We start from the raw sequence: 72,089 nt of genomic DNA on the forward strand, positions 1-72,089 counted from the left end.
TGACTGCTAGGTCTTGAGAGGGACTGTGCAGGGGAGGCAATTCTTACTAAAGTTCTTGCTGTGGCCTGATTCTGGCTGACAGGGTAGTATAACCTGCCTACACTCTCAGGTAGAAGATTTATCCTCTGTTACTCTCCCAGCCCAGTGCAGAACAACAGGTCCTCACCTGAGCCCAGGAGTAGCAGGGTTTGCTGTCCCTCTCCCTGGGCCTTAACGCTTTTGCTCCATATAAGAGGAGAGTCTGAGCACAGATGGTAGGGAATGGTGGGTGGGGTGGGTTTCCAGCCTTTCTCATGGGCAGTGGGTCCCTCTCTGGTTCCACCTTGTCTGCTGCCAGTGGGGCTGAACCCCTCTTGATCTGGGGCTCCCAGGGAGTCTTGAAGGGCAGGAGCTGGCATTTGGCCTTGAGTGGCTCTTTAAGTTGAAATGAGTCTCTCTGTCTCACTGGGATGGGGGCTGCCCCTTCCTATTGAGCCAGAGTTCCTGTTCTGATGCCCTGCTCCCACTTTCTGTCCCTGCTTCTTTTCCCAACTCTCCTTGGGGCGGGCTCTGTTTCCTCAGGTTTCAAGCTACTTGGATGCTAGGCACCCTCAGCCTTCTGCTGGGTTTAAGAAAAATTATGATTTTGTAGATAATATGGAGTTTTCTCTTTTCTAGGGTGAGAGACTCCCTGTTTTTGACTGACTACATTGAAGTAAATCCCACAAAAGTAAATTTTAATAGGAAATTTTCCAATTTAAAAAAAGTTGACAACTAATTAAAAAGATTTAAAAACACTGTGCAGGCTGAGAGAAGCGTGTCTGTTGGCCAAGTCTGACCTGTGGACAACCCTAGTGACTTTTTCTTTGTTTATGACTGTTGGGTTTCCATTTCTCTGAGTAGGAGTTGGAGTTGGTCTCATTTCCTGGGGTTCACTGTCTCACACAGAGCTGGGAGAGAGGAGGGGCTTCCATTAAATTGTACCCTTGGGCAAATCTGGTCCCAGCACACCCACCCAACACAACTCTTTTCTCTAAGGGGGGAAGGCTAAGGAAATGGTGAGAGGAGACTGCCAGGGGTTCTGAGGCTGGGGAGGAGCAAAGGGAAAGATAAAGAACCAGGTGAAGGGCCTAGAAGAGAAATCATCACTATTATCAAGGGTCAGAGAAAGCACAGAGGAATTGGGTTTTAGATTTGTAAACAGTCATGCTAATGAGTGCCCAAGACTGCGGTGAGCCCCAGAAATGTGGAGGGAAACCCAGGTCATGGTTGGAGATGAAATTAATAGCTGGAGTCTCTTTGGGGAAGTCCATGATTGACTTGTAGTATATGCTTCAGAGTCCCACAGGCTGCATGGACTCTGTTTATTGGTGACTGAGCTGAGGTTAGCAGAAGTTGCTGAGAAGCAGGGACATGTGACTTTGCTGTGAACAGATCTGGAGAGGCTCCACAGCCTGCATCCCTTTTCTTCCAGCTTTAGCCCTGGGTTGGGGTGGCTGCCTGCCTAGGTCTGTGCCCTCTTGTCCTAGAGGTCCTCGTCCCTAGTCACTAAGACTCATGAGGCAGGTCTCTTCCTGCAGAGAATGGCAGGAGGAATTTACAGCCCTCCTGCAGAGAAATAAAACACTGCCTTCAGCTTCTCATCCTGCCAGGCTCCGCCCCCTCATTCTCCCAGAGGTGGGATTCTTGAGTGATGAGGAAAGGATGGAGAATGGTGGGTGTGGAGCAGGGGTTCAGGGAAATAGTGATATTCAAAGAGATGCAGAGATGGTGGTGGGACTGTTCAAGACCACACAGTAGGGAGCCACACAGAAAGAAGAATGTGAGAGATGGATTTGGGAGAAGAGCTAAGGAGAGACAGAGACTAAATGAGATAGACAAAAAGGGCCAATGACAGAAAGACAGTGAAAGTCAGAGGGGAGGGGGTGGACAGAGACAGAGAAAGGTATAAAGACAGAGACAGAGAGAGAGATGAAGACAGACAGATAAAGAGGTCACTTTTTAGGGGCAAGACAAAACTAGAGAGAAAGAAAACTATGGGGCAAATGGAGAAGACAAGAAAATGAGGTGGAAGTAAAGAATGATCCAGAGAGACAAGTAGAATGTGGTTCAGGGCAGAGAGGGGCAACAGTGAAACCTAGACATGGAAACTGAGGCAGAGACAGAGAGACCCAGACTTGGGGAGAATGCCTACAGAAAGGGGTAGAGATGTGAGCTGATGTTTATTGAGAGCCTCCTGGGCCAAGGTGGTTTGCATATATGTTTGCTGATCACAAATACTTTTTCCTTTTTTGACCCTTGTGATAACCTCTGGGCTAGAGACATCACTGTCTTCACTCTAAAGATGAGGACACTGAGGTGTCACTTGGCCAGGAACTCACTAAGCTGGGGCTATTGCGACCCCACCTGGCCCCAAAGCCCCTGCTCTTTCCGCACCTGAGATACAGAGGGCAGGGAACAGCCACCGGCAATGGCCAGACCAGGCATTGCCTTGAGGCAGGGGGCTAGGGTGTCTGGCCCTTCTTGGCCCTTCCTGGCCCCTTCTGACTCTGCAGTTATTTGCTGGGGCTGGAGGGGAGGGAAGATGCTGGGAATGATTCTGGTTGGGCTTGGGAGGGGATCACATTCTTTGGGGAGGGTAGATATGGAATGATCTTTTCTTGATCAGGGTTAGAGGATGGTATAATACCTTCAAAGAGTCCTGAACACCCGCAGGAAAAAGGTCCAAACTCTTGATTCTGGAGGTTAGTGCCCCCAACAGTCTCCTACCTACTTCTAGAGCCAAGCCCTTTCTCATATGACCAGCCGGTGTGACCAACTATCATTCACATGGAATCCTTTCTCTGCTCAGTTCTCTGCCTTCATGCTTGATAGCACTTGCTGAAGGCACAAAGCTTTGTCTCTCTGGAGGTCTCTCTTCATTCTGCACAGAGACCAAGGTGATCAAAACTGAGTTCCTTCTGTGGTTTGCTCTTTGAGTTCCCTCACAAATCCAAGGTCTGGACAAAGGTGTTTTTTGATCAAATTCACTTGAGAAACCCCTACAGTGCTGTTAATCAAGTTAAAAAAAAAAAAAAAAGGAAGTGTCTGCTGCTTCTGAAGTCTGACTTGTCAGGGACACTGGGTGTGAGGTTCCAGGAACATGCTGGGTGAATTGGTTAGTCTTTTTTACCTATTGTGGAGGTGGCATTCCACCTCCTGGCTCCTGGGTTCCATTCTATGCTGTAGTGGGATGTCCCATGGCTGGGATGGATGGGTGGGATGTCTTCCAGAGCAGCTAAAGGCATGTAAGGAGGATAGCAAAACACTGGGGAATAAGATCAGCAGTCAGGTCTGAAGTAAGATGGTGCCACCCACAATTGTACATTTTTTCTTGAGGACAGAATCTGAGTGGGCACCAACAGGAATGTTTATGGAGTCGCTTTCCAAGGGCTGGGAGAGGTAGGGAGTCGAGTAGAGTTTGCGATGGTCTGGTGTAATAATTCTAGGTGGGAGCTCTGTGCGTGGGACATGTCTGATGGCTTGCGGGTGCAGCACTAGTCTCCAGCTACTGGATTGACATTCTGGGACAGTCTTTTGGCAGGAGTCTTCTCTTCCTTGGAATGATAGCCTGGGCTTGATATTCTGCCTCTTGCTCTTCTCTGGCCCCTATTATTAGCCAGATCTCTTCTAGCCCCTGCCTTGGGTCACCGCCCAGGGAGCTGCCTGGCATGTAAGAGGGAGGGTGGATGAGGTAGTGAAGAGGTTGGATTTCCTGGCCGGGCATTTCCAGCTCTCTGATAAGCTATTCTTTGACCTCAGTTCTGAGCCCCTCAGGGAGAGGCTTCGTATGGGTGGGGGACTGCCAGCCTTCTGCCCTAACGGGGGCTCACCCCAAGGAACTTCCACAGAAGAGATGAAGTTTCCATGCAGTTAGCAGCACTCACCCTTGGGTCAATACTGGTGCTCTTGGAAAGTGCAACAGAGCATAAAGGGTGGGCAAAAGTAGGTTTACAATTGTTCATATGGAAAATGATACAATAATTAATGAAAAGAATACAAGAATAAACTCAGTGTTTTACGTACTCAACCTACTTTCTCCCCCCTCATATTTATTTCCCTGGGAGTGAAGAGATTGAGAAAACCCAGCTGTTGCCACAGGAGAGCCCCAGATTGTCAGCTGGGCTCCAGGTGCTCATAAAGCCCGGAGCGGCGGCCACTGGCTTTGCTTCTTGTGAGACTGGAGGGTGATTCCCTCCTTGGCTGGGGGAGCACTGGGCTCAAGGGTTAGGTGTCAAGGCGGGAAGACTCAGGGCCTTCAAGTTAGAAATGAGATAAAGCCTCTGCAGTTTCAGGTGAGCAGAGTCAATGCTTCTGCTTCGCTCCCAGGGTCCGGTCCCACATCAGCCAGGACTGGGGCCACTGTGAAGGCTGACCTGAGGTGAGTGCTTCTAACCTGGAAGAGTAGCTTCATCTCTCCTTTCGGGGGTGCTCCTTGGGTGAGCCCCCCATACAAGAGGCAGATGGAGATGGTTTTGCCGCGCTGGGAGCCTGCACTAGCTACAGCATAAGGGCCAAAGAGAAAACTGTCTACTTGCCAAGGCTTTGGGTAAGAGAGACCAATGGGCATATTCAACAGGATGGGCTAATTGCCACAACAACCAATTTCCCAAATGTCAGTGGCTTTAATGTAGCAAAGGGAACTTACATCACAGTCCAGTGTGGGCTGCACAGGGTTGCTCCACATAGTCTTTCAGGGACCATATTCTGCCCACTTAGTGGCCCTGTCCTCCCCTATGTCCTCAGCTCAGATGGGCAAAATGAGGGAGAGTATTATGTAGGGGGGTTCTGATCAGGGTGGGATATGGCACACAGAGGTGTGTCCACATGCTTCAGGCTGAGGGCTTTTCCTAAGAAGACTTTGCCCAATTATTGGGGAAGAAAGGCTCTCTGGGGACTCACATCTAGAGCCTATTGGTCAGAACTGGGCCTTGTCAGCACACTTAGGTGCAAAGAAGGCAGTGAGATCCATGTTTTAGCTGAGCACATTGCTACCTGGACACACACAATCTGGGCTTGTATGTGAGCGCATGTGTGTGAGCTTGCATGTGTGTAGGTAAATGCGTGCATGCATGTTTATAAGCAAGTGCACGTGTATGTGTGTGAGTGCATGCATACGCACCACACACGTGTATGTAGGCATGTACACATGCATGTGTGTGCACATGCACATGCACATGCATATAGGTGCGCATTCAGGTTGGTAGTGCATGTGCACATTATGCATTCATGTGTATTTTGTGTATGTGTGCATGTTTTATGCATATATGTGCGCAAGTATGCACGTGCACATGCACACACACAATACAAGCACACGCACACACATAATACAAGCACATGCACACACATGTACACACATGCTGCATGCATATGGGTGCATGTGTATGTATGTGTGTATGTGAGATAGGCATCTAGCTGTGTTCATCACAGCTGCTCCAGACCATACAAGTGTGAAGATGAAGGGCATTGGGTATTGAACTGGACACTCTTGGTTTAGAGTCCTGACTGTGTGTGAACCAGTGCTCTCTGTACTGGAGGTTAAGGGAAGAGAGGCTCCAGGGTGTGGTCGGGCTGAGAGGGGTCATTTATGTGGCTTGGTTCAGGTTTCCTGAGTCCCAGAAATCTGACCGGTGGTCCCCTTTGCTCTGAGGTTCCCCCCCACCCCCCATTCCTTTGCTAGCGTCTCTGCTTGTGTGGTATTTGGATATCACCTATGGGCTCACATGATGCCAGACTGGTGATAGTACATCAGAGTTGCAATCTTAAATGTCAAACTGGAGAGGGTGGTGTACTTAGGTCCTGCTGGGGGTGGCTCTTGGGGACAGCTATCGCCAGATTTTCAGAAATATCAGAGAAGCTCCAAGTCCAAATGTTTATGTGCATTCTTTTTAATGCTAGCAATGAATTACCTGAAACCTAGTCAATGATACTGTGGCCCACACCAGATGTGTCTACAGGGGGGCTATTTCCTGAGGATGGGCCCCTCTCCCAGCTGAGAAGTCAAGGCTGGGGACTGCTGAGGTCTGGGTCCCTGTCTATATGCAGGATTGCTTGGCTGGCATGATGACCCCTTCTGGACATGCAGGAAAGCACCACTGAATGTTAAATAAAAACCTGCTAACTAATTACCTTGAGAATATTTATTGAGGTTTCCCTACATTGTAATAAGAAATTATTGAAACATATATCACCTACTGAACTGTTAATCATTGGTAAATATATTTTAAATACAGTAGTCCATTAGTATTTTAATTTAGCCTGTCTCCTGAAGAATATGTGCTGGATCAGACAAATGTCTCAGGCCTCAGAGCCAAGGGAAAATTTTTCTCACCTAGTTAATCTTTATGTTCTCCTTTCAGGGAGAAAATTCTGGCTGCACCAGCAAGATAAATGTTCTCTTGGGTCCAGTATTAATGGCGATGCCCTTGAGGAGCTGGTAGGTGAGGTAGGGAAGCTCTGAAAGAGGAGGGGAGTGGGTGGGGGACTGGGGCATGGCTTGGAGTAGGATTGCATATTGTACAGCTGAAGAAAAATACAGCTGATGTATTCGTCCTCACTGATCACAACGACTTTGTGCACAGACTTGTTTATTTCCCTTCCTGGAACTCTTTCTCCCTTTCCAGGCAGTTAGTTCAGGCTTCATGCTTCACATATGCCTTTAGCTCAGGTGGGGCTGCCAAGAAACAGTCAACACAGTAGTGAACTTAGAGGTTTCCGACTAACTTTGCGTTGGTGACCACCAGATGGGCTTTGTGAATCCTTCTCCCTGAGGGCTACCTGCTCATAACCAAGCACAAACCACACACCAGGTATCATTCTAGATGCTGGAGAAATAGGGGTGAACCAAGAGGGGAAGACCCTACTCTCTGGAGCTTACATTCTAAGCATGAAGGGCAGACAAAAAAATATATCAGCAATCGGTGAGCAAGCAGGTTTCAGAGAGTAATCAGTGCTATGAGAAAACAAAGTGGAGTGATGGGGACAGTGACCACTGGAGTAGGGTGAGGTTGGCCAGAAAGAATCCTTGTTTGGACTCAGAATATGATAGGTGAGGGAGTGGGAGGAATTGATGGTACCTTTGAAGTTTCAAAAATAGAGTGGACCATAGACCATTCCCTGAGGTTAGGGATTTTGGGGAAGCGCTGGACTGGGGGCAGGAGGGGTTAATGACATACTTGGAACATGATGAATAAGAGGTATGTGCTAGGAAGCCAGTCCCTCAGGAGAAAGGCCTGTGCTGAAGATGCTTTTCTGCCCCCCTAGTTATAGCAGACATGTAGGATGCACTGAGCCATGCCGCCTAGGTGCATCAGATTTCAGCACTTGGGGGTGGACAGTTCTGTGTCCTTGGCCAGCATCCCTGTAAAGCATGTGCTGCTCTGTTTGCTCCTCAGTTCAAGGAAGGTGCAGCCAGAAGTGGCCAAGGTGAGCTGACATCTTTGGGGAGCCTCTCAATCTGAGAGGGATGAAAGGTGGTGGATAAATTCCTCGGCCTCCCTGTTCTCTGGTGGGACAGTTTTGAGGATCCCCAGTGGGACAGGGGTCACCTGTAGTTGTCACCTGCTCTTCAGTGTACACATCCATTGGCTTTCCTTCTCAATCCCTCCACTCTCTCACATCTGCTTTCTCAGATAAACCTCTCCAAATTCCCTGTGCTGGAGTCCTTGTCTATGCTCTGCCTTTGGAGTGGGGCACCTAAATCAGGACAGACTCTTACCAGTGCCAAGGGGAACACTTGTGAATATTCATCATGGTGCTGGCTTTGGTCAGGGCAGCAGCAGGCTTACCAGGAAGAGGGCAGGCAGAGAAAGAAGAGAGTTTTCCTAAAAACACACAAATGAACATGCCATCAACAAGCAAAGGCCTTACCAGCCTTCTTTTCTTCCTTCTTTCTGCTCTTGTGTCCTCTATGGGCTGTGAGGCCACAAGCAGTTTTCAGAGGCACTCTTACATCCTGGCATGGCACTACCTGAAATATTTTCTTCTCAGAGCCCCTCGGTTTGCATCCATGAGATGGCTTTGAGCATGGTGCTTGTGGTGTGAGACCCACCTTGCAAGCCACCCCTGATCAGGAAGTGTCCCTGATTGACTTTCAGGCAAAGTCACCTCTTCTTCCTGTCAGTTTCCATCTTAATTAGCTTTCACCACAATGATGCTGTATAACATCAGCCCTGAAACTCAGCAGCTCATGAAAATAGCATTAATTTCTTGCTCACATGTCTGTGGGCTAGTGGGGACCACTCTGCCCCATGTGTTCCAGGCTGGAAGGGCAACGGCAAACTGGGACATGTTCTTCTCCAGAGAGAGGTGGATCCTCTCAGCAGGCCAGCAGAAGTATGCAATGTTTCTTAGGTCTTGACTCTGAATTCAGAAGAATCCCTTCCAGTCACACCTTGTTGGATGAGACAAGTACATCTAAACCCCTGATATGAGTGTGCAAGGAAGCACATTCTTCTCATGAGGAATGTGTATGAATGTGTAAGGGAGTATTTGCTGGATAGATCCCACTGCACATTAGGTACACTTTCCTGTGGGGTTGACAGTTCTCTCCGCTCTGTGATATGCATGTCAGTTGTATGTGTGCTTTATCTCTCCACTACACTGTGAATGTCTTCAGGCAAGAATTCATGTGCAGCCCCTCCCAGTACCTCCCCACCAGTCAGCCTGGAAAAGGGACACTGCACATAGTGATGTGTGGTCAGGTTCTGGGATACTTTGAAGGTAGAGCAAACAGGACTTGTTGATGGATTGCATATGTGCTGTGTAAGAGGATGAGGAAGATGATGTTGTATTTGACCTGAGCAATTGAGAAGATTGAATTGCTCTTGACAGATATGGAGGAAGTTGTGGGAAGAATTGATGCTCAGAAAATTGAAGGTCATTAATATCTATTTCATTGTTTCCAGAAGTGTGGGCTGCTCAATATTTATGGGTGTTAGAGGAGATGACACATAGACCCAAGAACACTTAATACTGAATCAAAGAGTTGGAGAGCAATTTATCTTTCAATTCTTTACTGACTCTTGATTAGTTAAAAAACAGTCTCAGTTTGGTGCTAGTGTGTCTTTAAACACTTACTGATCTCCATTTTCAGAAAAGAGAAATTATGCCACAAACTTAGAGACTTGGGTCATTTACAACATCCAGCTCAATTTAATATCCTCACTTTCTTTTTATTGTATTTCTTTTTTCTAGATAACTTCTCTGAATGACTGTTGATACTGGTTCATTTATAGTCCAGATACACATTTCCTTTAAAAATGAATATACTTATGTTAAAAAGGGGAATCAATTTACCAAGAAATGTTTAAGTGAGTTTATTCATTTGTTTGTTTAGGAAATATTCACTGAGTGTTGAGCATTCACCGGACACTGTTGTGGGTGCTGGGAATGCAGCAGTTAACAAAAACAGATAGGCATCCAGGCCTTGATGGAGCCTGTGGTCTAATCACAGAGGGAGATAACAAAGTAAATAGGTAAAATATAAAGTATTCGAGGTCATGATAAGTCCTAAAGAATAAGTGAGGCAGAAAAGGGGGATTGGAAGTAGGGTGGGGTGCTGTTTAAATCGGGCGGGGTGGGCAGGGAATGCCTCTGGGAAGGTGGCGTTTGGGGAAGGTCCAAGGTTGCTAACCACACTGGTGTCTGAGGAAGGGTATTCCTGCTGAGGGGATAGCAGGGACAAAATCTGTAAGGCCAGAGCAGAGCATGCCTGGCATGGTTGGAGAAGAGCCTGGGACCCAGGGTATCTGGAGTGGAGAGAGCAAGGGGGAGAGTAGCAGGAGATAAAATTGGAGAGCTAGTGACCGCGCAGGGTCATGCAGGGGCCCGGTGATGCTGGAAGAAATTCAGTTTTGCTCGGAGTGGGATGGGAGCCATTGAAAGATTTCGAGCAGAGAAGTGGCATGATCTGACCTGTCTTTAAAAGCATCTCTGTGGTCATTCCATTGAGAACAGACCCGGGGAGCCTGGAAGTAAGATTGGGCCCAAAGGCTGTTGCAGGAATCAAGGTGAGGGATGATGATGGCTCGGCTGGGGTGACAGCAAGCTGTGGTCAGGTTCTGGGTGTATTTTGAAGGTGGAGCAGGTGGAATATGCTGACAGATTAGATATATGCTATACAAGAAAATGTGGGAGATGAGGGTGTTTTTTTTAGCCTGAGCAATTGAGAAAGTTGAGTGTTGCTATACACAGTTGAGAAAAGTTGTGAGGAGTGAGTGGGGGGGTGCGTTAGGAGCTCTACCTGGTCATGCTGACTTTAAGACGCCTATGAGACTTTTGGGTGCAGAGGTTAAGTGGGCTCCTGGGTATCTGAGGTTGGAGTTCCTGGGAAACGCTTTAACTGGGGCTTAAATGCAGGGGTTACCGGCACAGATGCGCTGGATGGCGGGCACAGAGCGTGGAGGGCTTGAAGCTGGATTCCCCTCCCCATGCCTGCCCGCAGCGGCCCTGCATTTGCAGCTGCTGGCTCTGCTGACACCTGGGCCCGGGTGGGATAGGCAAGATGGCACAAGGCTGCTTTCCTAGTGACTCTGGGAAAGCACCTCAGTTTCATGTGGCCCCAGAGGGCAAAAGAAATTCACTTGGAAAAACCGTCATTTCAGCATTGTTACTCTGCATACCCAGCTTTGCACGTTAAGCTTTTCAGATTGATCTGTCCTGTCATTCTGACTTCCTAAACCTTGCCTTTCTCTTACACAGTTCATCCTTCCACTGGGAGGCAGCTGTCTGAGGCCTGGACTGTACATGTCAAAACATCCCGCTGGGGTTTTCTGAGGCTTCTGATGTTGGGCCATTCAGGGCATTCGGTTTCCACATCAGAGGAGGGAGTTTTCTTCCTGCCATTATGTTAACACTGCAGACTGGGTCTTTACTGACTCAGGTCTTAGGGCAAAAACAGATGCCTAAGATGTGTAACAGTTTTTACTACAGGACATGAAACTGGCTCAGACTAAAAACCATGAGGACAATTTAAAATAATAATGATAACTATCATCAGATGGACACATATTTGCAGGCTCTGTTTCGCAGTGGTTGTTATTGGTGCCTTGCCAAGAACCCCTTCACTGTTTGTGCACCTACCTTCTAACTGCTGTGGGGATTGGATGCTAACAGATCATAGCTGCCTTCTTGGCTCAATAGGACCCACCTCACCTGGCTAAATAGGAGCCATCAAAACTGCCCCTGCCACATGTGCAGCCATTAGGCAACAGCTGACTAACCCAAGCTGAACCCCTTGCCTCAGTTTGGGACTAACTCTAGTTCAGTTTGTGCTCCAGAGGTCCATTGGGATCAGGCTAAAGGCAGGCTTGGACTGAGAACACACACTTGCTTTTCTTTCCTCCCTTATCTTGTTCTGCTACTCTCACTCCCCTTCTTCAGAGAGCTCTACCCATCTCAGAAGCCCATCTCTGGCTCTGTTTCTGGGATACTTAATGTGAGTCCAGAGTCACCAGGAAATCAGGAGAGGGCAGCAAGCTTATAGCAAAGCAATTGATTTACTGGGGAGACTCTCCAGCGAGAGGGGGAATTAGTCAGATCAGGACCAATTCCCACCCGAAAGGGGTTCAGATAGTGGTTTTTAAAGCAACAAACCGCACTAAGGGGAAGTGTACATTGTATAACTTTCTATTGGCTACTTTCTATATTTTAGTGAGTTGTTGTTCCCTATTAGCTAGGGGGTTTCTCTCTGAACACTGTAGTCCCCCTCCCCTTCCAGGCCTTGGGATGAAAACACAGTCTCAAAGTTTTCCTTTTCCCCGGCAAGCGGAGATGATACACACAGACTTTCAAGGGCTACCCCGTTACTGAACTATCATAGTTTACTTGTGTTGTTCAGAATGCCTGGTAGCCTTATCAGACCAGGCTCAGGCATGCTGGGTCAGCGGGTGAGACATGTCTTCCTTTGCTTCAATGGTGAGGGTCCTGCCTTTGTTTTTGGGTTATTCTGCTCTTTCCTGTCCCTTCCTGTTTTTCTGTTCTGAGTTATTAATTCTGTTACCTATCACTTAACCTAAGACAAGAGTCAGGTACAGTATTCCCTCACTTATCGTGGGTATTACGTTCTAGACCCACCCCCTGCGACAGGTGAAAACCCGTGAAGTAGGAACCTTACATTTATTTTAGTATTCATATATATTTTAAGGCTTTATAAACCCTTCCCACACATTTATAAACCATTCCCAGTCCTTTATTAACCTTTCCCACTCCCTTATTAACTTTTTCCACACTTTTATAAACACTACTTATGTTCTTAAACATATTCTACACTCTTAAACCTACGTAACTTTAACAACATATGTATACAGTACCGCAAAATCCCACGATATAGCAAAAAAATCTGCGATAAATAATTAAATATAATATTTTTAAAAATCCCATGATACAGTGAGGCCATGATAAGTGAATCGCGATATAGAGAGGGACTACTGTATATTTTATGTTGTCTAATCCTTTCAACAATAAATAATAAGACAGTCGCTGAAAGATAGTTACCACATGATCTCACTTATAAGAGGATTTTAATGAACAACATAAACTAGTGAGCAAAACAGAACCAGAGACTTGAAAACAGGGAACAGCCTGACATCTGCCAGAGGAAACAGGGGGTGGGGGATAATGATGGAAAGAAGGGGAAAGGATTAGTCAAAGAACATGTATGAATGACCCATGGACATGGACAGCAGTGTTGGGATTGACTGTGGGGGCAGGAGTGGGCTGAGCGGAGGAGAGCAAAGTGGGAAAAATTGGGACAACTGTAATAGAATAAACAAGAATAAATTTCAAAAACAATACTACTCTCTGATATAATACTATTATTTATTCTTTATGGATGTGGATGTGAAGACTCAGAGTGGTTAGTAACTAGCTCAGGGTCAAATAACTAAGTAGATAAAAGAACCAAGAGTCAAATCTAGCATTTGCTCCAAGGCTCCAAGGCTCATCTCAGGCTCCTAACAATTAGGGTGTATGGTCCTTCCACAGTCAATCTCGGATATTTTCTTTCTTTCTCTTCTCTGAGGGTCTAATTTGGATTTCTTTAAGCTGTGTTGACTGGAGAGTCAGGGAAAGGAGATAATGGATAGCCGGGCCCTTGGGGAGACAAGGAAAGGTGATTGATTAATGAATGGAGCTGTGTTGTACTTATTCTGGCCAGAATAAGATGGTGTTCTTGGATAACTCAAGAACCACTCCCATTTGACCAAGATTCCCAGTCATTTGTAAGTCACTCACATACTTACCTTTACCCCTCCTAGACTTGGCTTTAGAGGTGCAGGGTCATCAAGAGAACAGTTTGTTGTTTAGGAGATGTACCTATTCACCAAGCTCTGCCTCTAATTAGCAGGGTTCCTTTTGCAAGTGTTACAAACTATGCTCAGTGAAAGTTTTCTCATCTGTAAAAGTGGGAAAATTATGTCTTCTCTGATCTTTATAAAGTTATTCTAAGTGCTTGGCAAACTACAAGTTAGTTGTTCTCTGAAAGGGAGGAATTATGATTGTTGAGTTTTCTGGGTGAGGGGCGGGTCCAGGTTCCCTTGAACAACTTCCATGGTGTGCACTGAGGACTTCTGCCACCTGGTGGACCAGCCTGTGTTTCCAGATGAAATGAGGCACCAAAACCGTTGTGATGACAGCAGACTGGATGTGAGAGGGTTGGTGAAAGACCAGTCCATGCTTTAAAAGAATTTAAAAGTTTTTGATTGAGTGCAAGGTCAATATCAGACAATAGCAATGGTGTCATTGTTTGTAAGAACATAAACACGCCTTATGGGAAAGCATGGTCTCATGCTACTCTACATTAGTGAGATTACAGTTGGCAAATAAAGTAATAATTCTAAGAGTTTATATTTATTAACCACTTATATCGTGTCAGGCATAGAATTTGCTGGGTTTTCCCCCCAAGGGTCATAATTGACTTTTATTAAATATACAACTCAACAAAAAAGGTAGACATGGGAGGGTGTGCTAAAAAGGTTACAAGTTCAATGCTCTGCCTCAGGTATGCAACAATAAGTACATTATGCAGAAGGATTAGAGAGCATTTTTTAAAAAATTTATTTAAAAGTTTTTAAAAAATATGCTTTATTAATTATGCTGTTGCAGTTGTACCAATTTCTTTTCCCTTTGTTCCCTTCCACCCACTGACCCCCTCCCTCGAATTGTCCCCCTCCTTAGTCCATGCCCATTGGTTGTGCATACAGTTCTTCTCAACATCTTCCTGTCTACTCCACTCCCTCCCACTATGCTTCTTAATTTCTGTACCACCTCCCTCCCTTTTCCCCCTTCCCCCTCCCTGCTGACCTACCCCCATAATGTTCCCCATATCTATAATTCTTTTCCTACTCTTGTTGCCTACTTAGTTTGCCTTTGTTTTGGTTCCCTAGCTTCTGTTGTTGGTTGTTGTGATACAGTTTTCATTTTAATGTTCATAATTTTGATCCTCTTTCTCTTAGACAAGTCCCTTTAACATTTCATATAACAGTGGTTTAGATCTGATGAACTCCTTCAGTTTTACTTTGTCCTGGAAGCAGTTTCTCTGCCCTTCTATTGTGAATGACAGCTTCACTGGATAGAGTAATGGTGGTTGTAGGTTTTTGCTTTTCATCCCTTTGAATATTTCTTGCCTGTCCCTTTTTGCCTTCAGAGTTTCTTTTGAGAAATCACCTGATAGTCTTATTGGGACCCCTTTGTACATAATTCTCTTCTCTCTTGCTGCTTTTAAGATGGTCTCTTTATCTTTAATTTTTAACATTTTGATTATAATGTGTCTTGGTGTGATTCTCCCTGGGTCCAGTTTTTTTGGAACTCTCTGTGCTTCCTGGACCTATAAGTCTATTTCCTTCCCCAAGTTAGGGAAGTTCTGCTTCATTATTTTTTCACATAATTTTTCAATTTCTAATTGTTCTTCTTCACCTTCTGGCAACCCTATGATTCGGATGTTGGCCCACTTATAACTGTCCCTTAGGTTTCTGAGCCTCTCCTCATTTCCCTCACTTTTCGTTTCCTCTTTCTGCACTGGTTGACTGTTTGCTTCTTCCCTATGTTTCAATTTGTTGATTTGACCCCTGGTTTTCTTTTCCTCATCACTAGTTTTGTATGTGTTTTTGTTCATTTCAGCAGGACTAGCCTTCATTCCTTCTGTGTCTTGATTAAGATCTCCTGTTAGGTCTGTAAGCATTCTTATAACCAAAGCTCTGAACTGTGCCTCAGAAAGATTTTATTATCTACTGCTTTGTTAGATTAGATATTTGCTGTCTGGTTAGCTGTGTCACCGGAATTTCTATCATGATCTGTGCCATCCTGACAGTTTTGTGTTTACCTTTGCTTCCTGGGTGGGGCTGTCACACCTCCTACGCTATAGGGGGTGGATCCCTGTGCACTCATCACAACTGGTGACACCTCTCCTTATGCTGTGGCATTTTCTGTGGGGGTGGAGGTCCAAGATGGCTTCCTGCCATTCACTCTCCACTGAGAGACCAGGAGCCTCCTCCTCCACCCCCACCCCCTCTGGGCCTTACAGTCCAAGGCAATGGAGGGGTCTGCCTTCCTCAGCATTGGAATCACAAGGTGATGGGTCTGGTCTGCAGCTGGGGGCACTCCCCAGGCTCTTCTTGCCTCCCCTTAAATATGGGTGTCTGTGCTTGCCGCTGTTGCCCCTGCTACCGCCACCAGCACAGCTTGACCTCTTCACCCTGGCTTCGCCCCTCCTACCCGTCCAGATGAGCACCACTTCTTTATAACTTCATATGTTGGACTTCCATTTATTTTTTGAAACTTCTGGTTATTTCTGGTTTTGCGGTAGTTGTATTCCTCCTCAGTTGTGGAGGGAGACAGAGCGTGTCTGTCTAGGCCTCCATCTTGGCCGGAAGTCTCCTGTGTGTTTGCCTCTGTGTCTTAGGTAGAGCTCTCACTCCTGTTATGTTGAAAGGGGTGGAGCCTTAGATATTTGTCAACACAGGATGATCTGTTTCACCACGTTGTGGCACTGTATGTGGGGGAGGGGTCTGAGAGGGAACAATGCCACTTGCCCAGCACTCGCCCCTTTTCCAGGCACTTCTCCCACTTCAGTATGGGACTGCTGCCTCTCTAGCTGTTGCCCTGGCTGTCATTCCCAGAGTGAATGGGTCTGCGGATGTTCTAGGGCCATGGGGGCCCTGTAAACAAGTGGACTCTGCTGAGAGACCAGCAGTTTCTGCCTCTGCCCCAACTCCCACCGGTTTTCACAGTCAGAAGTAATGTGGCTTGATTTTCCCTGGTGCTGGGACAGTGAGCTGGTAGGTCTGGTGAGGAACTGTGAACACTACCCAGGTGTCCCTCCTGACTTTTTAAGACATATAACTGTGCTTTCCACCAGTCTGCCACTACTGCCGCTGCTGCCACCACCACACCATGACCTCTATGCCCTGGTTCTGCCCCTCCTACCTGTCTAGATGAGTATTTCTTCTTTATATCTTTGTTGGACTTCCATGCAGTTTGATTTTCAGGAACTTCTGGTTGTTTCTAGTTTTGAGGTAGTTGTATTCCTTCTTAGTTGTAGAGAGAGAAACAGCGTGTTTGCCTATGCCTCCATCTTGCTCAGAGGTCTCCTAGCATTTGCTGTTTTATATGCATTATCTTTTTTAATTCACATAACATTATATGGTACATAAACAGTAAATTTTAAACTCTACATATGAGGAGATTAGGGCTTAGTTGAGTCATGCACTCAGCTCCCCACAATGAGTAAGTTATCATTTTTACTCAGGAGGAAATAGTTTTTAGTCTTAGAGCCAAGCTCTACCTGGGTCATGAGGTCAGGTTCATGAGCCATGGTCAGATATCAGAAAATATCAGAATGCATCATAGGTGGTAGAGAGTAGCTCTGTAAACTTTTGTTTCAGCAATACACATGTGGGTGTGCATCTGCAAACTTATGTTTGTGAGTATTATGATCCAAATATGTTTCTTAGCATAAGTTATTACTTAAAAGTTTAAACAGCACCAGGCTTACAGTATTCTTCTTGCTTTGAGTTTCTCACTGTGCGAGGGTCAGGATCAACACAAAGCATGTGCAGATGAGGGTGACTAGGATTATGTGGGCACAGGATTATATGGCCAATCTATGTCCCCCTGCCCGGCTCTCTGTAAGATTGGAAACTTCTCAGGCGTAAAGGTATATTCAGCCTCTGTTTTTTTACTTAACCTTATTTATTTTTTGCTATTTCTCTGCAGAGAAATCTGCAGTTGTTATATTGCTCCTGACTTCAGAGGAGTCAAGAGTGCCTTTCTAGTTAATGCTCACCCAAGGAAAGGCAGATAGGCAGAGGTATAGGGGAGGGTTGCAGGGGGCAAGTAAAGCTCTGGGTCATGGCTCTGAAGCTTGTGGTGTTGTCTGACAGGTTAGGCAATGGTCAATGCTGGTGGCTCCCTTAGTTCTTGGTCCTGATCCATCAGGACGTTATTTAGGTCAAGGGGAGGGGTATGAGCAGGGGAAGGCTGAAGGCAGACATGACCAGGAGGTCAGAGCTAAGTGAGAGGTCTTGTGGAAGCATAGGTGTTTCATCCCGGACAGCTCCTGAGGAGCCTCCTTCTGGAGTCTGACAGACTTTATTCTCATTGTTTTTGAGCTACACCATGTGTGAAAGCTAGTTGACAAGGCAATTTTCCCTTCATATTTGCCAAAAACTCATCTTCAACTTTCCAAGAAGAGCCTTTGCCTTGGAGGGCTGTATTTTCTGTCCTGACACATAAGAAAGTATGCATTTCCTTCTGAGACTATTTCAGAGGTGAGAATGGGAACACCTTTCTCAATGTAGAACAGCAAATGTCCTAAGATTGGTGTTTATCTGTGCCCTCTCACTGGGTGGTACTGCAGGAACACATTTCAATTTTGTAGTTAGACAGACTGTGAGTTCTGCATGCCTGGGGACCTTGTCTTTTTGTTAACCCTGAACATTCAATACCTAACACATTCAAGGACTCAATAAATCTTGTTGAATGAATAGGTCTCAATATCCACTCTCTTTCATCCTGGCCCAATGCCCTTTTGTAAATTGCTTAATGTTTTGGAGCCTCGATTTCCTCATCTGTAAAGTGGAACTATCATTATCTAGTCTGTAGATTTTTTGGTCAGAGAAGGAAAACTCTGACTCCAAAAAACCTCCGCTGCCTTGCGGCATACCTCTTCAGGGGAAAGGCTAAGGGAGTAAACCCCGACAGAAAATCCGGAGCCGGAGTCCCTAAGGCGGTTTGACGTTGTAGTCAACACCGGCAACTCCTGCGGCGCACCTGAACCCAAGCTGTATTGACTCCGTCTTTCCCTTGGATCCTTCAGCTGCGAAGAGAGGGGGGGTCTGCTGCATGGGCAACAGCTGGCCCTCCATATCACCCTGCCCAGGCTCTGTAGCTTCAGCATCATCGCAAGATGTCGATTCAACGTGGGAGGAGACAGATACCATGTCACTCCTGAGTCGGACTGCACAGCCATTCTCGGCCGTGCAGATAGACTCTTAAGAAGCTACACCATCGTCTCTCGAGACGGACGGCTGCCGACGAGATTTTTTGGAGGGGTCAGATGTAATGTCATATTTAAAAGGACATAGAGACAAATCAGGCACTTCATACATAATTGCTTTCTTCCTTCTGAGAAAGTGACATTTTTGTCCTCACTCCCATTGCCCTGAAGCCTGCACTACTGGTATTCCTTCCTCACCCAAGGCTGGCATTGATTGTGAGACTGGAGCTCCACTTTTGGGAACCATGTCCTCTGACAAGGGAATGGGATCAGGGATATATGCAGACTTGAGACTTCTCAAAGAAGTGGAGGGAGGTGTGGGAGGTGACATGGCCCCTTGTAGAGGCAGTGGACAGCAGTGTGGCTGGGCTCTGGCAGACCCTCCAGGGTCAATGCTGGCAGATGGTGGCCTTTCCAGAGCATTCATCCTGGGAGGCTGAGCACCATCCAGCACAGCTGGAACTACCAGGACCTTTCCAACTTAGTTCCACTTTCTTTAAAAATATATATTTATTAAAAAATATTTTAATACAAAATAATATAACAATTCATTAAAACAGGACATTAACAAATCTTCCTCCTGCTTGTCAGTGGGAAATTACAGCTAATATTTTGTTACATTTAACATTAAGTGTTCTTCTATGAGTATACCTATATTTAATATATATTTTAGGTATACAGTTTTAAATGCCATTATTCTCTTCTGATCTGTAATATGCTGCTTTCATTTAACATTTTCTCATGTCTGAATAAATGTACTTTATTCTTTTTAAACATATTCATAGTATTCCTTTACATCCTATATCCTTAGTTTGATTGACCGGTCGCCTTCTTGGTGATAGTTTGGGTTATTTCCAATTATTTTGCTGATAACAAACATCTTTTTCTATTTGACATCCACATGCTTTGTATTTCCTATGTGAGAGAGGGTTTTATCTCTTGAAAACTATTTGGATTTTGGAAAGAGCCATAAGATTTGTCATGATTCTTGTAAGACATGCTTATTTAGCACTGACTGTTTCAGACCCCTTGCTGGTTCTGTGACTGGAGATGGGCTCAGGTTCATCAAAATACCTCACCGTGATTGCAGGTTTTGTGTGATGTGGCCACAGGAAGGGGTGAAACTCTGCTCTGGAGTAGGAATGGGGAGTTTAGGGGAAAGCTTTATGAAGGATCTTTGATGTGAGCTTTAAGTAACTAGAAGCTGTGGAGGTAGAAAAGAAAGAGGAGGGCATTTAAAACATACAAACTAAAGCTTTCAAGGCCAGTGAGGGTGAAAGAGCATGCCATGCTTTAAGATTGACAAGTCATAGCTTAGCTCTGAGGCAGAGGAGCAGGTTCTGTGTGTAGAGGAGGAAGGATCCAGGCAGGAAGCTGCCAAGGGCCCATGGACCAGATTGAAGACCCCCTGAGAAGTTGAAACTTGGAGGGAGGGAGAAGAGAGCAGTGTTAGCTAAGGTCACAGACACTGGAGTCAGTCTTTGCTCTGGTCCTCGCCTGCCCCACCACACAGTGCATTCACAGCAGGGCCTCCTCTGGCTCTGCCCTCTGCAGGGGGTGAGGAGTCAGTGGCCTGAGGAGACATGCCTGCCCAGACCCATGCTCCCTTCTTCTGGACCATGCAACCTGTGGTTCCTGGGCAAACATCCCCTCGCCTACCTTGAGGGCCTGCATGAACCTCTTTGCTGAGTTCACCTCTGAGGACACACCATGCTGGTGGTGTGTGCATTCCCACTTCTGAACAGTGCCCAAGGCAGGGCTGTTTGCAGGACATATAGATGAAGCTCCTTGTGCTGGCTGGGGTGTCCATACCCATGTGTGATGAAGCCCTCAGTGTATGAGATGGAGCCAGGATGGAAAGAGAAGGGACACAAGTAGTGCATGCGATGCTTCCTCTTGTCTGGGGCTCCATAAACTTCAAGGGAGGGCTTGTTACTTCAACTGCCTTCTTCTTACTTTCCTCTTTTGTAAGGTGAGACTAGATATAGACCTTACATTACAGGGATTTTATGAAGAGTAAAAAGGGTATCAGATATAAAGTGCTTAGCACCATGCCTGTTTGTTCAGTAAGTGCTCAATAGGAGTTTATTGTTGGCAACAAGGTTCTTAAGCCGAGATGTCATGTTGGATGTGGAGGTGGACTGGAGTTGGGGAACCAAAGACAGGGGAGCAGTTAGGAGCCTTGATGGTAGTAATATGGAGAGATGATGGGGATCTGGACACTGTCTTGGCAGTGGGGCTGAGGAAAGCTGGTTACTGGAACTGGGAAGATACAATGCCTTTTTGATGAAGCATTAAAATCAGCATTCCTTCCATGTGACTCACTGACTACTAGCACTGGATTAACTTGGGTAGTTTTGTTGAGATACAGATTCCCAGGCACCAGCTCAGTTGTAACGAGTCAGAATATCTGTGGATGGAATCCCAAAGTGCTTCTAAATATGTCAAGTTTGCCAACCACAGACACAGAGTAAAATAAAAATGAGTTGATGACTGAGGATTATGGGTTAAAAATTTGTAATGACATTGAAAAAAAAAGGAGCTATTACCTATAAGCCAATTGTTTTGGAGAAAATGTCTTTTCAAACATGAGTCTGTGTTGCAAAGAGGTTGGAAGCCACAGTGCTGAAGGAGGCTGTGTGTGTGTGTATGTGTGTGTGTGTCTAAGAGGTTGAAAATCGATAACCCATTTCCCTTGGAGTTTACACAGCTGCCTACAGGGTGATTCCTGACTCAAGGATAAATGAGACCCTATCAGTGAGCTGGAGAACATGAATTGTCCAAATGGCTGTGCATCCTTATGATAGGTCTTTCAGGAAGTGCTTAGAGAGAGCTTGTTGTTCTCTGTAGAGAAGAGAGGTCACATATTTATGCCCCCTCCAGCCAGTTCTCCATGGTTTATTTGTCACATGATGAGCACTTTTGTACAGGAGAGGGTAGTGATTGAGACAAATCCTCTGATGTCAGATGTGGTTACCTGTTTGAGAACTGAGTTTTCTACCCACTGGACACTGACTACCTTGAGGGCTGGGCCTTCTTGTGTTTTTTTTTTATCACACCTCTGTATCCATCAGGATAGGCAGGCTAGGTTGAGCTGTTGTCACAGGCCCCCACAAACCCTCAGAGGCTTACAATAACAAGGATTGATTTCTTGCTCACACTGTGTGTCCCTCAGGGTCAAGCTGAAGTTGGGCTCCATGTCCTTGTCACTCTGGCATTCAGGCTAACTCATGGAGCCCTAAGTCACAAGTCGCTTCTTCTCACATCTCATTGGACAAAGGAAGTCACATGGCCCCATTTAAGTTAAAGATGTTGGGGAAGTTCAATGTGCTTAGTCCTTTGAAGGAGAAAACCAGAAATATTGGTTAATGGCTTGAATAACTTCCACACCACTGTGACAAGCTAACTAGGGCTTGGAGTAGTATTAGCAGATGAATGAAATGAACTTGCCACAAATCCAGAGCTAATAAAAACAAGGAGATTAAGGAGGTGGGTGCATGGTCCTGGGAGGTCCAGAGAAAATCCTGTTCATGTCTAGGTGTCAAGGTTCTGTATTTGAAATATAAGACATATTGGTCGTTTAACTTTAAATTTTGTCTTCATCTGTAACATAGGCAAATACTTACTGAGTTGGCATTTCTAGCTTCCTGATTTCAATGCTGAATGCTCTTCAAGGTCTCCCAGGGAAGTGCCTGGTACCTGAAGACAGCCACTTGGGCTGTTTGCCCAAACACATGCCAGTGAAGTTGATAATGGAAATCCCAGGTGTGCACAGCTGAAAAACATAAGCAGGGAATGGGGTTGGCCCTCATGCTCAGCTGTTCCCACCACAATGTTAATGCCAGATCAGCAGAGCAATGGGGAGAATAGGCCTGGGCTCCAATGATCTAGGTTTGTATCTCGTGTTCAGCACTTGCTGTGTGGACTCAGTGAATGACTTATCCTCTTTGTCCTTGGTTTCCTTCCCTGAAGGTGTCCATGATAGCATCCTGCCTGACACAGTGAGCTCTACGGTGGATGCCGGCGGTAATCCTGAATGTTATGATTTGTTTCTCCACGCTAAAATGCCCAGCGCTCATAGCCTCAGGTTTTCCACATATGACATGGAAATACTATTGAGGCCTCATGGGATGTTCGTGAGACATCACTGGGATTAAAGATGGTGGAATGTGTTAGGCAATGCTGACTCTTGACCAGTAATTGATAGCCAGGCATTTTTTCTGGTTCCTCAATTCACCAACTGTGTGACCTTAGGCAAGTTGCTTTATCAGTCTGTACCTCAGTTTCTTCACCTGTAAAGCAGGCATTGATATGCATATAATTACATGCAAGGGTTCTGAACCTCTGTTTTCACATGTATGACAGCCCCTACCTCAGTGTTTCTGACCACTAGAGAGAAATTCCAAGGGAATATTTTCTCAAGAGTCAAAGATTCCAGCACCCTAACATGGCTAAGGTCTGAAAGCTGGTCTGTGACTCCACCTCTGCATCACTCAGCCCTTCTCACCTCTATCCGGAACCAATCCAGCATGATGCCTCCCTGTATCCCCACTCCCATCTTCCAGCCTCTTTGTGTTATAGACAGAGAGATCTTTCTAAGATTGCATGCCTGACCAGGTCACTGACCAGCTCAAATCTCTCCAACAGCTGCTCTTGGCCTCAGAGTAAGAACTAAGCTGTGCAGCATGGTCCACAAAGACCTTCACAATCTGGCCCCCATAGGAGCTCCATAGAATTCTCCCTTCAGAAAACTCTGCTTCTGCTAGGCTGCACTTTGTAATCCTTCTTGAGTTCTCCAAAGAAATAGCACCAATAGGAGATCTATATCTATATCTGTATCAGTGTCTATGTCTATGTCAATATCTCGTTGTTATGAGAAGTTCGTTAACATGATTATGGATGCTGAGAAGTCCAATGATCTGCTTGCTGTTTGCAAGCTGGAGACCCAGAAAAGCTGATGGTGTAATTCTGTCCAAGTCTGAAGACCTGAGAACCAAGAGAGCTGGTGGTGTAAAGCCCAGTCTGAGGGCTGAAGAAGATGAGGTGAGATGTCCCAAGATAACAATAAGGCAGGAAAAAGGGGCAAATTCCTCATTCCTCCTCTTTTTTGTTATATTCAACCCTCAGTGAATTGAATGATGCCCATCTACATGGAGAGGGCCATATATTCTCCTTAGTTGCCTGATTGAAATGCTAATCTCAGCCAAAAACAGCCTCACAGAGCCACATAGAAATAATGTTAAATCTGGGCACACCATGGTCTATTGAGGTGACACATAAAATCAACCATGCCCTTCTTGCCTCTATGCTTCTGCACAAGCTGTTCCCTCTGCCAGGGACTCAACTTCCTAGCTGCATCCTCCTGACTAATTCCTATGCACTTTCCCTCTCCACTTTTTATTGTTTTTCTATTACAGTTGTCCCATCCCCCCCACCCCCTTGCTCTCCCCTGCCTCACTCACCTCTTCCCTCTTCCACAGTCAATCCCCACCCTGTTGTCCATGTCCATGGGTTATTTATATGAGTTCCTTGACTAGCACTTTTAAGGATCTAATTTGGTGTCACTATTGCAGAGATTCCTTCCCAGATCTGCCATTTCGCCCCTGGCCCCAGCTGGTTGAAAGTGCTTCCTCAGGCTCCATGTGTATTCTTCTGTCTCCCTACCTCCTCCTCACTTGACTGGGAGCTTCTAAAGGGTAAGATGATAAAAACACTTATAAGTGCCCATAGGTGTGCTGTGCATTGTTCTAATAATGTATTTAATACTCATAACTACCTTCTGATACAGTTGCTATTTTTACTCTCATTTTACATAGGAGTAATTAGCACAGAATAGTTAAGTAATGTGCTCATAGTCCCATATCTAGTTAGTACCACAGAAAGCACGCTAACAAAGCTGTCATGAAATAGAAAATTGGTATTTGTTGAAATGTGGCAAACGGATTGAAGAAGAGAAACATCAGCCTTGAACAAGGGGACAGAACCCTTAAATATAATTAAGAGCACTCAAATATTTGTGCTTTCATAAGAAATTAAGGGGAGGATAAAGGGAGTGTAGCATAAGAAAAGTTGTACCATCTACCCTTGGCTGGCATGCTAGGAGCTAGGGTGGGAACTTCTTGGTTTGGAGAGAAAGCCATAAAATATGAATATGTAATGCATGTATTGTATATATTTTAGTCAAATCAATAGGGGAGCAAAAAAGAACAGCATGATGATTATCTCCTGTTATGGAAGTCCATTCTATGGTGCCCTGGGTTGTGTATTTTATTGTCTGGAGACAGGTAACTCCTCAGTGCCTGTGGTGGTATTGATGGGCACTTACAGGTTTGTGTTCGATATTTTGGGATATCACAGGTAGGGATGGATATGGTATCTTTCCCCCTCCTGGCCTTTTAAACTACTTTTGAGTTCCTATTATCAAGGAAGAGGAAGACAATGAAGAACTTTGTTCATGTATAACCTTGTGAGACTGTGGGTCCCACCAGGGCTTCTTGGGGATATAGAGGACCAAGAGCAAAAGATAGGAAGAGGGTTATTCTTTTTCCACTGTCCCTGCAGGGCTTCAGTGCTGAGGGCTCAAGGTGACCATCAGTGGGCATGGCTATACCTAGAAGAGGGTCTGGTAAAATAGTATGAGTATAGCAAAGGCTTTCATTGGCCTGGGGCCTTCCTGAGAGCTGCTGGGCTGGTGACCTCCTTCCAGAAAGCTGGAGAACATGGCAGGCTTGAACCTGGCACCACTACTATGCTGATAGCTTATTAAGTGACAAGAACAAACTTCCAAAGGCCTGCTTGTGGCCATCTTTACATACATATTGCTGCAAGTCATGGTCTGTCTTTGGAGAAAACAATGCCATGAGTGTGCATGTATGCGTGTGTGTGATGTGAAAAAATTGCTTTATTAAGAACTGACTTTGGCATTCCTAATTTGGGCCATTTATACAGAATCACCCTCAACTCTATTTGATGGTAGAGTGATCCACCCTCAATTTGTACATCCAGCCTCACTTGGATAAATTTATGTAACTTGTACAAATGTCATACATTTCATGGAGCTTGGTAGGGACCTCCCATTGGTGAGGTGGCTGCTAAGGCTTAAACTCTGAGGTCTTGGTTGGGCTAATGGCATCACTGGTGAAGTTTGCAGTTTCCTTCCTCCATCCCAAGGGAGGGACCAGGGGCTCATGATACATCAGGGCCAGCTAGAGCCTCCATGGGATGCTACAGGGTCAGAAATTGCAGAATCTGGGTTCCAGAGCTTATCGGATTCTTGCTTCATTAGCAAGTAGAGAGTAGGAGCAGGACTGATGTGTGGGCAAGTGTCAGAAATTTTGGTGATTTTCAGGGATATTGGCAAAGGAAGAATGTGGAGAAAGAGCAAACTCATTGCTAGACAAGTGACTCAGGGAACCAAGAGTCAGGGGAGCCTAGGTTCTCTGTGTGGCTCAACTGGCACATCCTGGCCAATTAAGAGAAAAGTAGGCAAGAGGAATTTCATGTTGAGCTGCATGTTCTCTTAGGTTCCAACTATCATCATGGTGAGCTGCATGTCAGGATTCGTCTTGAATAGGCAAAGTGGGTCTGTGCCCTTGAGGTGGCAGTTTGAGGTCTCTGCTCCTTCAGCATCAACCTGCTCAGAAGAGAGGATTTAATTGGCTTAGAATGCCACCATGTATCAGAAAATGCTCCTCCCTGGACAGAATTGTTTCCAACACACCTGCCTAGCTCACATTGCCTTGTGCATGAGTTCTTGATCCAGCTGGGAGGAGCCATGGTGGTTGGTCTCATTTGAAAGCATGTGATCTGGAGAGGAGCACACTCATTTGACATGTTGAAAAAAGGTGGCTAGATAAATGATAGGCAATAATTACAAGTTTGTCTACTCCATGTGGGTTAATTTAAGTTTTGCACATAAATCCTGTACATAGCTTCATGGTGGATTTATTTCTGAGATGTGAATTGACCTGATTTCATCATGTTCTTACTCCTGAAACTGATGACTGGCATGACCCAAGGCAAACATAACACGATATGGCCTCATGTAACAAGGCTATTAGCTGAATTTATTGATGATAAACACAGGCAAGGATGCAAATGAAACCTTTGTTCATAAGACATTAAGATCCCCTGGAGACAGCTAGAAACTATGGTTTTCGGTATGGGTGCAAGATACTGCATAGTGTAAAATACCAAGCTTCCATGAGAAAGTGCTAAGATTTCTGGATGTGAGCCATGAGGACAGCACCTCTGGGTTGAGGGCTGATGACCACAATAACAGGTTCGATCTTTCTGTCTCTCTAGATAACTTGTTTAGTCCCTTGAACCCCACAGCAGGCTGGCAGGTGCCCCAAGTCCCACATACATAGTTCCTTTACTTTCTTCTTCTGGTCTCTCTACCAAAGCAGTTCAAAACCAGTGCATAAAATGGGGGCCAATAAGGTGACACAAAAGGCTAAAATTGGGAAAAGATTATAAAATATTGCAATGGTAATAAAAAGGACGCCTTTTATTTTATTTTATTTTTTTTAGCTGGGCTGCAGACATTGCCTGTGCTGGTCCCATAAGGCCAGAACTTGACATGAGGTCCACACAGGCCAAGACAGATTCACCTATCTTCTCTGTCTTCTTCTGGGAAAACACATATCCCAGCTACTGAGGGGTCATGGTGACAACTTGATGACATGGGAAGTATCAGGGCCCAGAGGTTCAAATGCATACAGGGCCCAGACAGTTAAAGTAATGAACAGGGCCAGGCAGGGATAGAGACTCATTTGAGCGACACACCTCCAGGCTTTGCCCAATTGGGGGCCATGTGGACATGCAGATGCGATGTAGCCAGATTTCAGAAGGCCAAATTTTGTGTGTGAAATTTGCCAATTTTTTTCCAGTCAATGAAAGGGAAACTTTATTGAGGCCCCAAGGTCACGGGGCTCAGGCAGAAGGCTGCTCGGCTGGCCAAGGAGGTGGTGAAAGGGCCTAATTTAATTCTCTTCTTGAGGGGCAGGTTGTTGGTGTGGCTGTACTTTTTTCAGCAGTCAACAGAGCAGGGGTGCAGGTGGGTGTGACACTTGGGGCAGATCACTTTGTTGTAGTTGTACTTGTGGGCAAGCTGGTGGAGAGGAAGCTGGCGGAGGGAGGGTTCGATGACGCCCCAACATAGAGGAAGCGTCGAGTGCAGGGCAGACTCTTTCTGAATGACACAGTCTGAGAGTGTGTGGCCGTCCTCTAGCTGTTTGCCTGCAAAAGTTGGGAGACCGGGAGCAAGAGGGAAAATCACTTGACCTCTGGAATCTTAAAACTTGATAATCATTATAATAGAGTCACCTGTACTTTGTCATCTAGAAATATCTCTTACATTGAACCTGAGGTTAGATGCTTGCTCCCTGGGGGAACTCTGGAAACAGAGGTTTATTTGTGCAGCAATAATTGAATAGTTCATTTGATTCCAGTGTGGACCCTTCAACCACAATCAATTTCTCTCCCTGTCATAAATAATGGAGGTTTCCCCGGCAGCCAGGCAGGGTGGGGGTTGGTTGGTGCTGTTGAGAGTATTCAAATAGCATCAACAGAGAGAGGGGTGCATCCCTGTGACAGTGAATTTGGAAGGAGGCTGAGAGGCAGATGTGTGTGTTTTTAGCAGAACCATTTTCTCCCCATTAAATGGGAAAGACATTTAGACATTGCATCATTAACTACTAGGGGAGTGACAAGATTGCGTCAGTGGACCCAGCATCTGGGCAGTGCCTGGGGGAGTGTGCTGTAGCAGCACCACATCTCCTCCAGGCCCCTTAGGCACCAGGCCTGCTTCTCAGGGAAGCCCAGTCGCTGGAGGAATTAATAAGCGTTCTGCTGTAATTGGCAGAGTTTCAGGGGTGCTCCAGGTTAGGTGCCCTGAGACACTGTGGAGAATAGCTGTTTGAAGTTTGAATTGTATGAAAATAGAGAAGACAGGATCAAAAAAAAAAAAAAAATCAGCCTTGGCTGCTTTACAGAGATTTTCATTGCTAATAAAATAAAATGTAGAAATTTTAAAACTTCCCATCTCTGGAATGTACCCACTTAACTCTATCCCCCCAGCTTGGTCCTCTTCCTCTGGCTCACAGGGCTGCTGACTCTCTGGCATTTCTTTCCGGCTTCAGGGTCTTCGCACATACTGCTTCTTTTACCTTGTACCTCTTCCTTCTCTCCACTGGCTCAGTCTTACTTGACTTATGGTTCCAGTTTAAATATAATTTTCTCAAGGACATCTACTGGACCAAGTTCTGTGTTCTCATGGCAACCTGTACCACTCTTTCTGAGTACTGGTCAAATTTGAAATTAAACAATCATTTGCATAATTGTTTGGTAAATATCAACTTCCCTCTCTAACCTGAAAACTTACCGGGAAACAAGGGCAATGTCAGTCTTGTTCAATGTTGTACTCCTAGCCCTTAGCACAGCAATCAAATGAAAGAAGCTTGCCAAGAGAAACTGGAGAATGTCTTATCAGGTCTGTAGCTCTAAGGTCTTCCTGTGTATTCTTGTAGCCTGGTGGCTCAACTGGTCAGGAGAAGAAGGCAGGAATCAGTGGGGCTTATTTGGGACAAATGAACCTACTTTTACTGATTTCCAGGGTGGTGGCCACCACTCAACAGCCAATCTCTAGAGGCCAGCTGGGATGGACATTAGGGTTCATTCAGAAAGTGATCCCAGGTCAGCTGGTGGCAGTACCATCAATCTAGGTTATTGATCCATTTCAAGCAGACAGATATTCAGACAGTAAGCAAGGGTCTAGTTCAGGTCAATGAAACATAAAGGGGCAGATTTTAGAGTTCTTCCTGGAAAAGTTTTCCTCCCTTTTTATTTTTATTTTTTTTAAGTATACTTCATTGATTATGTTGTGACAGTAATTCCAATTTTTCCCCCTTTGCTCCCCTCTACCCAGTACCCCCTTCCCTCCAGCAATCCAAGCTCCCTTAGTTCATGTTCATGGGTTGTGCATATACATTCTTTGGCTTCACCCTTTCCTATATTATTCTTAATTTCCCTCTGTCTATTTTGTACCAACCAATTTAGCTTCTTAATCTGTGCACCATTTCCCCATTTCTCACCCTTCCCCTCTCCCAGCTGATAACCCTCCAAATGATCCCCATACCTATGATTCTGTTCCTATTCTGGTATGCTTAGTTGGATTTTGTTTTTATTTTTCAATTCAGTTGTTGATAGTTGTGAGTTTGTTGTCATTTTAGTGTTCATAGTTTTGATCTTCTTTTTCTTAAGTAAGTCCCTTTGACATTTCACATAATAATGGCGTGGTGATGCTGATCTCTTTTAGCTTTACCTTGTCTGGGAAGCACTTCATCTGTCCTTCCATTCTAAATGATAGCTTTGCTTGATAGAGTAATCTTGGTTGTAGATCCTTGCTTTTCATCACCTTGAATACTGCTTGTCAGTCCCTTCTTGCCAGCAAAGTGTCTTTTGAGAAATCAGCTGATACTCTTATAGGCACCCCTTTGTAAGCAACTCTCCACTTCTCTCTTGCTGCTTTTAAGATTCTTTCTTTATCTTTCACCTTTGTCATTTTAATTATGATGTGTCTTGGTGTGGTCCCCTCTGTGTCCAGCTTGCCCGAAACTCTCCGTGCTTCTTGGACTTGTATGTCTATTTCCTTTGCCAAATTTGGAAAGTTTTCCTTCATTATTTTTCCACGTAAGTTTTCAATTTCTTGCTCTTCCTCTTCTGCTTCTGGCACCCCTATGATTCGGATGTTGGCATGTTTAAAGTTGTCCCAGATGTTCCCAAGCCTCTCCTCATTTCTTTCAATTCTTGTTTCCTCATTCTGCACTGGTTCACTGTTTTTTTCTCCTTTGTGTTCCAAATCATTGAGTTGAACCCCGGTTTCCTTCCCTTCACCATTGGTTTTGTGTGGGTTTTCCTTCGTTTCATTTAGCATAGTCTTCACTTCTTCTCTTATGCATTCGCCATATTCAAGCATATCTGTCAAGCCTGTGACATCCTTATCACCAGTGTTTTGAATTCTGTATCTGTTAGGTTGGCTATCTCCTCATCACTTAGCTCTCCCACTGGAACCTTGATCTGTTCCCCCTTTTGGGCCATACTTCTCTGTCTCCTCATCTTGACAGGTTCCTGTGTTTGTTTGCCTCTGTGTCTTAGGTAGAGCTGTTGCACCTGTTACATTGTAAGGGGTGGAGCCTTAGGTATTCATCAGTACAGGGTGACCTGTTTCACCACGTTGTGGCGCTGTATGTGGGGGAGGGGTCTGAGAGGGAACAATGCCACTTGCCCAGCACTCGCCCCTTTTCCAGGCACTTCTCCCATTTCTGTATGGGACTGCTGCCTCTCTAGCTGTTGCCCTGGCTGTCATTCCCAGAGTGAATGGGTCTGCGGTCATTCTAGGGCCATGGGGGCCCTTTAAACAAGTGGACTCTGCTGAGGGACTGGCAGTTTATGCCTCCACCCCAACTCCCACTGGTTTTCACAGTCAGAAACAATGAGGCTTGATTTTCCCTGGTGCTGGGACAGTGAGCTGTGTCATCTGGTGAGGAGCTGGAAACACTCCCCAGTTGTCCCTCCTGACTTTTTAAAACACATAATTGTGCTTTCCACTGGCCTGTCGCTACCGCTGCTGCTGTCACCACCACACCACATCCTCTCTGCCCCAGCTCCACCCCTCCTACCTGTCTAGATGAGTATTTCTTCTTTGTATCTTTGTTTTTTGGTTTTCCATGCAGTTTGATTTTCTGGAACTTCTGGTTGTTTCTAGTTTTGAGGTAGTTGTATTTCTTCTTAGTTGTGGAGGGAGACACAGCGTGTCTGTCTACGCCTCCATCTTGGCTGGAAGCCTCCTCCCTTTTTAAAAGGGGACACAGGAAGACATGGCCCCCTTTTTATTTTCCTACATTGTTTTCTCCATTTCCTCCATTATTTGCCTGCAATGAACTGGATGTGAAACTTAGAACCACTGGTGCTATCTTGAGTCATGAGGAGTGCAGATAGCACAAAGCCCACACATACCGAGGATGGCAGAGTGAACCATGGAAAACACATGGGTTTTTGATCATATTACACCCTGGCCCACTGTCTTCCTCCACTAGACATACAGTCTCATAAGTTTATAAACTGTCTCATTGTTGAAGACATTTGAGTGATTACTTACTGCTGAAGACATCTTAACTGATACAGTTATGTTCCTTCATCCCTGATCTTCATTACTGACCTCCTCCTCCTCCTCATTATCACATATTTCTTTGAGTGCTACTTTATGTTCAGTGGGTACAGGGATTTTCAAGACTGTGCTTGGCTGCTGGGTGGGGAGTTCTTGATGTGCCTTCTCTTCTCCTTAAGTCACTGTCAGAAAGAACAGACAAGCTATAGACAAACTGTTTTTACAGAGCATTTTACCCCACAAAGGTATCACACACCGTTGATCTCATTTGATCTTTATCACAACCTCATAAGATGAGATTTTGATGGAAGTGACTTGTTCAGGTCATCCAGGAAGTCGTGAGAGGCGGACAGTCAAACTCAGGTCTTGAGATCACTGACCACAACAGCCTTTTTGAAGTGGACACTGGGAAGATCATGAAAAATTTTCATTCATTTCTCTACTCCTTTCCAATAGGGAGGTGCACCACAGAATCTGTAGTTATGATTTAGAAGTAATGGCTTTCCCATAGTCCCTCCTACCCTTTAACAATCCCATTACCAGTAGGGCCTGCTTTAGGGCTCAGCCAGAGAGAGCATATCCATGCCAGAAGGCAAACTTAGGGGCCTGAGTGTTCATATTCTTGGGTTGTAGAAATCTACCCTCCTGGTCTCTCAACCCAAGATGGTAGGGTGGCTAGGACATTGCTAGGTGGAGTTCAGTGCCTCTCTGAATGTTTGAAGCATTTGAATTGTAGAGAGCTCATTAACACATGCCAGCTGCAGATGTGAAAACAGTGCCAAGAGAGTGATAATGTCAGTCTGGTGGCCGCAGTGACTCTGGCTCCAAAGTGGAACTGGAAAAGAAACCTGGTACCTGCTCAGCTACCTACACTCTCCCAACTCAACTGTCCTGAAGCTCTTTCTGTGTTGCTAATGTCCCCACTAACCAAAGCTGGCCTTACTGTCTGTCTTACTGAGAAAATATAAAAAACCAGATGGCAGGCATCTTCCTAGCTCAAGTCCTTCCTTGGGCAATGTGTGTAAGATGTCTGGAGGACATCACCTTCCATGTTGTCATCATCAACATCATTGTCATCACCAAGGTCATCTCCAACAGCAGAATCAACAGCAACTACAATATTGAGAACTGAGGTTCATTAAACACCTTATGTGCTCGGTGCATTGCTAAGCACCTTTCACTCTTTCATTGACTTCTCACAACAGCCCCATGAAATCATCTCTGACATCATCCCCAATTTACAGATGAGGAAGCTGAGTACAGAACACTAAGTGGCCTGCTTAGGACCAGGCATCATTCCTTCTGAAACCAGGATGGAGCCCAGGTGCCCCTGAACCCCCAGCCTGCATTTTATGCTGCTTATCAGAAGGTAACAGAAGTAGTCAGCAACCAATTGGTCTGAATCAATAGAATCAGATTCCATCCCTTGTGCAAGTATATCTCACATCCCTAATGCCCAAGATCAGGAGTGGGAATGTGAAAGGAAACAGTAGCCAGTTGAGCCAACTGGGACTGTCCTGAGGGTTAACTGAGATATAACTAAGAATCAGGGAGGATTGGCTAAAATGGATGCCGAACAAGGTATTAATGAGGCCCAGGGGCCATCCTTTTACAGAAGGAGGGAGAGGCTGGAGTCAAACTCACTTACTCATAGACCTTGTGACTCCTTCCTTCCTCCACCCAGCAGGAGGAGCTGTGTCCAAACCCAGCTCTCCATGGGCCTTTCCCAGGAAACTCCAGAATTCCAGATGTCAGCCTCTATACCCTATTGTCAAGGCCTCTCTCACACTCACTCTATGACAAGGGAGAGTAATAATGGTGGGGTGGGAGCTCTCCTTAGAGCAGACTCCCACAGAGGGTCCAGCCAAGGCCTTGGTATATGTCTGTTTGGAGACAACGAGAAGATGGGGACTCTTGTCTCCTTTACTGACCCTGGTTCTAAGTCTCCAGTAAAGCCATCTGTGTGACACTGTGGCATTTCTCACAAACCCTGCACCTGACAGGTGGCAACCACAAAGGGACTTACATTACTGACAATGATGTGGCTCTGTACCTGGAACATAGTGAGCCCTCAATTGTCAAAGTGTGCCAGTCGTCAAGGAGCCATCATGATCATGACAGTCATCTCCACTGTGAACGCATCCATCACTACACCTGCCCTTTCCTCTGTGCCTCTGATTAGGGGGTCCCTGCAACCCAGAAAAGGGCAGGGGAACTTTAAGAAACTGGCCCTCGTGCTTCAGTGCTACATCAGAGAAATATCAGGGGCTGAGTCTGCTCCCCAAAGGAATGTGTTCTGTCAATCAGCCCTCAGCCCACAGACCTGCAAGACCACTGACAGTGGTCTAAGGAGATTTATTTTGTCTCATTTAATTGCCCTTTAAGTTTTGTAAACACAAAGGTTGCAGCTTATAGTCTGACAGCTAGAGTAGCCTTTTTCTGGTTAGAAAAAAAAAAAGGGGCATTTGGACTCATAAGAACTATTTCCCTTAGTTCTCTCCATCAGATCTCAACCCCTGTTTGCCTCCTGCAAGAACTTAGGGTTTTTCTCAGAGAGATGATAGTATCCCTCTCTGGTCTCAGTTTTTTCTTCTGTGAAATGGGGATGGTAACAAACTAACCACAAAAGGTTGTTGCAAAAATTCACTGGCACAGTGCAGCAGAGTGACTGGGAGCCAGAGCTCAGACCCAGAGGTCTAGGGTTCAAATCCCAGCTCTGCCATTCACTAGCTATGTGATAAAGCTTCTCTGTGCCTCAGGTTCCTGCTGTGCCAAAAGGAGATGCTAATAACAGTGCCTGTTGCAGTTTATTAGGAGGGGTTGAACAAGTTAATATGTTTAAAGCACTTAGAAGAGTGCCTGGCACACAGTGAGGGCTATACAGTGGGAGTCATTTCAATTAGCAGATGCTGTGAGTTTAGTTCATACCTGGAACATAGTGGGGAGCCATTATTATTTTCTTCCAGATCAAAGACTACAAAAAGACTCCTTAAGGAGAATTTTGTTAGTATTTAATAATTCGGGGATTTCATATAAAATGAAGATTTCTGGCTTCTCTTGAGGAACTGGAGGATCAATATCACTGGAAGCACATTTCTACACAACAACAGTTTCTGGGCTGAGCAGTGGCTCCTAACATTACCATGAGGATCTGTAGGCATTTGGATCTCCTGTCTCTCAGTCACAGATCCATGGATATGTTCTAACTCTCACAGGCCACCATAGAACCCCCTTTTTTTCCTCCCAAGATGCTCGTCCAGTGTTAAGCTTAGGAAATTTATCATCATGCCGGGGAGTGATCTTTTAGTCTTGACTGGGAGGTAGCCACTTGGTCACATAGGACCTGCTGATTTCCTCAAAGGACTCTATCCGTTTTCAGAGTGAAAGGTTATAAAGAATTCTCATGTTTCTGTTTGTGCCCAAATGTTAGTCATTTTAACTTTAGTCCGGTCACCAGATGATCTGGGTCATTAGAATACCACATGTGTACATGAGACTTTCATATGCTCTTCAGTTTAAATGCAGGAATGATTATAAACCATAAGTACATATTGCTTAAATGCATATTTTCACATAAATTACTCCTCTGTGCACCCCAAGTATCTGTTCTGCCTTTCTGATTTGTACCCTTTGTCTTGTTGAAAACCTTGGCCTGACCATAGAACAATTTGTAAGCGAATGCCCAACAATATGAACCTACAGAAATAATTTCCAAGACTTACCTCCTCCCTGAAAAAAGAAGAAAAGAGAGTGACTTCCTTAGCAAAACAAAATCTGAACAGTAGGCAGGTGTAAATAAGTAAAAGAGCTGGGTATGTGGCAATAGGGAGTGGTGAGGATTTTGGCAGACTGAGGCACACACATTATGTCTAGAAGAGGAAGCTGAGGCTACTCCAGCCCATAATGACCAAGCAGAAATAGGGCACAGGGAAACCAGATAATTCAATTTATAAAGAACAATTGGAACTCTTGATTTTTTATAAGTAATCTTCCAGTTTTTGTTAAATACTGGAAATTAACAAAAACTAAAAACAAATCACTTTGTGAGCCAAACAAAACACACATGGGATTGATTTGGGCTCTGAGATGCAATCTTTGTGTTGCAGAATATTAGCAACATGCTTGGGACTTGGAGTAAGAAGACCAGATTCCTAATTTTCTTGCTTACTAGCTGACTGGTCCAACTGCTAGAATCACTGGAACTCTGAACTCCGGCTTTTTATCAGTGAAATGGAGACATGATGATTTGCTTAAGAATTATTGTTGAGGATTAAATGAGAAAATTCTTGTATAAAGCTTGGCACATTGCCAGAAACTAGTATACTAAATGCCCAGAGGAGGAAGAAGATGGCGGAGGAGTGAGGGGAGGCTGCACTCTCAGGCTCTGGAGACCCGTCTGCAGTTTGGGCTAATTGCAGACAGAACGTCTCAGTGAGCAGCTGGACACTGGCAGGAGTCGAGCCATGGCACTGCTGGATTAGAGAAAACCGGTTATCTGGGAACAACCTGTTTAGTGAGGATAGCGGAGGAAAAGGGGATGAAATGAGATTCCTGACTGGGGCGGCTGCCTGAGCTGCGGCTAGAAGTACACAAAGGCTTTCTGGCGACCACAGGCTACCTGGGAGAGGAGTTGGGAGGAGAGCGAATCTCTGCCCGCTGGCAGAGACGGGACTAGACCAGGTGGCATTGGCTCTGAAGGACAGGAGACAGCGTGCTGCCAGGCAAGTGAGAACATAACTCTCCTTTATATTTTTCTCTTGTGAACTGTGGAGAGGGGGGAAAGTTTGGGGGTGAAAGTACATTCTTGAGGAGCGCAGGCGCAGAAGTGCGTTTGCCCATTCCCCACCCTCCCCTTGGGTCGCGGGTGCGCATAGGGAAGTGCCCTCATTCACTGGCCCAGGTGCGCAGGGCCAAGAGTCCAGGGACCCCTAAGACACACCCCAACAGACATAAGATCAGTGCCCCAATGGGCGCAGGGAGGGCCCACTGGACACACAGAAGACCGTGCGCAGACACCCCTGGCCAACTCCAGTGGGCACCAGGCTGGGGCACAGACCACTTGCTCAGGCTCTGCTCGTGTCTGCCCAGGCGGGTGCGGGAATGGCGGGCAGGTGCGACTCACAGACACTCACTTCCACTGAGCACAAGTGTCTGGGGCCCTGCCCTAAGAGGAGAGAGACCAACTCCCGGAGTACGGCTTGCTCTGCAGGCCTGAGTCAAGCTCCCAGGCTGCCTTGAGTGTGCAGGGGTGCGTGCGCAAAATCACCTCAGCCAGCTCCAACAGGCAGCAAAAGAACGCGCCATGCCAGCCACCGCGTGCACACACCGCTGCTGCAAGGAACAGGAACCCCTGACCCGCCTAATTAGGCCAGCTGTGAATGCAGAAAAAAAAGACAACACACAAAGTCTGAACTGAGTAAAAACATTTCTTTTATATACTTTTTAAATTTCTATTTCTTAGTTTTTTATTTGTATTTTATTTTACTTTAAATTTTTTCATTTCTTATTTTTAATTCTAAATTTAATTTTACTTATAATTCTTACTTTTTTTTCTTTCCTAATAGAGGGGAAACTATATCTCTAATTTGTTTCATACAATCTCTCCTTCTCATCCTTTCTATTTAATTGTTTATTTGCTTGTGGGTCTAGTTTAGCCTCCCTTTCACTCTAAATAAATAGAATATAACTATTATATAAATCCAATACTACAGAATCCCACTTTCTTACTATATTCTGCATTCTTCCCTCCTTTTCTTCTATCATTATTAACATACAATGTAAATATTACCTACTGTCTTGCATAGTCTCACTTATTATTATTCTATCATCCCCTCTCTCAAAAATCACATTTTTCTTCTCTAAAAACAACTCTTATCTATTCTTCTTATAGTATAAAAGCTCTAACCTCTCTACATTTATATTACTACTGGCTCTTTGGCAGATGATAGAGGGATAGAGGGTGGGGGATATTTTTGAGGGTGTGGGTCCCCTGTCTGGGCTGTGTGTTTATGTTTTTAACAGCATCTCCACAAAAGAACTCAAGACAAAGTGGATAGAGTGACTCTCAATCAACTAGCCAGAAGGAAGATCCTACCAAAGAGCACCTGAAATATAACCAGACAGCATAAACAAATGACATAAAGGGTACCCCAAGAACATCAGGGTCAGGAGATCAAAGAGACTGCACTACTGAAACCCCCAGATCTCCTATAAAGAATCTCACACCACAAACATGGGAAGTCAAAGCAGACAACCCCAAAAAACAAAAACAAACAAGAAGAATCCAACATGGTAAGATGCAGAAACAACCTCTCAATGAAAAGAGGAATCCCCAGAAAGAGAGGTAGATGAAATAGACATAGTCCAAATGTCAGACATGGAACTCAGAACAATGATGGTGAAGAAGCTCAATATACTCAACAACCTTAAAAACAACTATGACAACCTCCAAGGAAGTTACCAACAGCTCCAAGAAAATTACAGGGAACTTGAAGAGAACTACACCAGCATAACAAAAGACATAGAAACTATTAATAAGAACCAGGAAAAAATGAAGAATTCAATCTCTGAACTGAAAAACACAGTAGAATCAGTCAAAAGCAGACTAAACGAAGCAGCGGATCGGATTAGTGAGTTAGAAGATAATGTAGAAAAAAATTCCCAGACAATACAGTAAAATAAAAAAAGATTGAAAATCTATGAAAAAGAAGTAAGGGAATTACAGGATAGCATAAGGAAGAACAATATCAGAATCATTGGAATTAAAGAGGGATCAGAAGAACAAAGAATAGAAAAACTGATAGAAGAAATAGGGACAGAAAATTTTCCCAATCTGATGAGAGAAAAAGTCATGCAAGTTCAGGAAGCACAGAGAGTTCCAATGAAGAGGAACCAAAAAACAAAACAAAACAGACAAACAAACAAACAACAAAAAAAAACCCACTCCAAGGCGCATCATAATTAAAATGGCAACAATCCAAGACAAAGAGACATCCTAAAAGTAACAAGAGAAAAACAGCAAATAACATAAAAGGGAGCTCCGATAAGGCTATTGACCGATTTCTCAACAAAAACACTACAAGCCAGAAGGGAATGGTCAAAAAATTTTTCAAGCGATGAAAAAAAAAAAAAGGCCTACAACCAAGAATACTCTACCCAGCAAGGCTACCATTCAAAATGGAAGTTGAAATAAGGAGTTTCACAGACAAAGGAAGACTAAAAGAATACATCTCCACCAAACCAGCTTTGCAAGAGATGCTAAAGGGAATGTTCTAAGAAAAAAGAAGAAAAAAAGAGGAGAGAAACAGAGGCAGAAAGGGAAATGAATAAATACATGTCAATAATAACCTTAAATGTAAAAGGAACAAATGCTCCAATTAAAAGGCATAGGGTAACAAAATGGATAAGAAAATAGGACCCTCATATTTGCTGTCTACAAGAAACATACCTGAAAACAAAAGATTTACATAGACTGAAAGTAAAGGGATATAAAAAAATATCTAAAGCAAAAGGACCTGAATAAAAAGCTGGAGTAGCAGTCCTCATATCAGAAAAAATGGATTTCAAAGCAAGGGCAATAAAAAGAGACAAAGAAGGACATTTCATAATACTTAAAGGAACAATCCATCAAGAAGATATGACTTTGATAAACGTAAATGTACCCAACAGAGGAGCACCCAAATACATAAAGCAAATACTAGAAGACCACAAAAAAAATAACAACAACACACTCACAGTAGGGGACTTCAACACTCCATTATCAACAATAGACAGATCATCAAAGCAAAGAAACACCAAGGATATACAGGCATTAAACAACACACTAAACCACATGGACTTAACTGATATATACAAAACTTTTCACCTCAAAAAAGCAAAATATACATTCTTTTCAAATGCACATGGGACATTTTCAAAGATACACCACATAATAGGACACAAAACAAGCCTCAACAAATTCAAGAAAATTGAAATCATATCAAGCATCTTTTCAGACGACAATGCCTTGAAATTAAAAATCAGCCTCAGAGAAAAAAATCAAAGACACCCAAACTCATGGAGAATGAATAACATGCCATTAAATAATGAATGGGTTAACAATGACATCAAAAAAGAAATCAAGAAATTTCTAGAAACTAATGATAATGAGCACACAACAGCCCAAAACCTGTGGGACACAGCAAAAGCAGTCCTGAGAGGGAAGTTCATAGCAATACAGGCATATCTGAAAAGGATAGAAGAACCTCAAATAAAAAATCTAACCCTAAAGCTACAAGAACTAGAACAACAACAACAAACAAAGCCTAGGGCAAGAAGAAAGAACAAAATCATCAAGATCATAGCAGAATTAAATGACATAGAGACCAAACAAACATTCCAAAAGATCAACAAAACTAGGAGCTGGTTCTTCGAAAAAATAAACAAAATCGACAAGCCTCTAGCTAGGATCATCAAGAAAAAAAAGGAGAAGACCCAAATAAACAAAATCAGAAAAGAAAGAGGAGAAATCACGACTGATACCACAGATATATAAAGGATTGTAAGAAATTACTACAAACAACTGTATGGCAAGAAATTTGACAACCTAGAAGAAATGGACAAATTTCTAGAAACATACAACCTTCCAAAATGGAAGTAAGAAGAAGTAGAAAGTCTTAACAGACCAATAACAAAGAAGGAAATTGAAACAGCAATCAAAAATCTCCCTGCACACAAAAGCCCTGGACCGGATGGCTTCACAGGCAAATTTTACAAAACATTTAGGGAAGAACTAACTCCTACCCTCCTCAAACTATTCCAAAAGATCCAAGAAGAGGGACGACTCCCAAACTGTTTCTATGAAGCCAGTATAACCCTAATCCCAAAACCCGGTCAAGACACAACAAAGAAAGAAAACTACAGGCCAATATCACTGATGAACATAGATGCTAAAATCCTCAATAAAATATTGGCAAACAGGATCCAGCAATACGTCAAAAAGATCACACACCACTATCAAGTGGGATTCATCCCAGGGATGCAAGGATGGTTTAATATTTGCAAATCAATAAATATAAGACATCACATAAACAAAATGAAAGACAAAAACCACATGATCATTTCAATAGATGCAGAAAAAGCATTTGATAAAGTACAAAACCCATTTATGATGAAAACACTCAGCAAAATGGGAATAGAGGGAGCATGCCTTAAGATAATTAATGCTATATATGAAAAGCCTGAAGCCAACATTATACTCAATGAACAAAAACTGAAAGCATTCCCCCTGAAATCAGGAACTAGACAAGGCTGTCAACCCTCTCCACTTCTATTCAACATAGTGTTGGAAGTCCTAGCCACAGCAATCAGTCAAGAAAAAGAAATAAAAGGCATCCAAATTGGAAAAGAAGAAATAAAACTCTCATTATATGCAGATGACATGACAGTATATCTAGAAAATCCTATAAACTCCACTAAAAGACTACTCGATATAATAAGTGAATTTGGCAAAATCGCAGGGTACACAATAAATATACAGAAATCTAAGGCATTTCTGTACACCAACAATAAAATAGCAGAGACAGAGACAAAAAAGAAAATACCATTTACTATAGCAACAAGAAAAATAAAGTACCTAGGAATAAACTTAACCAAAGAGATAAAAGACCTGTACTCTGAAAATTACATAATATTGAAGAAAGAAATTAAGTAAGACACAAATAAATGGAAGCAAATACCATGTACTTGGATGGGAAGAATCCACATCATCAAAATGGCCATACTACCCAAAGCAATTTACAGATTCAGTGCAATCCTTATTAAAATACCAATGACATATTTCACAGACCTAGAACAAATACTCCAAAAATTTATTTGGAACCAAAAAAGACCCCCAATAGCAAAAGCAATCTTGAGACAGAAGAACACAGCAGGAGGAATCACAATACCAGATATCAAACAATACTACAAAGTCACTGTGATCAAAACAGTCTGGTACTGGCATAAGAACAGACATATAGATCAGTGGAACAGAATAGAGAGTCCAGAAATAAACCCAGGCCTCTGTGGTCAACTAATCTTTGATAAAGGAGGAAGGAACATAAAATGGAGTGAGAACAGCCTCTTTAACAAATGGTGCTGGGAGAACTGGATAGGGACCTGCAAAAAAAATGAAACTAGACCACCAACTTACACCATACATGAGAATAAAGTCAAGATGGATCAAAGACTTAAATGCAAGCCATGGCACCATAAAAGTCCTAGAGGAAAACATAAGCAGGAACATTTCAGATATCCCACTTAACAATATCTTCACGGATACATCTCCTAAAGCAAGAGAAATAAAGGAAAAAATAAACAAATGGGACTACATCAAACTAAAGAGTTTCTGCTCAGCAAAGGAAAATATTAGCAAGATGTAAGGGGAACCAACCATGTGGGAAAACATATTTGCCAATGACATCTCAGACAGGGGACTGATCTGGAAAACATATAAAGAGCTTATATGACTCAACATCAAGAAAACAAAAAACCCAATTAAAAAATGGGCAAAGGATCTGAACAAACACTTCTCCAAGGAGGACATACAGAAGGTCCATAGACACATGAAAAAATGCTCAACATCATTAGCCATCAGGGAGATGGAAATAAAAATCACAATGAGATACCACTTTACACCAGTCAGAATGGCCATCATCAACAAATCAACAAACAACAAGTGTTGGCAAGGATGTGGAGAAACAGTAACCCTACTGCACTGTTGTTGGGAATGCAGACTGGTGCAGCCACTATGGAAAACAGTATGGAATTACCTCAAAAAACTGAAAATGGAACTGCGTTTTTTTTGTTGTTGTTGTTTGTTTGTTTTTTGAGTGTATCTAATGCCCACATCTTGGCTTTTATTTTTATTTATTTATTTATTTATTTATTTATTTATTTATTTATTTTTTATTTTTGGTTTTTCAATTACAGTTCTCCCCTTTTACCCCAATTTCTCTCGCCCACCAAACCCACCCCCTCTCCCGCAATCATATCCGTACCCGTTGTCCATGTCCATTTATATGGGTTCTTTGACTAAACCCTTCCCTTACTTATCCCCCTTCTCTCCCTCTCCCCTCCCCCCTATTGACTTCTATTCTGCTCTTTGTTCTATTTAGTTCCTTTGTTTGTGTTGTTCTTTAGTTTCCTGTATTAGGTGATAGCATATGGTATTTTTCTTTCTTTGCCTGGCTTATTTCACTAAGCATAATTGTCTCTAGTTCCATCCATGTTGTTGCAAATGGCAGGAGTTCCTTCTTTCTTTCTGCTACATAGTATTCCATTGTGTAGATGTACCACTGTTTTTTGATCGACTCATCTACAGATGGGCACTTAGGCTGTTTCTAGCACTTAGCTATTGTAAACAGTGCTGCAATAAACATAGGGGTGCATAAGTTCTTTTGAACTGGTGTTTCAAGATTCTTTGGGTATAATCCTAGTAGTGGAGTCGATGGTTCAAACGGCAGTTCCATTTTTCATCTTTTGTGGTAATTCCATACTGTTCTCCATAGTGGCTGCACCAGTCTGCATTCCCACCAACAGTGCAGTAGGGTTCCCGTTTCTCCACATCCTCGCCAACACTTGTTGTTTGTTGATGTGTTGATGATGGCCATTCTGACTGGTGTAAAATGGTATCTCATTGTGGTTTTTATTTGCATCTCCCTGATGGCTAATGATGTTGAGCATTTTTTCATCTGTCTATGGACCTTCTGTATGTCCTCTTCAGAGAAGTGTTTGTTCAGGTCCTTTGCCCATTTTTTAATTGGGTTGTTTGTTTTCTTGATGTTGAGTCGTATCAGCTCTTTATATATTTTGGAAATCAGTCCCCTGTCTGAGATGTCATTGGCAAATATGTTTTCCCACATGGTTGGTTCCCTTTACATCTTGCTAATATTTTCCTTTGCTGAGCAGAAACTTTTTAGTTTGATGTAGTCCCATTTGTTTATTTTTTCCTTTATTTCTCTTGCTTTAGGAGATGTATCCGTTAAGAAATTGTTATGTGAGATATCTGAAATGTTCCTGCCTATGTTTTCCTCTAGGACTTTTATGGTGCCATGGCTTGCATTTAAGTCTTTGATCCATCTTGACTTTATTCTCATGTGTGGTGTAAGTTGGTGGTCTAGTTTCATTTTTTTGCAGGTCCCTATCCAGTTCTCCCAGCACCATTTGTTAAAGAGGCTGTTCTCACTCCATTTTATGTTCCTTCCTCCTTTATCAAAGATTACTTGACCATAGAGGCCTGGGTTTATTTCTGGACTCTCTATTCTGTTCCACTGATCTATATGTCTGTTCTTATGCCAGTACCAGACTGTTTTGATTACAGTGCCTTTGTAGTTTTGTTTGATATCTGGTGTTGTGATTCCTCCTGCTGTGTTCTTCTGTCTCAAGATTGCTTTTGCTATTCAGGGTCTTTTTTGGTTCCATATGAATTTTTGGAGGATTTGTTCTAGGTCAGTGAAATATGTCATTGGTATTTTAATAGGGATTGCATTGAATCTGTAAATTGCTTTGGGTAGTATGGCCATTTTGATGATGTTGATTCTTCCCATCCAAGAACATGGTATTTGCTTCCATTTATTTGTTTCTTCCTTAATTTCTTTCTTCAATGTTATGTAATTTTCAGAGTACAGATCTTTTATCTCTTTGATTAAGTTTATTCCTAGGTACTTTATTTTTCTTGTTGCTATAGTAAATGGTATTTTCTTTTTTGCCTCTGTCTCTGCTATTTTATTGTTGGTGTATAGAAATGCCTTAGATTTCTGTATATTTATTGTGTACCCTGCGATTTTGCCAAATTCACTTATTATATCGAGTAGTCTTTTAGTGGAGTTTATAGATTTTCTAGGTATACTATCATGTCATCTGCATATAATGAAAGTTTTACTTCCTCTTTCCCAATTTGGATGCCTTTTATTTCTTTTTCTTGACTGATTGCTGTGGCTAGGACTTCCAACACTATGTTGAAAAGGAGTGGAGAGAGTGGACAACGTTGTCTAGTTCCTGATTTCAGGGGGAAAGCTTTCAGTTTTTGTCCATTGAGTGTGATGTTGGCCTCCGGTTTCTCATATATAGCCTTAATTATGTTAAGGTGTGCTCCCTCTATTCCCATTTTGCTGAGTGTTTTCATCATAAATGGGTGTTGTACTTTATCAAATGCTTTTTCTGCATCTATTGATATAATCATGTGATTTTTGTCTTTCATTTTGTTTAGGTGATGCATTATATTTATTGATTGGCGAATATTAAATCATTCTGCATCCCTGGAATGAAGCCCACTTGATCATGGTGTATGATCTTTTTGATGTGTTGCTGGATCCTGTTTGCCAATATTTTATTGAGGATTTTAGCATCTATGTTCATCAGTGATATTGGCCTGTAGTTTTCTTTCTTTGTTGTGTCTTGACCTGGTTTTGGGATGAGGGTAATACTGACTTCATAGAAAGAGTTTGGGATTTTCCCCTCTTCTTGGATTTTTTGGAACAGTTTGAGGAGGATAGGAGTTAGTTCTTCCCTGAATGTTTTGTAGAATTCGCCTGTGAAGCCATCCGGTCCAGGGCTTTTGTGTGTAGGGAGATTTTTGATTACTGTTTCAATTTCCTTCTTTGTTATTGGTCTGTTGAGACTTTCCACTTCTTCTTGATTCAGTTTTGGAAGGTTGTATGTTTCTAGAAATTTGTCCATTTGTTCTAGATTGTCAAACTTCTTGTCATACAGTTGTCTGTAGTAATTTCTAACTATCATTTGTATTTCTGAGGTATCAGTCGTGATTTCTCCTCTTTCATTTCTGATTTTGTTTATTTGGGTCTTCTCTCTTTTTTTCTCGATTAGACTGGCTAGAGGCTTGTCAATTTTGTTTATTTTTTCGAAGAACCATCTGCTAGTCTTGTTGATCTATTGGATTGTTTGTTTAGTCTCTATGTCATTTAGTTCTGCTCTGATCTTGATGATTTTGTTCTTTCTTCTTGCCCTAGGCTTTGTTTGTTGTTGTTGTTCTAGTTCTTGTAGCTTTAGGGTTAGGTTTTTTATTTGAGGTTCTTCTATCCTTTTCAGATATGCCTGTATTGCTATGAACTTCCCTCTCAGGACTGCTTTTGCTGTGTCCCACAGGTTTTGGGCTGTTGTGTGCTCATTATCATTAGTTTCTAGAAATTTCTTGATTTCTTTTTTGATGTCATTGTTAACCCATTCATTATTTAATGGCATGTTATTCATTCTCCATGAGTTTGGGTGTCTTTGATTTTTTTCTCTGAGGCTGATTTTTAATTTCAAGGCATTGTCGTCTGAAAAGATGCTTGATATGATTTCAATTTTCTTGAATTTGTTGATGCTTGTTTTGTGTCCTATCATGTGGTGTATCTTTGTAAATGTCCCATGTGCATTTGAAAAGAATGTATATTTTGCTTCTTTGGGGTGGAATATTCTATATATATCAGTTAGATCCATGTGGTTTAGTGTGTTGTTCAATGCCTGTATATCCTTGGTGTTTCTTTGCTTTGATGATCTTTCTATTGTTGATAATGGAGTGTTGAAGTGCCCTACTATGAGTGTGTTTTTGTTGATATTTTTTTTGTGGTCTTCTAGTATTTGCTTTATGCATTTGGGTGCTCCTCTGTTGGATACATTTACGTTTATCAAAGTCATATCTTCTTGATGGATTGTTCCTTTAAGTATTATGAAATGTCCTTCTTTGTCTCTTTTTATTGCCCTTGCTTTGAAATCCGTTTTGACTGATATTAGGACTGCGACCCCTGCTTTTTTTTCTGGTCCTTTTGCTTGGAATATTTTTTTATATCCCTTTACTTTCAGTCTGTGTAAATCTTTTGTTTTCAGGTGTGTTTCTTGTAAACAGCAAATATGTGGGTCCTGTTTTCTAATCCATTCAGTTACCCTATGTCTTCTAATTGGAGCATTTAATCCATTTACATTTAAGGTTATTATTGACATGTATTTATTCATTGTCCTTTGTACCTCTGTTCCTCTCCTGTCTTGTTCTTTTCTTCTTTTTTCTTAGAACACTCCCTTTAGCATCTCTTGCAATGCTGGTTTGGTGGAGATGTATTCTTTCAGTCTTCCTTTGTCTGAGAAACTCCTTATTTCACCTTCTATTTTGAATGAGAGCATTGCTGGGTAGAGTATTCTTGGTTGTAGGCCTTTGTTTTTCATTGCTTGAAATATTTTTGACCATTCCCTTCTGGCTTGTAATGTTTCTGTTGAGAAATCAGTTGATAGCCTTATCGGAGCTCCCTTGTATGTTATTTGCTGTTATCTCTTGCTGCTTTTAGGATTCTCTCTTTGTCTTGAAATGTTGCCATTTTAATTATAATATGCCTTGGAGTGGGTTTTTGGGGATTCCTCTTCATTGGAACTCTCTATGCTTCCTGAACTTCTATAACTTTTTCTCTCATCAAGTTCGGAAAATTTTCTGTCACTTTCTCCTATCAGTTTTTCAATTCCATGCTCCTTTTCTTCTCCCTCTCTAATTCCTATGATCCTGATATTATTTCGTCTCATGCTATCCTGTGATTCCCTTACATCTTGTTCATATTATTTCAAACTTTTTTCATTTTGCTCTATTGTCTGGGAGTTTTACTCTACATTATCTTCTAACTCACTAATCTGATCCTCTTCTTCATTTAGTCTGCTTTTGACTGATTCTACTGTGTTTTTCAGTTCAGACATTGAATTCTTCATTTCTTCCTGGTTCTTGTTAACAGTTTCTCTGTCTTTTTTTATGCTGGTGTAGTTCTCTGCAAGTTCCCTGTAATTTTCTTGGAGCTGCTGATAACTTCCTTGGAAGTTGTCATAGTTGATTTTAAGGATGTCGAGTATATTGAGCTTCTTCACCACCATTGTTCTGAGTTCCATGTCTGACATTTGGGCTATGTCTATTTCATCTATCTCTTTTTCTGAGGATTCCTCTTTTCTCTTCATTGAGGGGTTATTTTTGCGTCTTACCATGTTGGATTTTTTTTGTTCATATTTATTTATTTATTTGTTTGTTTTTTTGGAGGGTGGTCTGCTTTGACTTCCGTCCTTTGTGGTGTGAGATTCTTTTTCGGAGATCTGGGGGTTTCCGTGGTGCAATCTCTTTGATATCCTGAGCCTGATGTTCTTTAGTTACCCTTTATGTCATTTGTTTATGCTGTCTGGTTATATTTCAGATGGTCTTTGATAGGATCTTCCTTCTGGCTAGTTGATTGAGAGTCACTCTATCCACTTTGTCTTGATTTATTTTGTGGAGATGCTGTTAAAAACATAAACACAACCCAGGAAGGAGACCCACACCCTCAGAAAGTATCCCCCACTCTCTATCCTGCTATCGTCACCCAATGAGCCCGTATTAATATAAATGTAAATAGATTAGAGCTTTTATACTATAAGAAGAGTAGATAAGAGTTGTTTTGGGGGAGGAAAAATATAATTTTTGATAGAGGGGTATAGATTAATAATAGTTGAGACTGTGCAAGCCAGTAGGTAATATTTACAGTGTATGTGAATTAAAATAGAAGAAAAGGATGGAAAAATACATAGTATAGTAGGAAAGTGGGATTGTACTGTATTGGGTTTATATAGTAATTATATTCTATTATTTAGAGTGATAGGGGGGTTAAACTGGACCCACAAACAAATAAACAATGATTAAAGAGAAAGGATGAGAAGGAGAGGTTGTATGCAACACGTTAGAGATAAAGTTTGTTGTTCTTTTTGGAAGGGGAGGAAAATAAAAACCCCAAAAATACCCAAGAAAAGAGAAGAAAGAAAGAAAAGAAAGAAGAAAGAATGAAAGAAAAAAGAGAGAAAAAAAATTGTAAAAGAAAAAAAAAACACACAAAAACCCCCCCCCCAAAAAAACCAAGAAAAGAGAAGAAAAAAAATAATAAAGAAAGAAGGAAAGAAAGAAAAGAAAGAATAAAGAAGAAAGAAAGAAAGGAGAAAGAGAGAAAAAATATTGGAAAAAAAAAAGCGATGTTTTTACTCCATTTTAGCCTTGGTGTGTCGCCTTCTTTTTCTGCGTCCGCAGCTGGTCTAGTGTGGCGGTTCAGAGGTTCTTGTGTCTTGCAGCACTGGTGTGCTCCCGCGGTGGTCGCAATGGTGCGCGCCTGTGTTTGCCAACACGGCGCATTCCCTTGCTGCCCGCTGGAGCCAGTTGAGGTGTCCTTGCATGCGCGCCCCTGCGCGGGTGGGGCGGCCCGAGAGCTTGCCTCGGCATTGGCGCCTATTGTTGCCGGGCCCAGGTGTTTGTGCGTTCGTGCTGAGGTGTCCCTGCGCGTCCCTGCACGGGCGGGGTGGCCAAGAGCTTGCCCCGCGATTGGCGCCTATTGTCCCCCGGCTGAGGTGTTTTTGTGCTCATGCTCGTGTGCCTGTGTCTTTAGTCCTGCCGAGCCGAGCTCCGGGAGTTAGTCTCTTGTCTCTTAGGGCGGGGCTGCGGACACTTGTGCTCAGTGGAAGTGAGCATCTGTGAGTCGCTGCTGCCCGCTGTTCCCGTGCCGCAGCCGCCCGCCTTCCCTCACCCGTCTGGGCGGGCACAAACAGAGCCTGCGCTAGTGGTCTGCTTTCTGGCCTGGGGCCCGGCACCCACGGGAGCTGTCTAGGGGTGTCTGTGCATGGTCCTCTGCGTGTTCAGTGGGCCCTCCCTGTGCCCATTGGGGCACTGATCTTATGTCCGTTGGGGAGTGTCCGAGGGACGCCCAGACTCACGGCCCGTGCACCTGGGCCAGTTAATGAGTGCACTTCCCTATGCACGCCACCGCGACCCAAGGGTAGGGTTGGGGAGTGGATGAGCGCACCACTGCGCCTGCACTCCTCAAGAATGGCCTACCTCCCCCAAACTTTCCTCCCCTCTCCACCATCTACTAGAGAAAAATATAAAGGAGAATTATGTTCTCACTTGCCTGGCAGCACGCTGTCTCCTGTCCTTCAGTGCCAATGCCACTTGGTCGAGTCCCGTCTCTGCCAGCGGGCAGAGATCCGCTCTCTTCCCGACTCCTCTCCCGGGTAGCTTGTGAACGCCAAAAAGCCTTTGTGTACTTCCAGTCGCAGCTCGGGCAGCCGCCCCAGTCAGGAATCCCGTTTCATCCCCTTTTCCTCCGCTATTCTCACTAAACAGGTTGTTCCCAGATGTTTTTTCTCTAATCCAGCAGTGCCAAGGCTTGACTCCTGCCAGTGTCCTGCTGCTCACTGAGAAGTTCTGTCTGCAATTAGCCCAAACTGCAGGTGGGTCTCGGGAGCCTGAAAGCACAGCCTCCCCTCACTCCTCCGCCATCTTCGCCTCTGGAATTGCCTTTTGAACCAGTGATTCCACTGCTAGGATTATACCCGAAAAATCCTAAAACCCTAATTCAAAAAAACTTATGCACCCCTATGTTCATAGCAGCACTGTTTACAATAGCTAAGTGCTGTAAACAGCCTAAATGCCCATCTGTAGATGAGTGGATCAAAAAACTGTGGTACATTTGCACAATGGAATACTATGTAGCAGAAAGAAAGAAGGAACTCCTGCCATTTACAACAACATGGATGAAACTAGAGAGAATTATGCTTAGTGAAATAAGCCAGGCAAAGAAAGAAAAGTACCATACGATATCACCTAATACAGGAAACTAAAGAGCAACACAAACAAACGAACTAAATACGACAAAGAGCAGAACAGCAGTCAATAGGGAGGTGGGGGGAGGGAGAAAAGAGGATAAGTAAGGGAAGGGTTTAGTCAATGAATGTGTATAAATTACTCATGGACATGGACAACGGGGAGAGATATGATTGTGGGAGAAAGGGTGGTCTGGGTGGGGGAGAGCAATGGGGTAAAAATGGGACAACTGTAATTGAAAAACCGAAAATAAATAAATGCCCAGAAAATAAATGGAGGTTGTTGGAGGTTTTCTATGTTAAAGGCACATGTTTTACTGGTGATTGTCAAACCACCTTTCATTGTGACTACAGTGGTGGATTGTGTCCAATGAAAACACGGACATGATTTGATCTTGGTGATTTCCAGGTACTTTCCTGGTACTTTCTCCTTTTAAAACAGTTCTTTCAAGGCTGAGTACACTGGCCCCACAGGGTGTAGCTCCAGCTTTCATTTTCTGCCACCACTCAGCAGAGAAATACAAATATTGCTGTTTGCTGTGCATTCAGCTTAGCTGCTAGTTGATTCAGGGAAGACCAAGTGGGGGGCAGTATGGCATCATGGACTGAGTCAAAGAGACACTGTGCAGGGGCCGCTGGTTCCCAAGTCTTTCCTTGGCACGAAATGAGCAGTCAGCAGAAGGTGTTTTATATATTGCCCAGAATCCCTGTGAATTAGCCTGCCATTAACATGAAAAATATTAAGCTATAAACAGTTGTAATATTTAACAGTCTCTACAGAGGCCCATAGCGACAGGCATAACCAGCGCAGACTGCATTAATAAGCAATGGGGTGGCCACACAGCAGGAAGGGACAGGCAGGCTCTGGGCACAACAAAAAGTGCCAGGCTTATGATGTGCACATACAGACATACCTCCACATGAGCACATGCACACACATCCACACACACAAAAAACACTTATGCACAAGCACATTCATATTCAGAAGTGCGCCATGCCCAGGCAAAGGCACACACATGCAAATTTACATTCACAGGCACTCAGACAACCCCAGATCATCCTTGGACTCACACACAGACCCAAGTTTATAGTCACTTGTATCCATAAGTGCACATACACAGAAGCACAGACTTGTTTCCCAATGCTGAGTATCTTGATTTGGTTTGATCTGAGAGTAAAACCCATTTCCTGTCAATTTGGAGTTGAGTCGGCCAAATGATGACTTCGCTTAGTGACTGCTAGTGTTGGTGACAGCTCCATGTGACTTGGCACCAACAGAGCAGTGCCTTCGTAGAAGGTGCATGTACGAGGCTAAAAGAATACGAGCAATTGGTGGACTTTTCATGAGTAATTTAGCTGGTACAGATTCTGATGGTTTTGCTTCCCTGGGTTTCTACTCAGTGGTGGAGCTCATGAACTTTCTTTTTCTTTTTTTAAGTATATTTTATTGATTATGTTGTTACAGTAGTTCCAATTTTTATCCCTTCTGCCCAGCACTCCCCTTCCCTCCAGCAATCCCACCCAACTTAGTTCATGTCCATGGGTTGTGCATATAAGTTCTTTGGCTTCACCCTTTCCTATGTTATTAACTTCCCCCTCTCTATTTTTTACCTCCTGATTATGCTTCTTAATCCCTGCACCATTTCCCCATTTCTCCTCCTCCCCCCTCCTAGCTGATAGGCCTCCAACTGATCCCCATACCTATGATTCTGTTCCTATTCTGGTTTGCTTGGTTGGATTTTGTTTTCATTTTTTAGATTCAGTTATTGATAGTTGTGAGTTGTCATTTCACGAACTTTCCATGGCTCCCTCTTGCCTTAGATTCAATCCACACTCACATGTCTTTGCTACTGGTTCTAGCCCATCTTAGCTACTCTTCATTATACATGTTGCTCTCTAGATATCCTATGCAATTTTCTCTTTCTTTAAACACCCATTCCTTCATTTCCTGTATCTTTGTATGTATACTGATATTTGCCTGACAAGCTCTTTTCCTTCTTTCTCATTTTTCAAAGCCCAGCAGAAATGTCAGTTTTGGTAATACTTCTTGAGTCACTGGGCAAAAATCCACTTACTTATTATGAGCCTACTATGGGTTAATCCTGTGCTAGGGATTTAAAGATAGACATGATATAGTTCAGGCCCATGGAGAATCCCTGAAATTAGCCAGAGTGGCACTTTGGCCATTTTATTGGAAGCATTTGCATGTCTCTGTTCTTCTTAAACTGAGCTTCCTGGGGTCTGAAGCTATGCCTTCCACCACTTCGCCTCCAGTACCTCTCACAGTGCCTGGCTAGAGTAGATTGGTAGGATCTCCTCAACAAGAAAATAATCTATTATAATAAAATACAAATGGTAGCAATTTGCTCTGAACTGTAAGTAGATTTATTGGTGTTGAGCTTTGTAATGAGGGAGGAAGGAGATGATCTCATGGACCATTCTTGTGGAAGATTTTAAGGCTATGTTGCAATGACTTTGTTTGGTGAGCTAAGAAAGAGCAGTTTGCAGAATATTTGCACTCCTGTCACCGTCAGACTTTAACAAACCAGGAACAGGGCTGGGGCAAGCCTGAGAGGCCACTGGGACCACGGGTGGAGAAAAGTGGACTAAAAGCTACATTGGTTATGACCAGGGGGCCTGTTGGGTAGGGTTAGATAGAAAAGGGGGGTAAGATGGATTTGGGTCTCTGCCTGGTTTACTGAATATGCAGAGGTTTCATTCCTGAGATGGGGAGATATGAGGAGCAGGTTTGGGTAGTAAGGCTAATTTGTTTTGTTGGGAAATGATCCCAGAACAATATTGGTAGGAATATAGGTAGGACAGGGCAGGGGAGGAGACCAAGCAGTGACAGGGTAAGTAGCAAGGCACAGGGCAACTGCAGCAGAGACTCACAGCGGAGCCCTGTAGACAGTGTAGGTCACCCCTCAGAATTGTCCCTGTTGTGGACCTGTGTCTGGCAATCATTGTTTAAGAACTGTCTCCAGTGGAGACATAAAACTCTGCTGTGCAGATCCAGGAAAAGTGCCTCCACAGCCTGTGTGCAGCCCTCCAGCAAAGCTGGCTTTTGGGAGGGGAAACCACAGGAGGGTAGCCTGCGCAAAACCAGAAAAAGGATCTAGGGCATGTGGAAAGAGCACTGATGCAGTGAGTTGGAGAGTTTAGTTTAAGACATATTGAGTTTGGGTTACATGTGGGATGGGTGATCTGTTGATAATCATTCTGTCAATATTATGGGATGTGTAGTGTGTACTTTGTTCTTTTGTAGGAAACAAGGCTCCTGATAGATAAGTCTCTGCCTCATGGAACTCCCACTCTAGTGGCAGTGGCAGATGATCAACAAGTAAATTATAACAAATGCCAGGTAGTAATAAGTTCTGGGAAGAAAGCTCAGGCAGACTAAGGGGACAGAATAGGTGGGGGCTGGAGTGCAGTTAAGTTGTTTTAAGGAGGTGACATTTGAATTGAGACTTGAATGAAGGGAAGAGGTCATCCTTGCCAGCATCTGGGGGAGGAACATTCTAGGGAAAAGCAATGAGGTAGAAATGAGCCTGGAGTGACTACAGAGCATGGGAAGGACACAGGTTGTAGGGGACAGAGACTAGGACATGGGTAGTCATTGATGGTTTTGAGTCGAGTGGTGGTATTAGTATTTTTTACCTTTGAAGGCTACCCTAGCTGTTGGCTGGAGAGCTCCTAATAGGGGAGAAGAGTGGGGATAGGGGTTCTGATGAAGAAGCTCTTGCTGGTGAATTGGAAGCAGCAGTGCGGGCAATGGGAAGTAGGCAGATTCAGAATATAACTCATCTTTCAAGCCATCAGGACTGACTGTTGTGTAGCATGTGGTATGAAGGAAAGAGGGGAGTCAAGGATGAATCAGCCTTTTTCACTGAATAGCAGAGTGGAGGGGCCATTTACTAGATGAGGATATCTGTCAGAGAAGTCGTTTGAGAATCAGATCAGGTTCTGTTTTGGTGAAGTTGTAAAACATCCAGATGGAGATAGGCAGGCAATTCTGTAGAAAAGCTTGAACCACAGTTTGCAGATAATATTTGAATACACACGGCTTGGTAAGATCACTTTGGGAGTGTAGATAGAGGAGAGCCTGAGACTTTCTAGTGTGGAACATTAGGAGGCAAAGCCAGTAATGAGACAAAGATGCAGATTTGGGAATGAGAAAAAGTAGGAGGTTGATGTTCTAGAAGCACAGTGAAAGAAGTATATGAAGAAAGAAGGAGTGGGAAACTGAGTCTAGTCTTGCTAAGCAGTAGACTCAGAAGATGTGGCAAGATGGAGGTGGTGGTCAGTGGTGGGAGAAGCTTGAGATGATTGACTGGAGGGGAAGTAGAGAGAATGAATTTGGAAGCAGAGATGATGAGTACAAATGGCACTTTCCAGGAGTTTTCCTGTAGGGAGCTGTAGTCTAGGTAGTTTTTGTTAACACAAGAGCTGTTTCAACATGTTTTATGCTGATGAAAATGATCAGTGTGGTGAGTCGGGAACTCAGGGGACAGCTCTTGGCTGGAGATAGAAATTTGAGAAGTATCAGTAAGATGCTTGCAGCTCCAAGTAACAGAAAAGATGATGCAAATTGGCACAAACAATAAGGAGATTTAGCTCATGAAACAATAATTCCAGAGGTAGTGTGGGCCCTAGAGTGGATGAGCCAGCAGCTCAACAACATCGTCGACAACATCAAGGTCACAAATCTTACTCTGTTATCTGTCCTCCACTGTTTAGGCTTCATGTTAGGGCTGCCAGTGACCACACGAACCACATACCTCCCTATTAATACCTGGCAGGAGAGAGCAAAACCTCTGCCCCAATTACCAGTACAACCATCCCCTTGAGTCTGATTGGCCGTGTGTTTATAGTCACTACGGGGATGTGTAAATTGGGTGACTGAGAATGAATCAGACTCCACTACTGGAGCTGGGGTTGAGGTCAGCTTCCCAAGGGCCACATGGACTCCTATGGAAAAGGTAGCCTTTTGAACAAAATCTGTTAGGAAGTGGGAGGGAGAATTTGTTGTGTGAATGCAGGACAAGAAAACATCAAGGTCATCTACAGGCATAATTAGAGTATAAAGAAATCAATGCTTTTGGAGAATAGATGAGATCCCGGGAAATTTTGTAGGCTAAGAAAGAAAGTAGATGTTGGTAGATGAAACTTCTTATATATAGTCCTATTTTATAAATCTTTGAAATGCAGATACTGATTAACTTCTCTATCTTGTGAGGCACAAATGGATGAATATGGAAAAATTCCATCTTACATTCTCATTTAAGAGACTTTAGAAGGTGTTAGGTCTCTCCATGGATAAGTGCATATTCTTGAACTCAAGAAGGATGTGATGTGGGTCCTTCCCACTCCACAGCATTCCACTGCCTCTAATATTGAATCTTCACCAAAGCAGAAGACTCTGTTCAAGTAGGGGCAAGTAAACATGGAGAATCTATGGCTTGATTAAATACCAGAGCCAAATAAATGGTCAGATCCAGCAAGATAAGGCTAAGAACCCAGGCTGAGTATATGATTAGTCCAAAAGAATTCAGGTCAGGCCTGTAGAGGCAGAGCCTCTTTAGACACTTGGAGGCATCCCCATGGACATGTATCTTCCAGGCTCAATAAATAGCTCTATGAACCTCAGGTCTGGCAAAAGCAGTATGTAGTAGAACTGCTCCTTATGACCAGTGCTTAAGTCATGAGAGGAAGCCAGTCACAACCAATGTAAAAAGGTTTAGTGGGAAGAGCATAAGTTTTGAAGATAGACCTGGGTTTAGATTCTGGGTCTATCACTTACTAACTGTGTGAGTATACACAAGTGACATTTCTCAACTAAAGTTTCCTGATCTATAGAGCAGACATTACATCAAATGTAGTGCAGGTAAAGCTTTTATCAAGTGCCAAGACAAATAAACTAGCTGCTGTTTTGGGTGAATAGCTCAATTCTTGATGTCTTAAACATGTTTGCCCACCTATATGACAGGGTTGTGCAGATACCTGTCAGGTGGGACCAGTAGGGTGGTGCTGATTCATGCACTGCTGATAATTCCTGACAGACCACTGTGCCTTGGGTGATGTTGAGGAGAAAGGCTTTTATAAACACAAAGGCAGTTGGTCACCTCGCTTAGAGGAAGGGCTGAGGTTACCTCAACAGCTACACCTTGGCCAAACCACCATGCTGTGAGGCTGATGAAAAAAAGAGCACAAAAATGGTCAAGGAAATCTTCCTTCTTTGATTCCCTTGCCAGAGGCAATGAATGGCAGCACAGTCTACCCAGTTCTCCCAACTTTGTTACTCTTCCAGATATGCTCGTACCAGACCCTTCAGTTGCTCACCGTTGCAGGAAGAAACAAGTCTAAAACTTTTCATGTGACAATACAATTGCTTCATGACCTGGAGTCCCACGTACCTTTCCAGTGTCTTCTCTTTAACATTTAAGCTTTGTTCATTCTGCTCTTGCTCTGTTCTTTCACTTAGTCTAATGAGCCATGCTCCTTGATGCCTCTGGAACTTTGCACTTGACATTTCTTCAGCCTGAACTGCTCTTGTGTAAGCTCCCCACCTGACACCCTCCCCATCTGATTCCCTTTTCCTAAACCAGCTTCTAGTTCACCTTTGGTCTTGGCTTACTGAAATATCCTTGGGGAAGTCTTACCTGACTTCCCAGGCTGCTATTATATGTTCCCCTAGCATTTTGAAGCTCCTCTTATCAGCTGTCCAGTTGGAGTAATTACTTATTTAGTCTCTTTCTCTTGCCTATAAAATCCATGAGCATAGACACTGTGTTTCTGAAAAAAAAAAAAGGTACAGTATGCAAAAGAGCTTAAATAAAACAATGGCCAAGGATTTTTGCTTCCCATCCCCCTTTAACCTTAATATTTCTTTAAAAACTTTTTTTGATTTATTTATTCTTTTTCTATTACAGTTGTCCCACTTTTTCCCCCATTGCTGACCCCCACCCAGCCCAGGATTTTTGCTTTTAACCATTCCATACATCACTTACCCTTTCATCCTTCCAACCAACTACTTATCCATCCATCCATCCATCCATCCATCCATCCATGCATCCACCTCTTCATTCATCCATCCATACACTCTATCCAGTAGGTTATTCAAAATGACAAGCATTTCTGAAGAATTATATGTATCAGGCTCTCGGGAAGCATCATGGAGATTAAGTTACATATTCATTGATTCTGCTACCCTTTCAAAATTTATAAGAGATGCATTTATTTGCCATCATAAGACAAGCGAGAAAATATCTGAGTTCTATCTGAAGGAGAATATTGAAGTGTTAAAAGTGTGAGTTTAAAATCAAGATGAGGAGACAGAGAGGTATGGCCCAAAAGAAGGAATGGATCAAGGTTCCAGTGGGAGAACTAAGCAATGAGGAGATAGCCAACCTAACAGATGAAGAATTCAAAACACTGGTGAGAAAGATGCTCATAGGCTTGACAGATATGCTTGAGTATGGCAAACGCATAAGAGAAGAAGTGAAGGCTATGCTAAATAAAGCAAAGGAAAATCCACATAAAACCAATGATGAAGGGAAGAAAATCAGGGTTCAAATAAATGATTTGGAACATAAGAAAGAATAAAATAGTCAACCAGTACAGAGTGAGGAAACAAAAATTGGAAAAAATGAGGAGAGGCTTAGGAACCTCTGAGACAACTTTAAACGTGCCAACATCCGAATCAGAGGGGTTCCAGAAAGAGAAGAGGAAGAGCAAGAAATTGAAAGCTTAAGTGAAAAAAATAATGAAAGAAAACATTCCAAATTTGGCAAAAGAAATAGACATACAAGTCCAGGAAGTGCAGAGAGTCCTAAACAAGCTAGACCCAAGGAGAACCATATCAAGACACATCATAATTAAATGCCAAAGATTCAAGATAAAGAATCTTAAAAGCAACAAAAGAAAAGCAGAGTCTTACTTACAAAGGGGTGCCTATAAGACTCTCAGTTGATTTCTCAAAAGAACTTTGCAGGCAAGAAGGGACTGGCAAGAAGTATTCAAAGTGATGAAAAGCAAGGACCTACAACCAAGGTTACTCTTGGAATGGAAGGGCAGATAAAGTGCTTCCCAGACAAGGTAAAGCTAAAAGAGTTCAGCATCACCAAGCCATTATATGAAATGCCAAAGGGACTTACTTAAGAAAAAGAAGATCAAAATTATGAACATTAAAATATCACAAACTCACAACTATCAACAACTGAATCTAAAAAGTAAAAACAAAATTCAACTAAGCAAACCAGAATAGGAACAGAATCACAGGTATGGGGATCATTTGGAGGGTTATCAGCTAGGAGGGGGAAGGGGAAGAAATGGGGATATGATGCAGGGATTAAGAAGCTTAATTGGTTGGTACAAAATAGACAGGGGAAGTTAAGAATAATATAGGAAAGGGTGAAGCCAAAGAACATATATGCATGACCCATGGACATGAACTAGGGGGGTGGGATTGTTGGAGGGAGGGGGGTACTGGGCCGAGGGGAGCAAAGGGAAAATAATTGGGACTACTGTGATAACATAATAAAATGTACAAAAAAAATCTGCCTTCAAAGAGAGTTATGGGGCAGAATAGGGCACAAAGCTAAGTGGGTGGTTATGCTAACCTGTTTAGGTTTGATTGAGGAGCTGAAGCTGCTGACAAAGGGTAGGCAGCCTGATCAACATTAAAGCTGCATGTATGTGGGGCTTCTAGGGTTCTCATAATACACTGCAGTGGACAAGTCAGTTCATGTCTGGGGGATGGGTGAGAGCTCTAGTACCTAATTTTACCCATGGCAATGTGGTGGCAGTGGCTAAGGTCACTTGTTAGTTCCAGTCTTTGTTTCCTTAACTAAAACTTAAGCTCAAACCCTTTTTGGCTGGAGCCCTTATCTTCACCATGGACCCCACTTGGTATATATCTACATCTTTTGTGGGAGTCCTGCTTCCAAAAAAGTAACTCCCAAGTCTCTAATAGAGGTGTGAAACTCTGATCACCTGACCTGCAGCATCACTTTAGGTCTCCTTGCTACCTAGATGATCCCTAAGAACATCCTAGAATGAGCTTGAATTCACTCCTAGCCCTGGTCCTAGCTTGCTTTTTCAGATAGTGAACTCGAATTGGAAATGTCCCCCGAATTTCTTAATTTTTGAAGTAATTCCTGCATAGGGTAGTTCAGAGGATTAAATGGGTTAACACACATAAGGGCTTATAACAGAGCCTGGCACATGGTGTTAGGTATTATTGTTGCTATTGTTGTTATGATCACTCTTCTAGCACATAGTGCTGTAAAGCAGAGAACACTCAACCCAGACCTAATTCTTTTCAGGCCCTGTAACTAATTGACATGTGATTTGGGCTAAGCCCCTTAATACCTCTGGGTCTGTTTCCTCATTTGAAGTCACCCCAAAGACCCTTTATATAACTTGGCTTGTTTTCTACAGGTTTAATTCCCATAATATGGAAATGGTGTAGAAATTCACTAATACCCTTACAACAATAAGTAATTAAAAAACAACAACCAAACTGATTGAAGCAAAGAGAGAATTTTTTTCTTTTTTGGTTTGCAAAATGATGTCACTAGTTATCTTTTCTGTCCCCTTAGTTTTACTTTTCTCTGCCCTGGTTTTTTCTCAGGCAGAGCTCTCCCTAGGAGCTGGGAAGCTTTGGGGTTTCAATCTACCAATCTAGTAATGAGAGCTGAAAGTGTCTTTTTTATCTTTTTAAGTTTTAAATATTTTTATTTTTTCCAGTTTTATTAAATTTTTTTTTTTCACTGTGTGGTTGCCTCTCACTCGCGCCCCCAACTGGGGACCCGACGTGCAACCTAGTAATGTGCCCTGACTGGGAATCGAACCAGCGACACTTGGCTCGCAGGCCAATGCTCAATCCACTGAGCCACAGCAGCCAGGGCCAGTTTTATTAAATTTTATTGACATACAGACAGTAAATTTCCTCCCCAATCATCCATTGAAATCCCAGAATTCACTTTTCCAGGACTGCCCTGGGTCATGTGCCCATCCCTGACACAATCGCTGTACCAGGGCGAGGTTGGCCCACATTACCTCCCAACCCCCAAAGTTGATGGGAGTGGATGCCATTGACCTCACTGGATTGGGATGCATTCCCAAGGACAAGAGGGCATACTGTACTGGTAGAGGGAGGTTTTAGGGTACATAAAGCCACAGGAGTCCACAAACAGGGACGTGAATGAAGCCTGCCCTGGCCCTGGCCCAGGCTCACTTCTGTGGAACCCTCCTTTATGCCATTCCTTGAATGTGATGTTCTTTTTCTCAGCTTCCCTCTTTGCCAGAACACCTTCCTGCCTATACCTGCTTGCTGAGCAACTCCTCGCTCTCATGAATTGTGGGGATCCGTTCCTCATCACTAAAGAGAGAGTCCACTGTGCTTCCTCTGGCTCCCATACGCTGAGCTCTCATTCTCTACTCGGAGCCCGTGATGTGATGCGAGTCCTTATTTATGTGCTCATCTCCTTCACTAAATGTGAGCCCTAGAGGTCGGTGACTGTGATATTTATCTTTGTAGCTCTAGGGTTCGGAGTTGTTCGGTGCACAGTAGCCACTTAATAAATGTTTCTTGCATGAAAGCGATTTGATCAAGCTGTAATTCATCTCAGTCTTGCCAGTGTCCCTAGTTGCACATCACTTCCCTGTGCCCTGGAAGATGCTGGGAAGACCACTGCGACAGGATCACAGACCTGGGTGGGGAGGGCTGCCAGCACACTTGAGGCTTTGTTATTAGTGGTGTACTGTTTATTAAGAGGCCCCGGCACGTTGCTTCTGCCAGGGGCTGGGCGCAGAATGGGAAAGTCTCAATCAGAATTGCAAAGTGGGAGAAAGTTTGATAGGTAAATGCCGAGGACAGCAGCTAAAAAACCCATAATTTACACTGGGTTAGCAGGTGAAAGATTATGTGGCTGCAGCAGCAATCCCTTTTTGGCATATGAACATCTCATTTATAAAAATATTGATTCCACTTCTTTGGACATAATTGATTAATTATATTTTGGGAGAGAAAAATCGTTTCTGGTTCTCTGTAGGGTTTGCCTTGCCTCACTGTACAGGGTCCTGTTCCCCAACTACTGAGAGCCTTATTTTTCAAGACAGCAGCTTCTCTCTCCCTGGAAGTGGGGGCCACAAAGTCTATGATAAAATGGGGAGAATTTGTGAGAACTTCTTAGAAGGGTTGTAAAAATAAATGGTCTAAGCATAGAGTATCAGAGCCAGTCTTGGGAATGGAAAGCACCTTAGAAATGATCTAACTCATAGGTCCTTGACTTTCAAATCTTATAATCCATCAATCATTGCATTTGGGGGGAGGGTGGGCCAGGGCAGTGAAAATTCTGGAACACATGAAAATTCTACTTTTCCTGTCATGACGAGCCCAGTGCATGTTCTCTGTGGAAAACTAGAACAATGTAGGACAAAGAAGAAAATAAAATAGCTTTCTATTATTTTGTCACATAGGAAAATCACCCTTAATATTTTAAAGTATGTATTTTCAACATTTACTTTGTAGCCTACTCGGTTACTTATTATGAAACTGTGATGATTTTTCATTGCTATTACATTTTACAGTGTGATTTTTAATGAATGAATAGTATTTTCATATATTTGCATAATAATGTATGTTTCCCCATTGTTGGGTATTTAGGGTGCTTTTAGTTTTTTTGTTTTGCTATTAAAATAACAATGCAATTAGCACCATGATATAGCTTTTCATGTATCTCTAATACTTCCTTAGGCTATATTTCCTAGAATGGGACTTGCTGGAGCAAAGGCTATTCATATTATTAGGGTTTTGATGTATGTTTAAAACAGTCTTCCAGAAAATATATATTGATTTACACTTCTACTAGTACTTATTCTCCTGTACTCTTGCCAAGACATGGAATTAGCATCATTTGTAAAAAGAAGCTGCCAATTAGATAGCCAAAGTATCTTTTTTTATGCTTCTTTTTATAGCTTTATTGAGATATAATTCACATACCATATAGTTGGCCCACTTAATATGCACAAGTCAATGCTCTTAGTACATTCACAAGGCTGTGAACCATTACTATAATTTAATTTTAGAACATTTTCATCCCCTCAAAAAGAGATCCTTCGGCCTGCAGAGTCATTCCTTATCTCCTCCTCTCCTCCCAAGATAACCACCAATCCGTTTTCTGTATCTCTGTATTTGCCTATTCTGAACATTTTATATAAATCCCATTTCATGTATGTTATGGAATCATACAACATGCAGTCTTTTGAGAATGGACAGTTTTTGCTTTTTTAAAAATCCTCACCTGAGGATATATTTATTGATCTTAGAGAGAGAGAGAAACATTGATGTGAAAGAAACAGGTCGGTTGCCTCCTGTACTTGTCCTGACAGGACCAAACCTGCAACCTTTTGGTGTATGGGATGATGTTTCAAGCAATTGAGCCATCCGGCCAGGGCAGAGAGTTTGCTTGTTTTTTTCAAGTATTTAAAACAATATGTTTAATGATTTTAGAGAGAGGAAGGGAGAGTGAGAAAGAGAGAAACATTGATGTGAGAGAAAAACATTGATTGGTTGTTTCCCATACGTGTCCTGATTGGGGATTGAACTCACAACCTAGGTATATACTCTGACTGGGAATCAAACCTGCAACCTTTTGATATATGGGACAATACTCCAATCAACTAAGCCACTCTGACCAAGACATTTTTTTTTCTTTTTTACTATCATAATGTTTTCAAGTTTTATCCATGAGTAGCATGTATCAGTACTTCATTTTTTATGGCTGAATAATACTCCATTGTATGACTAGACCACATTGTGTTTATTCATTCATTAGTTAATGAGCATTTGGGTTGTTTCTACTTTTTGGTTATTATGAATAATGCTGCTATAAACATTTGTATACATTTTTTTCTGTGGATGTGTATTTTCACTTCTCTTAGGTACATACTTAGAAGTAGAATTACTGGGTCATGTAGTAATTCAATGGATTTAACTTTTTGAAGAACTACTAGATTGTTTTCCAAAACAGCTGCATTTATTTTCATTCTTACCAGCAATGAATGAGGGTTCACATATCTCCACATCTTCACCGATATTTATTGCCTGTCTTTTTGATTAGTCATCCTAGTGTGTATGGAGTGGGATCCCATTGTGGTTTTGATTTTCATTTACCTGATGGCTAATGGCATCGAGCATCTTTTTATGTGCTTGTTGGCCATTTGTACTGTATATCTTCTTTGGATTCTTTGCCCATTTTTAATTTGAGTTATTTGTCTTTTTAATTTTGAATTGTAGAAGTTTTTTTTTATATGTTTTAGATACAAATTTCTTATCAGATATATAATTTATAAATATTTTCTCAAATTGTGAATTGTCTATTCACTTTTTGATGATACACTTTGCAGAACAAAGTTTTCAATTTTTATAAAATCCAATTTATGTATTTTTTTGTTTCTTGTGCTTTTGGTGTCATAGTTAAGAAATCATTGCCTAACCCAGGTCAGGAAAATTTACTCCTATGTTTCTTCTATGAGTGTAATAGATTCAGATTTTTTGTTTAGGTCTACTACATTAAAAAAAATAGTATGGAGTCTGCACAGTCATATTTGTTTTTCTTTTGTGAATTTTAAGCTTATCTGTTCACTTTCCCATTAGGATTTTTTATAAGTAATTTATATATTGAATGTTAGTACTTTGTTTATTTGTTGCAATTTAATATTATGGTTTGCATTTTAATTTTGCTTGTTGTGCAAAATTACTTTTTAAAATTATTATTTTGATCCAGTCAATAAGCAAGGAGACTAATTCCTCATACACTTGAAATAGATGAACTGTATGGTTTGTGAATTATATCTCAATAAAGCTGTTTGAAAAATAATGCCTGGCACAGAACTTTAAATAAAGAAGATTTTTTAAATTAAGTTTTCTTCTTATCCCTATATCAAGGAATCATGCCTTCTTGCTCTTGAGTGGATACATATGTATATTTATATGATACTTACATATAAATAATATAAATCATATGATTTATAAATCATACAGATAACATTCATATGATTTATGAATCATATAAACTATGTATTTATATGATTTCCTCCTTTCTGTGATTGGGCTTATTGCTGTACATAGAGTTGTGGCTTGTAAATAGGTAAAATGGATAATCTTAGATTATAAGCAATTCACAAAGGCAGAAATTTGGAATTGTGGTTAGGAACACACTTTGTCTTAAGGTCCACTTTGATTCAAATTCTGATTCCCATATCTAATAGCTTCATGAACCTAGATAAAATATTAACCTCTTTGAGTTTCTTTTCCTCATTTATAAATTTGGGATGATAATTCTTTATTACAATGTTACTGTAAAGAGTCACTGAGGGTGTACTTGTGATGCTGACAATATGACTGATTATAAACATTCCCACTGGAAATGCCTAGAAATGCTGCAACTATTTAGTTGTACTTTTAAATGAATAGATAAACTTGAAACAAAGAAAGGGGACCCTTAGCTGACTGAAAACTAGAAGGACAAGCATGGAAACAGGTAGTGTGGCCATTGTAGGTGGGAAGTCAACCATAGCAACTCAGGGAAGTGGGTTTTAAGATCCAGTGAGGACAAGAGACAAGGTTTTCAGCTACACAATGTGGCATATTGGAACAGAGACCCTGCCCACAGACAAAGAGAAGCCTTAAGAAGGTTATGTTCTCTGAGAAAGAGTAGGTATGAGAAACATCCATAGACCAGTGAAGGGACAGAACAGGAAGTCAACCTACTTGTCCCTGGTATCTGGGTAGAAAACATCACCGCACATCTTCATAACCACAGACCCTTATTCCTCACATATGTTTGAGATTCAGATTTATGTTGATTGAGAGAATAGAACAGATTTTTCTCCTCTGGAAATCTTCACTGACTATGGAAGAAAAGGGAACACTCTCTTCTCATTTTATGAGACAAAACATTGACACCAAAAGCTAATGAAGAAAGTATAAGAAAGTGAGGTTTCAGGACAATTTCATTGATGAATGAAAAAGCCCAAAGTTTTATAAAAAAAATTCATCAATACATTAAACAGATAACATGTAATACCTGATTTGGGTGTATTCCAGAGATGTGAGTTTGGGTCACACTAGAAGGTTGATTAATATAATTCACCCCATTAACAGATTAAAAGAGAAAAGCTTGTAGTAATTTCAGTTATACGTATAAAAAACTGATAAAGTTTCCTAGCAAAATAAGAACAGAAGGAAATTTCCATTAGACTGATATAAAAATCCTCTAAGAAACATTGCATTTGATAGAAAACTGAAGAAAGCATTTCCTTTAAGATCAGACTCAGGGATGTGATATCTATTGTCACTATTTCTGTTCAGCATTTTAATGGAAGTCCTAGCCAGCACAGCAATGTGAGAGAAAATAGAGATGACAAAAAACCTCTTAATATTCCTGGATGATATGATCATTTACATAAAAAAAAACAAAAAGAGTTTACAGATAAATTGTTAGGATTAATAAATGAATTTAGCAAAACTTTTGCACAGAAATTTAATATACAAAAATAAATTTAATTTGTAGTCACCAGCCATTGGTAGGTAGAAAGTGTAATAAAATACATACCATTTATAATAGTACATATAAGTAAATTAAATCTAGTGATTTGCAAAAAATCCTTTAAGGAGAAATTTATATAATGTTATTGAAAGAAGTTAAAGGAGACATAAAGAGATATTATATGCTCATGGGTAAGAAGACTCACTTTCATAAAGCTGCCAGTTCTTCTCACGTTGATCTAGAGTCAATGCCCCTCTTATTAAGATTCCAACAGGATTTTTTCTTTGTGGAATTTGGTGCTGATTCTAAATTTTATGGAAGAGTAAGGGGCTAAGAATAAGATACCCATAAAGAGTAAAATAAAGGGAAATTTACCTTACATCATATTAAGAACTAATATAAAGCTATACTAATTAAGACTGTGTGACAGAGACATAGACAACTTTGAATCCCTACACCACACTAGGATTTAGAGGTGAAAGACAAACACAAAATCTTTTGAAAGACAATATTGGAGAATATATTTTTGACTATGCATATGAGAACAATATTTTTGAAAACAATATACAGGAAGTACAATTCATAAAGGGAAAATGAATAAATTGACTACATAAAAATAAAAAAAATCATGTTAAAAAAAGAGTTAAAAGCCACAGTGTAGGAGAAGATGTTTACAACAACAAAACTGGTGAAAAATTAGTATCCAGAAAGATAGAGAACTTCTTCAAGTCACTATGAATAAGACAAAAATCCAAGTGAAAAATGGGCACATCACTTGTAAAAGCTATCACAGAAGTAGAAATATCAATGTCATTAAACACACTAAGAAATGGTAAACTTCATTAATATTCTGAGAAATAAAAATTAAAACAACAAAGAGATTTCATATATAACCTAGTTGGCCATAAAGGGAAAAAAAGAGGACAATTTCAATTGTTGGTGAGGCTGTGCCATGATGGCAAATCTTATACATTTCTAGAGGCAGGATATGCTGGTAACCACTTTGGAGACAGCTGACTTTCTCTGGTAAAGGTGAGGGTAATTGTACCTGTGGCCAGACAGTCCCCTCAGCACTAGGAGTGTATTCTGGAGAAATGCTTGCATATGTGCAGCATGAGACACACACAGAAATGCACACAGCAACCCTTTTAAAACAGCTGAAAGACTGGAAATACTTGTCAGCTTTGGAATGGAAAAATAAATTTTGGTACTTTCAATAGGATTACAAGCAGCAGTGAAAATGAACTATAGTCACATGCAACAAAGCGGATGAATCTCAAAGACACAATAATTGAGTGATAAAAGCAAATGGTCAATGAATAATAAACTATGAGTCTATTTTCAAAATCCATGAAAAATTAAACAAGGTATTGTTTATGGATACAAACATGGTAAAATTATTTTTTAAAATGAATAGAATGATAAGCACAAATGGTAAGCAGGAGTGGGTGTTGAGTTTGATGAAAAGGGACCTGACTACAATGAGGAAGAACCTGTGGGTAGCTTCAAAGATTCTGGGGATGTTCTAGTTCTTAAACTGAGTGTTTGGGTACATGGGCATTGCTTTGTATTTCGCCCATAAGTTATCAACATTCATTTGGATATTTTAGGGCTTTGCCGGCCATAAAGTCTCTATTGCAACTACTCACCTCTGTCTGTTGTTTTAGATTGAAAACAGTCTCAGGTGATATGGAAATGAATGAATGTGTCTCTGTTCCAATAAAATTTAATATACAAAAGGAAATCATGGTAGGATTTGGCCCTTAGGCTTAGTTTGTCAAACCCTATTTTGTAATCTCAATTAAAAAATGTACTAATCAAAAGAAATCTTGTGTATGTCTATTAATAAAATACAAAATATTTTTAAAGAGAAATTTATTAATGACATAAAGCATTGACCTAGAATGATAAGAGGAGTGATTCACCAGGAAGATATAATACTTCTGGACTTGTATAGTTTAAATTGATTAAAAACATATAACATAAATATTGACAGAATTACAAGAGTCATTATGCAAATACACAATTAGAATGGGGGAGTTTCACATACCTCTCTCTAAGCAATTGATATGTGAAACAGATAAAAATTATAAGCCTGTGGAAAATTTGAATAACAGCATTAGGAAGTTCTGAACTATATAGTATTTGAAGGCGACATTTAGAGAATATAACAATTGTTTTCCTGAACTCATGGAATGTTTATACAAATTAACTATGGTCTAGCCACATAGCAACTCTAGTTAAATACCAATAAACGCTACATTCTTTAACCAAATTACCATAAAATTAGATATAAAGAAAAATTATGTATTTTAGAACTTAACTGTACTCTGTACATGTGTAGATAATTCACATACCAAAGAAAAAACCTCAATGGAAACTAGAAAATATGTGTAGCTGAAGGACAAATAAAACCTTTCACATCAAAATTCATGAGATACAACAAAGCAGGGATAAAATAATATTTTAAATTAATCTCTTAGTAAAGAAGACCCCAAAACCTAAGTATGTTTTTTACCAAACACTTAAGGACAAAACTCCACTTAGTCTAAAAAAAAAAAAAAAGCTAACTCTCCAATCCTTTTATGAGGCAACTAGAATCTTGAAACCAGACTCATACAAGAAAATATAGTAAAGGAACATAGTATTCAAATTATACTAATGAAAAACAACCTTACATGAAACATCAGTGAACAAACCTCAGCAACTTGTATTAGACATACATGATGACCAAGCAGGGATTTCCTCAACAATACAAGAATAGTTTACCAATTACAAATCTAGTTAATATAGTTCACTGCAGTAAAAGATTATAGATAGAAAACTATATGATCCTCCCATTAAATTCTGTAAAATATATTTAATAAAGTTCAAAAATATTCAAGATTAAAACAATTTTTAGCAAGTGAGAACAAAAGGAAGTTCCTCAACTTAATAAATAAGGGCTGTTACTTTAATGAGAAAATACTTAAATCCTTGGGTTGAATGGGCAAATTGACAGTCATATTTATTCTCCTTCTGTGCTTCTATGCAAGAAGGGAAGCCCTTATGTTGCTTCACATGGGAACTTGCTAAGATTTGCACCTTTCAGTGAACAGAGAGGTCAATTTAAATTTTGTTATTAGGGTAAAAATTTATTAAGCAGAAACAGTTGCTTAGAGTTGTAGACATGTTGGTATAGATTATATTTCACAGACATGGCAGCGGGATCTGTTGACCAGGTGACTTAATAGATTCCCTTGTGTAATTAGTCCCACATGAGGCTTTATAGTAACAAGAAACAGAACAAAATTATTTACTTACAATTCTCCACAATCAGTAGGATTGTAAGACTGATGTATGCATTAATATTCTCACTATCTCATATTCGAAGTAGCTTTACAACGTATGAATAATGTCTTATTTTTTTTCCCTGCAGTTCTTTAGGGATTACAGAAACATTTCCTTTTTCTTCCTGAAATGTATTGCAATGGTGGTTAAAAGGGTTTTTGGTTTCAAGGTTAAACACAGGAAATCCCTTAGTTTGCACCAGAGAAGGGAGAAGACCTGAAGTACTTAAAATATCCATAGAAAGTGGGAAGCAGAAAGAATTTTAACAAGGAGAGCATCTATCACTCCCCAAAGTTTCCTGTACTCTCTTTATTATTATTATCATTATTTTGTGGTAAGAATACTTAACAAAAGAGATCCTCTTGGCAAATTTTAAATATAAATACAGTACTGTCAGCTAGGTGGTGATGGGCTCGTGGGTGTATACTTATCCATAAACTCATCGAATTGTATGTATTACATATGAACAAGTTTTTACATGTCTATTTTTACCCCAATAAAGTGATTTTAAAAAGAGAAAAGTATGAGATGTAATACATATTATCCAAAAGCATCATCTACCAAAATCTAAGAGCAAACATACATAAAGGTAAAATTTAAGCAGCACTTTTTTTTAGAGTTGGCAACAAGACAAGTATACCTCCATTTTTGTTTCTCTCCCATATCTTAATATTTTTGTGACATTAAAAACAACTTTGTTAAAGTACGATTGGTACTTAGTTAATAGCAGGTTTTTAATGTGCACAACTTGATATATACCCATGAAATCACCATCACCATCAAGATAATGGACATGTCTATTACCCACCCCCCCAAGATTTCCTTCATGTTTTGGAATGTAATACTAATGAAATAATACAATAGGTGTCTTTTGTATCTGCCTTCTTTTACTCAAAATAAATACTTTATGGTTTATCCATGTTGTATCATGTATCAATAGTCCACTCTTCTTTATTGCTGAGAAGTAGTACATTGAATGGATATACCACAATTTGTTTATCCATTTATTGATGAACTTTTTTGTTTATTTCAGATAAAGCTGCTGGGAAAATTTGTGTACAAGTTCTTGTATAAACATATGCTTTCATTTTTCTTAAATACCTAAGAGTGAAAAGAGGATCCTAAGTTAGGTGTTATGTTTAACTCTTTAGGAATTGCCAAATTGTTTTTCAAAATGTCTACAACTACTTCACATCTCCACAGCTTCAGCAGTGTTTAAGATTTCCAGTTGTACCACATCCTTGCCAACATTTCGTCTGGTCAGTTTTCAAAATTTTAGACTTTCTAATAGGTGTGCAGTGATATCTCATTGGCGCTTCATTTTGAGTTTCGCTAATGACTTACAATGATGAGCATCCTGCTTATTTGCCATCCATATACCTTCTATGGTAAGCTACCTGTTCAAACTATTTTGTCCAGTTTTGCTTTTTGTTTGTTTCCTTATTGTGTATTCTGGTTGCAAGTCTTTTAAAAAACCATGCATGTGATTTGCAAATACTTTCTCTGTATCTCGTCTTTTATTCTTTTAATAGTCATTTTAAACAACTTTATTGAGGTATAACTTATATAGCATGAAATTCACCCTTTCTGAGTAAAGAAATTGAACTATTTTAAATAAGTTTACATACTTGTGCAATAATCACCACAATCCTATTTAGAATATTCACCACAAAGAAAGACTCCTAGAGTCTATTGGCAAGTACTTCTGTTCTTACCTCTAGCCCCAGGCAACCACTGATCTACTTTCTAAATCTATGGCTTTGCCTTTTTGAGGTGTTTCATATAAATGGAGTCATAGACAGTGTGATATTTGTCTGGTTTCCTCCATTGAGCACAATGTTTTTGAGGTTCACATATCAATATCTCATTCCCTTTTATTTCTGAACCTATTCATCAGTTGATGGACATGTGAGTTGTTTCAAGTTTTGCGCTATTGCAAGTAATGCTGCTATCAACATTTGTGTCCAAGTCTTTATCTAGGTATATTCTTTTAATTCTCCTGGATAGATACATAGGAGTGGAACTGTAATGTCTTATGTTGAATTTGTGTTTAAATTTTGGAGGATCTGTCAAACTTTCTTTAAAAGTGGTCTCATCATTTTATATCCCCACCAGCAATGTTTGAGGGTTTCAATACCTTCACATTTTTGTCAAAACATGTTATTTTGTGTTTTTAATTCTTTCCAATATAGCGGACGTGAAATAGTATCTCATCATGGTTTGATTTTATTTCTTTAATTGTTAATGATGTTGACCATCTTTTCATATGTTCATTGGCTATTTGTATATCTATCTTCTTTGGTAAAATTGTTATTCAAATATTTCATGCATATTAAAGTTTCAGTCATTATTTATTCAGACATTTTTTGTTTTACATTCTTCTTGTTCAGTAGTCTGAGGTCACATATGTCAGGAAACCTAAAGTTGTTTTACTGATCACAGGCACTCTGTTCGCTTATTTAAAAAATTTATTTTCATTGTTTTTCTTATTTTTTTTTCTGTCTTTTATTCTCTTCTTATTTTTTTAATTTTTTTTAATGTTTTTTATTGATTATATTGTTACAACAGTTCCAATTTTCTCCCCCTTGCTCCCTTCCACCCAGCACCACCCTCCCCCAGTAATCTCCCCAAGTCCATAACCCTGGTTCATAAAAATTAACTATCCACCCCCTCTCAAATATTAAGACCCTTTGTAATCTTGTAAAGGACAATGGGCGAAGGTCTCAAGCTCCTCTAGCTGCTTCAAGCTGGACATGGTCGTCGTCCTACCTACCCTTGGGTCCAGAAAACCCTAATAAGAGTGGGGGTGTGGAGGGGAGGGTGGCCTTCCCACATGGGGAAGGATCGTGCAGACTCCAGGTCTGTTGGCTGTCTCCGGTCAACAGCGTGCTTCGTTTAACAGGCTGGCGTCATTGTTGTGTTC

The sequence above is a fragment of the Furipterus horrens genome, unplaced genomic scaffold (assembly GCF_987537825.1).
Source record: "Furipterus horrens unplaced genomic scaffold, mFurHor1.1.pri manual_scaffold_5, whole genome shotgun sequence".
Classification (NCBI taxonomy): domain Eukaryota; kingdom Metazoa; phylum Chordata; class Mammalia; order Chiroptera; family Furipteridae; genus Furipterus; species Furipterus horrens.